Below are 72,089 nucleotides of genomic sequence, written 5' to 3' on the forward strand. Positions count from 1 at the left end.
ACAAAAATAATTGACCAACATAGGTATAAATACTTCAGTGCATAGGTATAAATACTTGTAATACTTGATATTAATACTTTTAAATGTCAGCAGTGTCATATGTGTAAAATACTAGATATAAATACTTAAATGACGATGTATAAATACTTGCATGATGACAAGCTCGAAAGTATGTCATTATGGATCTCATTTGAAATATAAAATTGCGTAGAAGACGTTCGTGGTTTTAGATTCGCAAAATTTTTTATAGATTATGAAAAATGTAGACGAAATTGAACAAATAAAATTGGAGAATAATGGAGGATGAGAGTGGAGGGACAATTATCATGCCCCTTTATTTTATGGGACTGAATCGTCTGCCTCCAGAGTCACTGCGGGTGGGCCCAAATTTAAAAACAGTAACAGTAATTAAACCCTTTAACAGTAACTGGTCACACCCCGCAGTGATTCTGGGGGCAGAAATTTCGTGCACCCGGGGCAGGGGATTCGGTTCCTTATTTTATACTATTGAATACAAAATTCTCCATACAATCACTGTCACATGGCAAATTTCAATGCTTCTGAGTTCTGAAGGAAGCTGATAAATTGATAGTTCAAATAGGCAAATATCGACTTCATATCTTTCTGCAACCTGTAAGTTAAAACTAAATTCCAGTACAGAAAATAAAAACAGAAGAAATCACCGGAGACAAAATCTTACCCTTTCCCCCAGTCGTAATCTTGACCGCTGGATTTTTGTTTATTCGACTGGTCATCTCCCACTCTACAGCTCGTGGTGGAGAAACCACCACGCAAAACAAGAAAGTGCTGCAGATAAACCATTAATTGATGTGGCGTTCTATGTCAAGCTTTACCAGATAATAAAACATCCATTCAGGAGTATAAAGTAATTTTTTTTTCTTTAGAGAAGACGAAAGGAAGGAAGGAAGAGAGTGGGGATGTGGAGTTGGCCGTGGAGAAAAGGTCCCTCTGGCTTTGGTTATTTCTCCACAGCGGAGGAGGTTAGTCAAGGCATTGATGCCTCCAATCTCACTGCCATCGTTACAGGTTCGTCTATTGATTTATTAACCAACCAATAATATATAAGACATAAACATGTACTTAGAAGAGAACCACCAGAAAAAGGTAGCCTTATCCATCTTCTGCGGAACGGGATTTAAAACACATCCAAGATTTTTCATTGTTGACATATCATTTGCCGGGCTAATACTTGCAATTGATGTTTTGTGCAATCAAAAGAACCATGAAATTGTTTTTGTTTAATTATCTTTTAGATGTTTGTGTAATAACCATGAATCTTCAAAATCAAATCGTAGCTAGTTTACCAACTATGCAGTAACAAAAAATGTGACTCCACATGTATGATCTAAGTTCAACTTAGTTTAGAGGAAACAAAGAGCTAGATGCAGTGAAGGGTAAAACTGTCAACTTTGACATGAAAATGATGTGCGGTACATAATTGAAGGATGTTTCTAGTTGTTATTTGCTGCAATGTAAATTATCTACCGACTATTGTCAACATGTAAAAATAATGAAATGTAAATAATGTCAGCACATTGCCCCATTCCACTGATAAAGGCATATATGTCAATGTTTAGGAGCAACAAATGGTATTGGAAAAGAGACAGCGCGGGTATTATCTTTAAGAGGGGCAAAGGTGATCATACCGGCAAGAACTCTGGAAAGTGGATTGAAGGTGAAAGAGAGCCTGCTTGAACAGCATCCAGATTCAAATTTCCAAGTTTTGGAGATGGATACCAGCTCCCTTGACTCGGTTCGCAATTTTGCAAAGGCTTTTAGTTCCTCCAACAAGCACTTGAACATCCTCATGTGAGATTGAAATGTCTCTTTATTATTCTCTCACCATCTTGTAATTTTATTAAATCTATTTTGTATTCATATTTTAGTATATACCCTATTATAACCAAGAAACACTTTTTTACCAAAATGGTGTTGGGGAGAATGCTAAAATTTCAGCTTGTATGTATCAGCACCACACCAGACTAATACAACAACTACCAACAAAGGCAATAATATTTTGCATGATAAAGTTAAACCAAATCAAATCAAACACTTAAGCATCAACAAATATTATTTGGACTACATATAGCTTTTGCGGTACATTTTTCCTATGCTTAACCTGACAGAACCTATCGATTAGTAGCACAAAGCAATGCTAGGCAATCATGGATAAACTCGTGTACAGAAATGAAATTAAAAGGATCCCGTTAGATAAATAACTTATTGAAATTCATCTCAATTAGAAATAATGCGGGGATAATGGCCTGCCCCTTCCAGCTATCAAGGGATGGAGTTGAGTTACAATTTGCTACCAATCATCTAGGTACAACTATATTTGTTTAATTTAATTATAGAATATTTGGTCTACCTTTAATTAGAGGTAACCATTTCAGTTGTCAGTGGCAAACAAAAAGTTACAAGCAAACGAAAGAAGATGCAATGGTGTTGTGCCTGGTATTGCAACCAGGTTGTAAATGAATTTATCTATCCATAATATTTCAAGGAAATGTAACCATGGTATATTCTTACTGTGACATATCAATATAGGCCATTTCTTGCTGACAAATATGTTACTGGAAAAGATGAAATCAACTGCAAAACAAACTGGAATAAAAGGACGAATTATTAATGTCTCTTCAATTGCTCATAGAAGAAGCAATGGCTCTCGATTTGACCTGGAAAAGTTGAATGACCAGGCAAGGTAATTTTTTGTAGGTCTCGCTAATTTAGACTTTAGATTGACATGTAAAAATCTGTTAAAATCAGGACGCAAACATTCAACAACAGAAGTTCCAAAAATGTGCCGAATATCCGTACCAAAGATTTTGCCTTCTTATTTTCATTAATTATTTTTCTTTTTCTAGAAATATTGCAAGGATTTGATGCTTAAACTAATAAACCATGATTTATCTTCTAAAGGGCATTATACTTTTGCCACCTTTGTTTCACTTGATCATATTTATATTTAATTTATTTATTGATTGTCTATTTTGTTTTCTCAAGGTACAAACCTTATGCTGCATATGCCGATTCTAAGCTTGCTAACATTCTTCATGCTAATGAGTTGTCAAGGCGTCTGCAGGTAACGTTACATGGTATTGAGCTTTCAACCAATTATGAAATATTTGGCTCGAAATGCCAAGAAGTTATATCATGCCAAATACCAACATATTTCCCATTTGGTGTTTGATTGTGCATTAGTGAATGTTTAATTGACATTTAAGCATCTGGTAATGGAAACATAAGATACAAGCATTATTTATTCTTTACAGGTTAGGTCCAGTATCTTCAGTTATTACCCTTATGGATGTAACCATTAATATATGATAGCAGTTCTAATTCAGAGTTGATCGCTACTAGGAAGAAGGATCTCTTGTGACGGCTAATTCTCTTCATCCTGGTATAATACCAACAAATATTGTCCGATACATTGACTTCAGAGGTAATTAAGTTCCAGTCTGAAGTATAACCATGTTGTTATTTTGCCTTTTCTTGAAGTATAACTTTTTGTCTAAACATGGTATTTTTATTTTGCCTTTTTTTTTTTTTTTTGAAATCCTTATTTTGCCTTTTCTTGAAGTATAACTTTTTGTTGGAAAATTGAATATATTCTTATTTGAATTACAGTAGCTACTGTGTCTGCCCTGCAGCCACTGCTTGCTTTGGCAAAACCATTTCTTAAGAACATACCTCAGGTAACAGTAATTATTGTTCCTTGAAGCAATTATAATTTATCTATATGGAAAACCAGCTTGTAGTACCCTGGGTGATCAGTTGATCAAATCATTCAGAGCTAAAATTATCAATCCAATTACAAAAGGACTAAAAGCAAAATTTTGACATGATAAATGTAAGAGCAAGAAGGGAATCAGAATTAAAAATAGAACAGTAGCCAACTATACAAGCTGTGAGTACTGATGGTACTCAATCATGACCAAAATGCAGTTCTTTCTCTGAAATGAAAAATAATCTCACTTTTATGGTTTTTAGGGGGCTGCAACTACATGTTATTTGGCATTGCATCCTAACGTAAGGGATGTAAGCGGTAAATACTTCCATAATTCCAATGAAACATTGCCAACAAAGTATGCTAGGGATATGGACTTGGCAAAAAATCTCTGGAATATTAGTCAAAACCTTGTTAATAAGATCGGCATTGGGAGAAAATAGGTTATTTTGAAAATATTTGTTGTAATTTTGCAAGTTTTTCATTGTATTTTGTACAGTGCTTCTGAACAGTGATCTTGTTGCTAATGTTGTTCCATGTTTAGAATACCATGTTGCCATTTATCTTTTTTCTAAAAGAAAATATTAGGTCTGATTTGCCTAATTCAGGAATCAAATAACATTACCACATGTACTTTGTGGTGTTGAAGACACCACGCAGGAAGCATTGCATGGCTATCCTCTAGCGATGAGGTTTTCTTGTGTTAGGAACCGATCAAATAGTATGAGCCAAGCAAAATTTTAGTTTTCAATGGTGATTTTTTCCTTTCCATGTCTGCGGTACAATATAATGCTGGGGCAGTACTGCTCAACCAAACCGATTCCAATTTACATTTTCAAGTACCAGGCCAATTTAACTAATAGCACATTGTTTTGAACATCTTACAAAATGACTTTTAGTTATTTTATATTTAAGAATGAGAATGACATTTTCATTGTTTACCGGAATTTTAGCAATTCTTAAAATGATACCTCAATAAAGGTTATTACATTGACAAAACAAATTCCATAGATAGACAATTTAACTGTTAAACTAATTTTATCTGGTAAAGGCTTATTTGTAAATAGTATACAGACAATTACTAGAAATAAGCACAAATAAAGGCTTATTGGTAAATAGTATACAGAAAATTAGTAACTGTGCCCAAAACTTTAGAAAAGCAAAAGTATTGTACGTACAACAAGCAGTAAGCCGCAGTGAATCAGGAGTTCTATCTGATAATTAGAGCTCAGATGGCATTTTGCAAAGTACAACTGGGATAATAAAATTGTCCATTTTACCCAAGTCCTCAAAATGAAAATCTATCAGATATTTTGTTTAGAAGCATCATCTTCACACCTACACCAGGAAAAAATGCTTAGATCTTCAGAAATATAGTCTAACTAGGTTGGCAATAACCTACTGGTCTATCAGTCTTGATATTGGCAGTCTAACTAAGTTGCACAATTGCAAAGAATCATAAAAATATCTGACTGTTAGGATCTTATATTGTTCTTTTGATCACTCCTTTTTATTGAGAGAGAGAAAACCCGTAGTCTTTTGATCACTCCTGTATGCTCATAAAGTTCAATAATGCAAAAGAGAAACCAAAATCTAAAAAAAAAATATAATCTAAAAAAAAAAAAATTTGCTCAACTGCATCAATTAACTAGAATACCTAGGAAGAGGTAATGAAACCAACCACAGCTGAGAAAAGCTCAGCTAGGTGATCAGTATATGTATGATTGGCTCCTTCTATGATATGGAGCTTGTGATTAGCTATAAGCTTTCCGAATTCATATGCATCTAGTACTGGTACAATATTATCTTCTGTTCCATGAATCGTCAAAACCCTAATTTTATTATTTTTTCCAAACACAAGATAGCAAAGGTCAGAACATTGCATACAGACGGCGACTTCCAATAGTAATTAACAAAGTAGTCAAAATAAAGGCATTGGTTATTGGGAAGTAAAGATACTCTAATTGGGTCATGTAGAAATATTACATATTGTGGTTGTTCTAGGCAAAAGAATTAAAAAAAAAAGAAAAGAAAACCTGCAGTCTTCCTTAATTTTTGTTACTTCCCTTGTCATATCAGTATTCAACCTATCCATCAAGCCATGCTTAGTTACTCGGTATATTCCTGTTTTTAGAAAGAAGTAAAATAACACTCCCATATGCAACAGACAAATCAAAAAATGAATCTAATCTACATATTTCAATGTTATATCAAAGAACTAAGCAAGTACCAACTGACAATGGAAGACCTGTTTGATACTGGTATGCTCGACTTGACACTACCTGTTTTGCATTCGGATGCTCTACTTGTAGGTAAATTATTCTAGTGCACAATAGTTTTGTGTCCTTTTGGCCTGAACCACATCTTTAGGTCCCAAGATACCACCTCTAGTTAATGGTACATGCTGGTACAGTACCTAACTAGCATGATATTAATACCTTTACTGTCCTTCACATCAATATACCCATCTTTCTCTATTATTTGCATGAACTCCTCTCCCAACCTTTTTTTTATACCAGTTCTCAAGTCGAACCGACCCGACAAATTGAGGATCATTTTGATATCATCATACATAGATGCGTATAGAAGCACCACATTCCCACCTACAAAACAAGGTTTTGCTTGATTAAAGTCACCAAAATGCCCAACCAAGAAAAACTAATTATTTAGACCCAAGTTGTATGTACCTTTGCTGTGTCCAACAATTGCAATCACATGATAACTTTGTTGAGAGAGATATAACACAACAGAACGCAAATCATCAGCTTCTCTCCTGTAGTGACCATACTCAAAGACACCCTCACTTTCTCTAATTGACAAGTAAATAAAGAAATTAATAAAAGTAGAAGAGAACTTTCTCCTGAAAATGCAACATTTATATAGGACAGGTCTCTTTGTGAAAAAGCAAAAAATTACCCGTTTCCAGAAAAATCAAAACGAAAGTTGCTGATCTCTTCCTTTGTCAATGCTGCCGCAAAGTTAAGCATTGTATTGTCATCCTAAAAGTAAAATATTTGAAGAACAAAGGGCATAAATGTAAATGATTCACAGCATCTAGAATTATAATCAGGATGTAATATTTATGAAGCATAAGATGTTCAATTAAGGAAGAAAAAAAATCCTTTGCGAAACCTCCAAATCCACACTGTGGATCCCCTAGTTCCTCTAATCACCCAAGCTTCACTAAAATTACCAAAATCACCCTCCCATTTCATGGAGTTACCCATAAGGCCATAAGCAAATGGAGAAGGGAAGGGCATGCATTTATTTCTCATGGTTTGTTGGGGAAAACTAGACATCCCCATGTTACACTGGGGTTCATGAAAAAAAAATTGCCCCTTCACTAAAAAGGTACTGAGAGAAATTTTCATCAGGTACCATAGTGCCAATTAATGGCATACAAAATGCAATGAACAAGTGAGTAAGCTTGTATTTCAAGGAAAGTCCTGTATTACCTTACTAGACCTGAAACCATGACAAAGGATCACAACCTTCTTTGAACCAGTACTGCATTTGCGTATTACCCCCACTAATTTCTCTCCATGCTTGTTTGTTATCTCATACCTTTCTTCTAATACTGCTGCTATTCCACAGAAAAATCCAAACTAAAATGTAAATTTATACAATGATAAAATGCATACGGTCTCTCAAATTAAATTGCTAAATTGATAGTTCAAATAGGCAGATATAAATTTCATATCTGCAATTTGTAAGTTAAATTATATTGCAATTTAGAGAACAAGTGCACAAATTAGCAACGAACGAGCTGTTAAAAGCGGAAGAACTCACTGGAATCGTCCATTCCCGACCGCTCGCTTCGCTTCCCGACAAAATTCGAGTATACCTTTTCTCCCAGGCCAGCCATAAGATTGACTTTTGAACCACTGGAAAAAAGCAGAAAAGAACAAAAAAAAAAAAGGACGGGGAGTGAAAACTGAAAAGAGAATTGTTACGTTGTATCTGCACATTGGATCCGATCATCCGAAGCTTGCTTCGCGCGTCATATTATTTATTTTTATTTTTATATTATAATAGTGAGTAGTACATATATTGGATATTTGGATAGTAGTATTATTTTTTCTCTCAAAAGAAATATTGTATATTTTTTTTTTTAAATGGTAGTCAAGCCTTTAATTTTATGAATCCGCATTCTCTGCATTAAAATACTACTTGAGTTAATTTCCGCACCTTATGATGAGAATTCAAGTCAATGCAGCAGGCCCACGCTTACAATGCACGGGGTCATTTAATAGAATAATTATATAATTCTCGTCATTTCTGTCCCGCTTTTTTCCGCACTATTTCTATTAAAGATTAATTTTTAGTTTCACTAATAACTGTCTTAACTAACTTTTGAATTAAATTATATTGTCCCCTCTAATATACCATATCTCTCTTTCTTGATTCAAATTTCAAAAGTTATTTTCTCCCTGCAATTTTCTTTTTTCCTCTGACCACTGTTGGTAGAGAACATTTGTCAATTCAGTCGTTCAATCAAAACAGTCAAGAATAAGGTATTTATCTTTGTCAAGTCCAATTACTTATAATTATGTATGTCAAGTATTTATTATTATTTCTGACATTATGATACATTGAGTTGATTAAACATGACTTGTTGGCAAGTTCAAAAATACAATCTTATCAAGTATTTATCCATGTAACATAAAATATTTATCTAATCTATTTAAGTCATAAATGTATTACTGAAAGTTGCAATGAAAATATTTAGAAATAAATGTTTATCTATTTATTGATATTCAAGAAAGTATTTATTATTATGTCTGACAAGTATATATCATTATGCAGAGGAGGGTTCAAATGCTTTCATTTTTTGTGCCTCCATCATGCCTTCATTTTTAAAAACTTCAATAACTCAAAATCTATATTATTTTTTCTATATGCTCATAAAATGTTATCACATTTCAATTTTGTTTTTATGTGAATTAACAAGTTGAAAAATCAACGTCTAGATATTATCCACATTAGTACATTTTTTTGTAATATCTTGATGACAACCAAAATAAAGTTGAAATGTCGTAATATTTTACATGTACATAGATAGAATGATGTAGATCATATCCAACAGTTTTATTTTGACTTTTGAGTTTCAAATTTTGAGTTATTAAAGTTTTAAAAAATGGAGGTATGATAGAGGCACAAAAAATGGAGGCATTTGAACCTTCTTCCATTATGTATGACAAGTATTTATCATTATTTCTGACATGATAATATATTGATTTGATTAAATATTACTTGTTGGCAAGTTCAAGAATAAAATATTCATTTTTGTATCGGCAAGTATTTATCCTTTTACCATAAAATATTCATCTAATCTATTTAAGTCATAGATTATTTACTGAAAGTTGCAATTAAAATATTTAAAAATAAATGTTTATTTGTTTATTGATGTTCAAGAAAATATTTATCATTGTTTCTGACAAGTATTTATCATTATATCTGAGAAGTATTTATCATTGACCTCGATATTTATTATTTAGAAATAAACGTATAAGTTTTGAACCCGATGTTTATTTAGTGGTCCCCCGTAGTGCGGGGACGATACAGAGAAAAAATAAAATTTTACGCGGGGATGACTGATGGACTTTTTTTCTATTTACATAAATATAGTTCATTGCATAGGGATTAATACTTATACATTCTAGATAAATACTTTGATGTTTCATGTTAAATAATTGTCTTTCATTAATGATTTAGTGGTCCCCCATAGTAGTTATGAAAGTTGATGTGGAGATAAATGCGGGGAGTAAGGTGCGAAAATTGTTATCAGGATCCCATTTAATATTAGTGCTGATTTTTCTATCTGAATTTCAAATCATTATCTCACATTAAGAGAACATTAGCTTTTGTCACTATATCAAAAGCTTATTCTTAGTAAATATTGTATTATTACTATTATTATAACATAATTTCGTTGTGATTTGTGAATGGAAACTGTTGATTTAATATTATTTTGATGAGGAGGGTTCAAATGCCTCCATGTTTTTGTGCCTCCGTCATGTCTCCATCTTTCTCCATCATTTTCAAAGTTCAAACAGTCGATCCGAACCGCTCAACCTAACCTCCATACTAAAATATGTTTAGAGACAAAATTTTATATTTTTAGGAATTTTTTTACTATTTTTTTAGATAAGTACAAAAATACTGTTTTTAGCATACCATGTGCGACTCTTTACGGCCACACGCGTGAACTGTTTTACACAGGCATACTACTAGCATTACCATATCATGTGCACCTCTATACGGCCACACGCGTGAATTGTTTTACACAGGCATAGTATTAGGCCGACCATTATTTAAATTCAAGTACAAAAAATGCACGACAGGGGCAAAAGGCAACAAAGAATAGAAATATAACACAACACAAGGGGACACAGAGAGAGCACAGGCTTATTTATCTACGCTATGCTAATGCAAATGCTATGTAGCACGATGAAAATGTATCAACTATCAAATCATAATAAAAGATGGTATATGCACGGCCACACGGGTGAACTGTTTTACACAGGCATAGTATTAGCATTATCATCTCATGTGCACCTCTATACGGCCACACGCGTGAATTGTTTTACACAGGCATAGTATTAGCATTAACATATCATGTGCACCTCTATACGGCCACACGTGTGAACTGTTTTACACAGGCATAGTATTAGGCCGACCATTATTTAAATTCAAGTACAAAAAATGCACGACAGGGGCAAAAGGCAACAAAGAATAGAAATATAACACAACACAAGGGGACAGAGAGAGAGCACAGGCTTATTTATCTACGCTATGCTAATGCAAATGCTATGTAGCACGATGAAAATGTATCAACTATCAAATCATAATAAAAGATGGTATATGCACGGCCACACGCGTGAACTGTTTTACACAGGCATAGTATTAGCATTACCGTATCATGTGCGCCTCTATACGGCCACACACGAGAACTGTTTTACACAAGCATGGTATTAGCATTAGCATATCATGTGCGCATCTATACGGCAAAACGCGGGAACTGTTTTATACAGGCATAGTATTAGTATTAGCATTAGCATACCATGTGCGACTCTTTACGGCCACACGCGTGAACTGTTTTACACAAGCATACTACTAGCATTACTATATCATGTGCACCTCTATACGGCCACACGTGTGAACTGTTTTACAAATGCATGGTATTAGGCCGACCATTATTTAAATTCAAGTACAAATAATGCATGACAGGGGCAAAAGGCAACAAAGAATAGAAATACAACAAAACACAACTGGACAGAGAGAAAGCACAGACTTATTTATCTATGCTATGCTAATGGTAGTGCTATGTAGCAAGATGAAAATGTGTCAACTATCAAATCAAAATAAAAGATGGCATATGCACGGCCACACGCGTGAACTGTTTTTCATAGGCATAGTATTAGCACTAACATATCATGTGCACCTCTATAGGGCCACATGCGGGAACTATTTTACACAGGCATAGTATTAGCATTAGCATATCATTTGCGCCTTTATACGACCACACGCGTGAACTATTTTACACAGGCATAGTATTAGCATTACCATATCATGTGCCCCTCTATACGACCACACGCGTGAACTGTTTTACACAGGCATATTATTAGCATTAGCATATCATGTGCACCTCTATACGGCCAGACGCGTGAATTATTTTACACAGGCATAGTATTAGCATTAACATATCATGTGCACCTCTATACGGCCACACGCGTAAGTTTTACAAACAAGGCCGACCATCGAATGCGACATGTGTATTGGTCATATATCATGACTATCATGACTCTCTGTTTGTCATATGATGTGATTATGCAAGTAAAATGATCATCTTTTGCAAAATTAGCATAGCATGGTACGGTACGGTTTGTGATTGGTCTAGTTACGACATGACACTTGATCATGAGTGATAAAACTAGCCTTTGGTCTAGTAACAAAGACATATGGTCTCTATATGAGAGGTTATGAGTTTGAAATCCAGATGGAGAAAATCTTTTGTTGTAATAACATGAGTATTAGAAAGTTGGGTGGCTTGATCTCCAACCTTTACTAAAAAAAAAAAGACGGTTAGATTATGATCAAATAGTAAAATTTGAATAAACTAACTTAAATTAAAAAAATAGTTAAATGTGTCCAGTCACATTCGATGTGTATGGTCACGACGTGACTTACGTGTTATGACTATTATACGTAATTGTTTCTTCAAATTTGATCATGGTACGTAAAAATTTAATTTGATCACGACATGATCCAAATCACGGAGTCACGTCACGACTATATCTCTAATTTTACCTCTCCATAAGATTGTTGTTTGGATTTTTTTTTTTTTTTTTTTTGTAAAGGTTGGAGGTCAAGCCACCAACTACTTATTATATCTACAATGGACTTCTCTATTTAAGTTTTGAATGTGTGATCTTTTGCATTGAGGATATTGTCTTTATCACTAACCACTAGACTAAAAGTCAGTCTTTTTTTTAATTTATTTTGGTTGAAATTATGTAGTTTAATTGATTAAACACTAAAAGAGAGAACTTCCAATTCGTTCGTGTTTTTCATGTAGCATTTTGCTAAATCGATCTTTATTTTTGGCTAGTCAAGTAGATAGATACTAACAACAAATCAACATCGCCTTGTACCATTTTTTAAAGAATTGAAGAATATTGTAAGCATATCATACCGATCCAAGTGGATTATTATTTTTTTTTTTTTTTGAGACATGCTTGTATTGTATTGTATTTTATTTTTTTCCTTTCAATATGAGCATATGGAAGAACATTATCTTTACATTAAACCATTCAATCAAGGTGTTATTTTCTGTTTTTGTTTTCAGCTAATTTTTTTTTCATACTGTAATGTTGTTTTCAGCTTTTTCAGCTATATTCTTTTTTAATACAGATAACATTAGTGTTTTTTTTAAGCTTTTCTTGATAGCACCGTGCATGTTTGTGTAGGAACATGTGATTGATTTGTTAGACCCCTGTGGATATGGTTAACATCTCATAAATGACATAGATGCGTATGTGGCTAACTTATCTATACATGTTTTCTTCTTGAAAAAAGATAAGAAGTTTTATTCAATTTCCCATTCAACTTTTTTTGACCGGAATAGCTATCACAATTCTTCCTTTTGTCACACTGAAAAGGGTTTTCTTTCTGAAAAGGACCACATTTTCACGTTGCAATTACTGATCAATAAACCTTGATGATTGCTTCTTGTTTCTTCCTTCCTTTTTTTCCTGCTGCTAGGGAAGAACAGGTAGGATATGGATATGATCATGAATTAATTGGGTCCCAAAGTACATTTGTTTTTGTATATTCTCATCTACTTGATGAACAGATGGATATAATTCTTTTTTCATATTTTTGGTGATTTTTTTTTTAAATTGAGGGATAATGACCCGTTGACGATACCGTTGAAACCGTGCTATATATAGAATTCAGATGAGAAAAACAATTAATTAATCAACTTTATAGTGCTTATTATTTGGCATGTAAACATGAGTGATGAGTCCGTTATTAAATGCCATTCTAGGATGCTTATAGGAATTAATTAATTAACTAATAAGTGAAAATTGTATAAAATTCAAACATGAAGCTGGTAACATTTATTATTATTATTATTATTATTATTATTATTATTATTATTATTATTATTATTATTATTATTATTATTATTATTATTATTATTATTATTATTATTATTATTATTATTATTATTATTATTATTATTATTATTATTATTATTATTATTATTATTATTATTATTATTTTTAGAAAGGGTATTTTTATATGCCCATTTGAGAAGCTGGTAACAATTGAAACAAAAAGACCTTTGAGAAAATTCAAACCAAAGCAGGGCTATAAACTCTTAACCAACCTAATATTTGGGATTGGAGAATAAGTAAAGAGGTTTGTGCTCATGCATCAAACTTCCCCTTTTTATTCTTCACTTGATAATTTTTTTTTTTTTTTCCAATTTTCATCATGCTAAGAAAAACATAACTAATCAGTATTATATGTGATATTATATATTGAGCCATACTTGCAATATTGACCACTCACTGTATTGTAAGATAATGTTCCTTCACTGGCCCCAATTTGAAAAGGGAGAATTTCATATATACCTAGGGGTGCAAACGCATCGGATACGGATCGGATAGTGGTAAAACCATATCCGTATCCGTTTTTATTTTCCGGATACGGATACGGATCGGATATTAGACGGATACGGATTGGATATTAACCAGATATGGATACGGATATCCGCTTTTTATAATAGTGAATGATATAATTTTTTTCAAAATACATATTAAATTATATAATATATATCTACTATTCGGATACGGATAATTAAAATTCAAAACTATATCCGTATTCGTATCCGCACGGATATTCGGATATCGGATATCCGTATTAAATTTTCGGATACGGAGTCGGATACGGTCGGGTAATATCCAACCCGTTTGCACCCCTATATATACCTCATAAAAACTGTGCAATTACGTATTTACCATCCAAATTTTTATAATTAAATATTTACCATTTAAAAATCTAATAACTCACATATTTACCCAATATAATTTTAGTATATATCAAATATACTCAAAACTCAAATTAATTATGTTTAAATTTCTTAAAACTTTAATTAATCAAGGATTAACTTAGCACTTTCTCTTTCTTTTTTTAGAACCATTCCCCTTTATACCCAATATAAAAGATTAAAAACATATATTCTAAACTGATCCAGTAATAAAACACAGATCTCAAACTCCGTTACTACTTTGATAACGGGTTGCGATGTCAGCGTCAAATTCAATACGAGTTATTTTATTGGAAAAGTTTGAGTGGTTATATTGTTTTTAGATGTTTAAGCTAGAGTTGAAATTCTAATATCCGAGTCTGCTACCCCCTTCTCTCCAAGTTTCAACGAGAGAAACGATATGAGGAGAGAGATTCAACGGAAATGGGAAAGATACGCCCTAAAAAGCGGGAGAAAAATCTGTATGCAGAAGAGGAGGGGCGGAGAAAGAGAAGAGACTAAATAACTTATTAATTATATTTTTATAAAATATTAAAGTTAATTAATCACATTTTTTTAATTAATTGAGTCAACATGTGAGTAATTAGATTTTTAGATGGTAAATACATAATTTCACAATTTTTGAGTTGTATATATGAAATTCTCCCATTTTAAAAATAAATATAAAAGATAATGGGCCAATGGATAACAGTAGTGCCAGTGAATATGAATTGCCTACAAAATAGCAAACAAGAAACCTAAAATTTCTATGGAAACCAAACTTGTGGGACCTTCTCTTTATCATAAATGAATACAAGTTGACATTAATGGGTACGGAGAGCTAGAGAACTAAGAAGTCAATATGGTTTGTTGTTAGGAACTAAAATTTTGGATAGACATGTGACATTGACTGATAAAAACTATATACAATCATGAAATAGACATGGAGCGGATTGCAGGATTTAATAACAATAATAATGATAATAATAATATTATTATTATTTGAGAAAGATGGCAAGATTATTGGCTTTGCGTGTGAATGAAATCTAGTTAGGTATGGAGTTTCATGATTTTCATGAATAATTGTTTGACAGGCATCTTCTCAGTGATATTATGATGACTAGAGTTCTCTTTGATGGTCTATTGGTCTGGCAAAGCAATCAAGAAATACAGATATTTCTTGTGCTCCATGGTGTATCGACCGAAATTTTTAAATATACCATATCCAAAAAAAAAAAATCAAATAACTATGTTTTTAAAAAAAATTCGATTTCTGACATGGCCGCATCCTCTAGATGCGGCCACTCTTTATTTTATTTTACTTTTTCCTTCATGCGGCGACAGTTTAATTCAAACGGGCTGAAATTTCTAACCAATTCACTGCAGTTGGATTAAAAAAAAAGTTTGACCAATTGATACCACAGAGAAGGAAAAGAAAAAAAAAAGAAAAAAAAATAAAAGAGGGCATCTAGGCAATGCGGACCTCATTAATGGTCCGCATCTAGGAGATGCAGCCAGGGTATTTTTCAAATTTTCAGGATTTCGTGGTTATTTGATTTATTTATTTTTGAAATATGGTATTTTTAAAAATTTCGGGTGTATCGAACCGATTTTTTATTAATAGAAAATAAATAAATAAAATATCGCAAAAGAGAATTGATTTGGCAGAAATTCGAAATATAAGTAGAATGGGTTAGTTTATCCTATCCCATGGGACGGGACAATTTAACCCGTCTCACTAATTCATGTCCCTCTGCACTAATCAATTTAAAAAAAAATAATAAGAACGCGGGACGATTTATTTTTCCCATCTGACAGACTAAAACATCCCATGTTTTCTTTTTCCGCTCATGGAACGGAACAAACTAAAACGTCCGTATTTTTTTTTCTACTCATAGGACGGGGCAAACTAAAATGTCCCGTTTTTTTTTTTTTTTTTTTTTTTTTTTTGCGGATGGGACAAAATAAATTGTCATGTTTTCTTAGGCTAAGTTGGTTAAGTGGATTAGCGAGACAGATTAAATTGTCCCGTCCTGTGGGACGGGATAAATCAACGCGTTCTACATATATTTCGAATTTCCGTCAAATCGATCTCCTTTCGTGATATTTTATCTATTTATTTTCTATTAATAAAAAATCGGGTGTATCGACGACCAATTTTTTATCAGATTATAAAATAATTTGCGCTGACACCCTTCAGATGTCGTTCATTTATGTATGTATCCTTGTTTTTATTTCTGAGATGCTTGCAAATACATTAATATTATATTTAATTGCGCAATTAGTATTTGGAAGTTCACCTTACGAAATTCAAGTAATGGAAAAAAAAAATGCAATCTGAATATTTTTAAAAATCAACTTATTTCAACATTCCATTTTTAGTCAAATAATATAAATCTAATAATAAAATATTAAACAAAACAAAAGTCTTATTAATTTAAAAAAAATATGAAAAAAAGAAAAAGAAAATCAACGAACAGAGTTTCAAACAAACAAAATTCCCAAAATCTTATCTTATTATTATAAAACAAGCAATGTCGTAGCCATCTCCTCGTCCCCAATTCAGCTTCCTCAAGCAATGTTTCCAATGTTCAAATGAACAAATTTTAGTTAGCAAATTTCATTTAACATCTTTGCAATTTTTTATTGCAGAGTGAGAATATGTGATTCCAAGGGGGCAAGGATTGATGCTCATGCAAAGCGCATGCATTTCCTTCAATTTTGCGCGTCCGAAAAAATTGTGTGAAAAAATAGCAATGGAGAAGAAAAAGATGACAATATTAAAAAGTAATTTGGTATGGGGATAAATAGATTATATGGCAGATTTAATTAATGTGGTTGAACCTTTTTTCTATATCTCCGTGAATCATTTTACTATTCACGTGCATTTGTACAAAATTTTTGGGGAAATGGCTTTGGAAATTGTTGTTCACCACCAAATGGGGGGGGGGGGACCAAAATTCTAGTATAAGAGAAACTAAATAATATCATTAGTTTTACATTCTATTCATCTTTCTTTCTATGTAGTAGTTTTCAAATTTGAAAAGAGTTTTCTTTGTCAAAAAATTTGAAAATAGTTTTCTTTTCCACTGTGCACACATAGAAAGCGCAATTGCGTAAATAGAAATGAATCTGATTTTGATTTTTAAAATTTACATTCAAGTCTTTTAACTTTGTTATATTATTACAGAGAGGCTTATACATGCAAAAGTAACAAATTAGTATGATTTATATATACTTAGAGATAAAAAAGAGAGGAGGGTTCAAATGCCTCCATTTTTTGTACCTCCATCATGCCTCCATTTATAAAAACTTTAATAATTCAAAATAAAACCATTGGATATGAGCTACATCATTTTATCAATGCACATGTAAAAAATTATGGCATTTCAACTTTGTTTTGGTTGTCATCTTGAGTTTGTAAAAATATATACTAATGTGGATAATTTATAGACGTTGATTTTTTAACTTATTAATTCACATAAAAGCAAAATCAAAATGTGATATTTTTTTATGAACACATAGAAAAAGTAACATAGATCACATCTAATGATTTTATTTTAACGTTTAAGTTTTAAACTTTGAGTTATTTAAGTTTTTAAAAATGAAAGCATTTGAACCCTCCTCTAAAAAAAATTCAAATCTTGATGTAATTTAGCTCCCCCAGTCATAACTAGTATAATCGGCCCTGATCACCAAAGTACCAAACCATAACCGGGACAAGCTACTTCCATTTTTTTTTTATTTGTGGTATTTAAAAAAAAAAAAAAAAACCAAAGCATATTGCTACTTTGCTCTTAATATATCTTGTATCTTTTTCCTTTTGTTTTTCTTTCTTTCAACAACTAATTGGAGAAATATTTGTTTTCTTAGATAAGTTAATGAATCATTTTTTTTTTTTGCAATTTAGTAAAAATCATTTTTATGAAATGTAATAATTCTAACAAAGTGTGTGGTTATTCCGATGCATATTTGGTCGGTAGTTTCGATAGATAATCAACCACCAGTATTTTGCACGTCTGTAGACACAAATCTAGCCACATGAAAAAAAAAACAAAAACAAAAAGTCATGGCATGATCAAGCACCAAGGCAGAATATCGAGCTATGATATCAAGCGCAAGCGAGTTAACTTGGATCAAACAACTTCTTGCGGACATGGAAAGTACAATTCAAGAACCAATAAAAATGTTTTGCAATAACCAAGCGGCGCGACACATAGCAACAAATCCGGTATTTCACGAAAAAATAGAACACATAGAAGTGAATTATCACTTCATTAGAGGAAAAAAATTCAAATAAATGAAATTGATACTCCATTTGTGAGGAGTGAAGAACAATTGACGGACATCGATTTAGATCCAAAGCCATTTGAAGGAAATTTAATCAAGTTAGAGTTGATCGATTTCTACACGTCTAACTTGTGAATGAATGTTGAGAAATGAGAACTAGAACCTAGGTCTCAGAAAACCATCATTAACTATTTAAGAAAGAAATATAACTAACATAAAAAATAGCCGTTAGGGCTTAATTTAGTAATTTTTTTTAAAAAAAAAAGGCTTAATTTAGTATCTAGTATTAAATCTTTGTAATTAATTAGATAAATACATAATTTAATTATTAAGTAAATAGCCTAACGGCTAGTATAGAATTAAGTTATAATTAAATACCCTTGTACAGCATATGTAAAAAACTAAAAATTATCAGATTGCAATAATATTTGCCAATCATCATTTCCATCTCTTAATTCCGCAAAATCATCACTACTTCAATTTAGATATCCAAAGGAGGAATCCAAACCCTACAAATAGATATATATATATATATATATATATATATTTTTTTTTTTTTCAAGTCTCCAATGATTAGATGCAGTGTTGCTTCCCTTTGGGATCACACCAAAACAAGTCAAAAAGACATGCATGCCGTGTACATTTCTCATTTTACAATTTAATTCTATGCATACCATGTATGATGTATCCACCTATATCTTCCACCTTTTGTGGTTTTCTTTAATCCCAAGCGTCCCTCCACTAAAAAACCCCATTAAAAAGATCTTGTATTCTTCAATTAATTGGCTGTTTGACATATGTTTTAATTGAAAATGTATATATATAGTTTGTTGGCGAGCTAGAGTGCAGAGCCAAGAGACAGCTGTTTATCTTTTATGGATGATCATAGTTCAGATTTCACAGATCACTGAATCATTTCTTCTGGAAGCACTTATGGCCCGAGTTTATAATTTAAATGAGATAAAACCACAATTAATCCTGAAATATGGCACTAGAGATCTTTTTAAGGTTCACCAGGGTCCTTGTCAACTGACCTTCAAAAAAAAAAAAAAATAGAGCTCACGTCCTTGCTGTCCAAATCACATTCCACTACATTCTTTAGCTCGACGATATTGATCGTTCTGTGAGAATCCATAATTAACGAATATCCTTCCCACCTTAGCATGGAATGCTGTATATATTGCGCCATCAAATTTCACCAAAATTAGACGATGTATACACATTCCCACATAATGTAATCTCTCAGCCCCGATTGTTTCTGCACGGCCTTAATTATTATATACCATATTGGGTTCTGGTTTTGCAAAATTCTTATTGATTATTTTATTATCCCTATAATTCGTTGTGGTCCTTGTTGGCTTCTGATTAACTTTAGTAGCTTAATTTGTATAATTATTAAATCGTAATCCAAAAGGTCCATGTTTCGCGTACCACTCAACAAGTGGCCAATAGCGTACAATTATTTTATCTTGAGTCAAAAGGAAAGCAATTAAGTAATAACGAACAATAAAGGAATGATAATGAGAATTAATTTAGAAGTTATTTTATTAATCAAATTTCTATCATTTGGCAAAGAAAATGGTATTATGCTAGAATTCAGATCCAGTCAAACACCAGACCTGGTAGAATGAAATATATATAGGCCGTTTATTTCAGTCTGGTATGAATTTCAAAGACTCTCCCCCCCCTCCCCCTTTCATGGAATTCGTATCCTCTGCATTAACTCGAAAAAGAATTTGTTAAGTTAATATATCTGGACCGTCTGATTTGTTTTAAGATACATGCATACTAAATCCACACTAATATTAAACAGCCTCCTAAATTAAAGGTTGTGATCTAATTAACTCCATTTAAAATTAGACAACAGAAATGTGTTAACTCAAAAAATGTTCTTTTGTGTTAATACAGACGATACAGACTCCCTCCCTTGTGCATCTAAGGCAGACTCGAAATAAAATTGCTTAGTTGGAATTTTCTTAAATACATACGGTACATGTTTTGATATAGGGAGAGGAGGGTTTTAATGGACACGGAACAGAAATCAGTCTGACATTCAATCTAAATCGTTGGATATACATCGAAATTGATACAGATGGTTTAGATTCATAGAATAAATTAAACTAGTGGTTAAATTAAATTTGTTCGTACGAATCTCACTTCAGATATTTGGTTGAATATTTGTCACCCTTATAATAATAAAAGGATCTTTCTATAAATCTAAATTGCGTAAATCCCTTACACAGTAATAAGAATCCGGACACAGCAATGATAGATAAAATTAGAAATTGTAATTTGTAAGTACGGAAGTACTATATCTAAAAACCCTAGATACTTAATCTCAAACCCAAAACTAGCAAAAGCAAAGTGTATTATCATATTTTGAATTAGTGTTGTAAATAACGGTATGTAGTCGTCAGACAAACATGATACCGCCAAGCGATTAATCGGGAATAATCGGAAATAATCAGCCGATTAGTCAGAAAAATTCATGACGGTTTAGTCACCGCCAACGACTAAACGATCGATTAATCAGCTTAAACGGACGTTTTTTACAACACTGTTTTGAATAACTTGAACAGACCGCAGAACGAAACGGAGATCTATTATTAGCCTACTAGGCTCCTAACTATAGTATTTTTCTTTTTAAATTGCCACTAGGTGCTTTAATTCGTCTCACAAAAAGTAAATTTTCGCCACATAGAAATTAGTGAGATCCGACTTCTTGCTTTGAATGCAGAGAAGTATAGAACCAATGATCATGCACCATAACATTATTTTACAATCTTACAGCTACCAAATAATAATTATTGTGACATCTGAGGACTGAGGCCACATAACAATACAAAATATCTAAGCAAACTTAAGTGCCGAGAGAGATGGTTGGTATGATTCTTATTTTTCTTACGTAATGAGGTCTAACCGTCTAAATAATATTAAACAGGTTTGTTAAATTAAGGCCAGATATAATGATTGCGGTGGTTGTAGTGGCAACTGGAAACTGAAAGGGGGATGCAACTGAAAGAGAGGGAAAATAAAATAAAATGGTGTGATAGAGTGTAGAGTCATTCTTTCAAATTATGGGGTTAACTATATAATGAGAATTAATTATATAAGTTTTATTTAATGAAGAGTGATAATCAATTTTATGATATCATGACATTTTACTCTAAAATATAAAAAAAATTATACATAATTTTTTTTTTTTTACATTTGATCTTTGGTCCTTTTCACTTGCCTCAATTATATTCCCTCCTCCCCACTCTCTTAGAAAAAAAAAAAACCTAAAAATCATTTTTTTTTAAAGTTTCATAATTATGTACGTAACCTAAGCTGGTTGCAACCAACTTGGTATGCGAAAATATTGATTTTAGTAGATTTCATATCAATTTGGTTCAGCATATAATATTTGCAGATATGATAATTCTAATTTTTTTTCAAAAAAATAACTTTTGGATTTTCCTTTTTAAAGATGGTAACAAAAAAAAAATTTGGGGTAATTCTATGGCAAACTAATTTTTCCTTTTTTTTGTAAAAGACAAATGTTTAAATAACGTTTATCACGTTATAGCAAAAATGCTAAAAAAATAACGCTATGCTTATATAGCGATGCTAGCCTGCTATAACGTCAATAGTGTCATAATTTTTATAGTCTTAAAATGCTATGACGACACTAAGAGTCCGTTCGGCAACCCAGTAGGGAATAGGAATGCGTGTGGGAATAAAAAATTTTGAACTGAATTTTACTGTTCACCGTGGGAATAAAAACTTAGCTCTGAACAAATTTTTTTTCCCACGGTGAATAGTATGTGGCCGAATGGACCCTAAGTGTCGTCGTTATAGCAAGCTATTTAAAACTCTACTAAGAGGTAATATAATTTATACCGTTGAAGAGATAATAGGATAAAAAATTACTCTTTATTTGTTGGCCCAATTTAAACCTATTGATTATTATTCATGTGCACCTGAGCTGGGCCTCAATAATAAATTCGGCTATTAAATTGCATGGACCGGTCGAGTGCCGACTCGTGTTCTTCTTTTACTACCTAGTACCTACCTACCTTCGCTAAAAAGAAGCAATTTAAAAAAAAAAAAAAAAATGGAGCAAAGGAGCGTGTGCAAGTCCACTTACATGTGATCTCACTTGACGCTGCAACCACCGGGTTCAATGCACACAGTTAATTTCTATTTTACTATCATTATGTAACTGGTGCAACTGTACCTATGTAAATGTATTTAAGTTATTTAGTTTATCTTTGCAACCAATATTTTTTCTCTCTTTAATATATATTCTTGTAAAAGTTAATAGCAGAACGGAAAAAGTACATATATCAATGACGTGTTGGAATGGTCCGATTTTTTTAAAAATACCTATTTAATAAATAAATTAAATTAAAATACCCAAGTTTCAACAAAATTTATAAAAATACCCAAACCGCGGATTTTATCCGCGCTCCGGAATTTTTATTCCGGGGCGCGGATAAAATTCGCGCCCCGAAAAAAAAAAAAATTTTTGGTCCCGAGCGCGGATAATATCCGCGGGCCGAATTTTAAAATAATTTTTTTTTTTTTTATTTTTTTATTTTTTTTTATTTTTTATTTTTTATTTAGAGTCTGGAAAAAAAAAAATTATTTTTTTGGTCCAACTTTGTACCTCTGGTTAACATATCAAAACACCTTCAAAAATCATGAAAATTTACCGACATGCATTCTTGACTTCATAGAATAAGACTGTAAAGTTTCATACAAAATCTCAAAACAGATCGTGAGATATCGGCTCTCAAAAATTGCCCGAACTGCTGAAGGAGTGCTTCTGACCCCAACTTTGCACCTCTGATTAACATACCAAAACACCTTCAAAAATCATGAAAATTTACCGACATGCATTCTTGACTTCATAGAATAAGACTGTAAAGTTTCATACAAAATCTCAAAACAGATCGTGAGATATCGGTTCTCAAAAATTGCCCGAACTGCTGAAGGAGTGCTTCTGACCCCAACTTTGCACCTCTGATTAACATACCAAAACACCTTCAAAAATCATGAAAATTTACCGACATGCATTCTTGACTTCATAGAATAAGACTGTAAAGTTTCATACAAAATCTCAAAACAGATCGTGAGATATCGGCTCTCAAAAATTGCCCGAACTGCTGAAGGAGTGCTTCTGACCCCAACTTTGCACCCCTGATTAACATATCAAAGCACCTTCAAAAATCATGAAAATTTACCAACATGTATTCTTGATTTCATAGAACAAGATTGTGAAATTTCATACAAAATCTCAAAGTTTTTGAGAGCCGTTACATACAAAATATCAAAGCACCGTTACATCAAAGCACCGTTACATCTTCGGGCAATTTTTGAGAGCCGATATCTCACGATTTGTTTTGAGATTTTTATTGAAACTTTACAGTATTATTCTATGAAGTCAAGAATGCATGTCGGTAAATTTTCATGATTTTTGAAGGTGTTTTGGTATGTTAATCAGAGGTGCAAAGTTGGGGTCAGAAGCACTCCTTCAGCAGTTCGGGCAATTTTTGAGAACCGATATCTCACGATCTGTTTTGAGATTTTGTATGAAACTTTACAGTCTTATTCTATGAAGTCAAGAATGCATGTCGGTAAATTTTCATGATTTTTGAAGGTGTTTTGGTATGTTAATCAGAGGTGCAAAGTTGGGGTCAGAAGCACTCCTTCAGCAGTTCGGGCAATTTTTGAGAGCCGATATCTCACGATCTGTTTTGAGATTTTGTATGAAACTTTACAGTCTTATTCTATGAAGTCAAGAATGCATGTCGGTAAATTTTCATGATTTTTGAAGGTGTTTTGATATGTTAACCAGAGGTACAAAGTTGGACCAAAAAAATAATTTTTTTTTCTCCAGACTCTAAAAGAAAAAAAAAAAAAAAAAAAAAAAAAATTATTTTAAAATTCGGCCCGCGGATATTATCCGCGCTCGGGACCAAAAAAAAATTTTTTTTTTTTTTTTTTTTTTTTTCGGGGCGCGAATTTTATCCGCGCCCCGGAATAAAAATTCCGGAGCGCGGATAAAATCCACGGTTTGGGTATTTTTATAAATTTTGTTGAAACTTGGATATTTTAATTTAATTTATTTATTAAATGGGTATTTTTAAAAAAATCGGTGGAATGGTTCCTGACTGAATGGGTTTCGGTTCTTGTGCAAACCCGAACCCTCTATATCATTGACAAATGAACCCCTCGATTTGGCACAATTCAAAATAATACTTGAAAAATTATTACTAAAAAGTAAAAACTCAAACCATCAGATTAATTTGTTAATTTTGTATTTATTTATGGTTTATAAAAAAGATCCAAGAAGTTAGACTCACGGGATTTTTTTTTTTAAATAGAATTGCATTGAAATAATTTAATAGAACAAGCTCAGACTGTTGGAATTTTCGAAAACTAGCCTCTACCGATCCCTAGGATCGGTGGAGCAAAAAAAACACATCCTACACCGATCCCTAGGATCAGTGCAGCCCATTTATCACTCCACCATTCCCTTGCCGCAGAATGTCACAGAAAATCAGAAAAACAAAACAAAATAGCCCTCCACCGATCCTGTGGATCGGTGTAGATTTTTTTTTTTTTTTTTTTTTTTTTTAAAACAGAAATTTCTAATTTTTTTATTAAAATATTAGAAATGTTGAATATATTTCTTTGAAAATAGATGAAATACAATATAATTTGATTTATTAGAAAGACTGCAACAAATAACCCGGATCAATATTTTTCAGGCCGGATTTTTCGCGGCTGTAAGAAAAATTAATATATTTCTTTATGTGTTATTGGAAAAAAAATAAAAATGCTTAGATTCTGAGTTATTGATCCCGGTTCAAAAGTCACTTCTATGTAATCCAGAAAATATTGTGATCTTTCTAGGACATTTAATTTATAAAAAGTTGTATCTATTTTTGAAAAAAAACAAAAACTTTAATTTATTTAATGATTATTTTTCAAAAAGAATTCTCAAAATAGAAACAATTTTTTATTAATTAAATGTACTAGATGGATCACAATATTTTCTAGATTACCTAGAAGTGGCTTTTGAACCGGGATCAATAACTCAGAATCTAAGCATTTTTATTTTTTTCCAATAACACATAAAGAAATATATTAATTTTTCTTACAGCCGCGAAAAATCCGGCCTGAAAAATATTGATCCGGGTTATTTGTTGCAGTCTTTCTAATAAATCAAATTATATTGTATTTCATCTATTTTCAAAGAAATATATTCAACATTTCTAATATTTTAATAAAAAAAATAAAAAAAATTAGAAATTTCTGTTTAAAAAAAAAAAAAAAAAAAGAAACCTACACCGATCCACAGGATCGGTGGAGGGGTATTTTGTTTTGATTTTCTGATTTTCTGTGACATTCTGCGGCAAAGGAATGGTGAAGTGATAAATTGGCTGCACTGATCCTAGGGATCGGTGTAGGATGTGTTTTTTTTGCTCCACCGATCCTAGGGATCGGTGGAGACTAGTTTTCGAAAATTTCAACAGGCTGGACTTGTTCTATTAAATTATTTCAATGCAATTCTATTTTAAAAAAAAAATCGACTCACGGTTGCGACTTGGGAGAGTGACTGAAAGTGCCATTACTATTTTGACGCGCATTCGAGAGTATACGGATTTTCTATTGATATTTACATTGAAGTCGCATATACAACAAAAGAGGTTAACGTGGGGACCATAGAACCGGTCTTGAATTATTGTCAAATGTGTTTACTTCACATAAGATTACAGGATGAATATCCACAAAGAATCCTAGATCCACTTTCTCTCTCAACACCCGGCTTCGCATTTATTATAAATATAGTCTGTTATATACTGAGCCATCCCATCTCTCCAATAAGTTCTCTTTCCCTGCCCGCATATAATCTCTCACACCTTCTCTTAATAAAAAGAGAGGAAAAAAAAAAAAAACTAATATTCGCTTGTCTGTCAGTCACACTTGCTTACGACAAAGGTCCTGTCCAAGGCCTCCTGTCGTGCCACTCCTGGATTCCACTACCCTCTCTCAAGAATAAAAAGCACCAAAGTGAGAGAAAGAGGGAGCGAGAAACAAAAAAAAAGATAAAAGGTACAGAACAAAAAGACCCAGTTGTGTGTAGTGTAGTTACAGTGTACAAGTATAAAGATCCCTAGTGAGAAAAGAAGCAAGGAAAAGGGGGGGCAAGACAGTACTACCTTTTTCTTTTCTTTTTTATGGGCTCAATGGAAGAGGCATCCGTCGCAACTGGTTGCTACGGGAAAGCAAGGAGGAGACTCCCGGCCATGGCGGCCGCACTGTTAGTAGCCTCATTGGTGGCTTCTCAGCTTGTCGCGGTCGCAGCAAATGTGACGTACGACCACAGAGCGATTGTGATAAATGGGCAGCGAAGGATTCTGATCTCTGGATCGATTCACTACCCCAGAAGTACACCCGAGGTATCAATGTCTCTTCTTGATCTGATTTCTCTTTACTCTTTTTTCTTGTAGTCTGATTTTTTTTGGTGTGATGCATGTGCTATTTTTTGGTAAAAGATGTGGCCAGATTTGATACAAAAGGCGAAAGATGGCGGCTTGGATGTGATTCAGACCTATGTTTTTTGGAACGGGCATGAGCCATCTCCTGGCCAGGTATTAAAAGTTAATTTCTTGCTCAATTAATTTCTGAGCTGCACAGGTAATTGGGGGGGACTTATTTTGGTGTTATATTTCTTGTTTAATTATCATTTTTCTGGGTTTGTGGTAGTATTATTTCGAGGGGAGGTATGACCTGGTACACTTCATAAAGTTGATACAACAAGCTGGATTGTATGTGCACCTCCGCATTGGCCCTTATGTCTGTGCTGAATGGAATTTCGGGTAAATTTTTCAAATTCTTATAATTTTTTTGTATTAGTAATGGTCAGCTAATTGGAAAAGTTTTGACGGTTATTATGATTTTGTAAGGCAAATAACTTTTTTGGTTTCAGGGGTTTTCCAGTTTGGCTCAAGTATGTACCTGGTATCAGTTTCAGAACTGATAATGAACCTTTCAAGGCAAGCAACTTGTGCCAACCTTTGCAATTTCCTTATGGTAATATTTTTTCTTAAATCTAATGTCATGAAATCTTTCTCATAAAAGGCGGCAATGGAGACCTTCGCCACAAAAATTGTTGACATGATGAAGACTGAAAGCTTGTTTGAGTGGCAAGGTGGCCCGATAATTATGTCTCAGGTCACATTCATTTCCTATCCATTCATTTTATTTGGTTAATGTCACAAAGGGAAAAAAAATGAAATTCAAATGATGAAAAATAAGGAAGCAATTATTCTATCTAAGTTTAGGTACTATCCAGGCAAAGGGTTCCATTGGAAGTTATCGAAACAGTGTAAACAAATTGACTGAACTAGTGAACTGCCCTATGTAAGTCTGGTTATTTTATTTTTCCGAAGTTTTAACGAAGTTGGTGATATTGTACAGATAGAGAATGAATTTGGCCCGCTGGAGTGGGACCAGGGTGCCCCAGCCAAGGCATATTCATCGTGGGCTGCTAACATGGCAGTCGGGCTCAATACTGGTGTACCATGGATTATGTGCAAACAAGATGATGCCCCGGATCCGGTGGTATGCAATTTTATTTTTTGCATTTTCATTTTATTTCATATTTCTGAATTTTAGTTAACCAGGGTTCTTTCTGTAACTCAACTCTCGGTTTTAATTTTTGAAAACAGATTGACACTTGCAATGGATTCTACTGTGATTATTTCTCTCCCAATAAGCCTTACAAGCCCACTATGTGGACTGAGGCCTGGACAGCATGGTAAATTTTTTTATTTAAATTTGTAAATAAATGTTTTCTTCTGATGTGATAATTGTTGTATATTTATTACTCACTAATTTGTTTTATTTTAGGTATACTGCATTTGGTACACCAGTACCACATCGGCCGGTCCAGGACATGGCATTTGCAGTTGCCAAATTTATTCAAAAGGGGGGATCCTTTGTCAATTATTACATGGTAAAAAAACCAAAAGAACTTGATGAAAAGCCCAACATATTTTTTTCAGTTTTCTCATTGAATCTTTCTTTTCTTTATTGGTGTAGTACCATGGAGGAACAAACTTTGGTCGGACAGCTGGTGGTCCATTTATAGCAACTAGCTATGATTATGATGCTCCCATTGATGAATATGGTACTACATGTCTATAAGTGTGTTTTCTTTACATGATATGTTTTCTTCTATTTATATATTTTATAATTTTCTCTTAATAGGTTTGTTAAGACAGCCAAAATGGGGTCATTTGAAGGATTTGCACCAGGCCGTAAAACTTTGTGAATCTGCACTTGTAGCTGGCGATCCTATGGTGGCATCACTCGGCAATAAGCAACAAGTATCAATCTCTCTTTACTTTTTGTATAATTATAGGATGACTTTGCTGGTATTGACTAATATATGATTATTTCATCTTCAATTCAGTCATCTGTATTTCGATCAAGCAGCGGAGCATGTGCAGCTTTTCTTGCGAATTATGACACAGTTTCTTATGCAAAAGTGGCATTTAATGGAATGCACTATGATCTACCCCCTTGGTCTATTAGCATACTTCCTGATTGTAAAACCACTGTATTTAACACTGCCAGGGTCAGTTATATTGTCTTTTACTCTTTTCTATTAATTCTCTAAATTTTGTTTTATTACTATGTGCAATTCACTTTGCAAGTCAGATCCTTTTGTGTTTATTTTTCTTTTGTGAGTAAAAGAAGGGTTCAAGCCCATTTTTCCTAAATCCATGTTGAAGCTGGGTTTTGAACTTGCTTTTTATATGTTTCTTATATCTTGAATTATTTAATATTAAATTCATGCATTACATAGCTCCATTATAGCTTGAATTTGCATTTGCCTTGAAGTCTGTATTTCCATATGTTCCAGTGAAGTTCCTCAAATACTTTTAAAAGTTATAATGAAATAACTTCTGTCAGTTTTTCTTTGGCTGACCTTTTAACACAAGATCAAATCCATTCAATGTAATTAGGTGGGAGCCCAGACAACACAAATGAGGATGGATCAAGTTGGAGGGTTTGTATGGCAATCTTACAACGAAGAAATAACCTCTACTGATGATGAAGCGTTCTCAACTGATGGATTGCTGGAGCAGATTAATGTCACCAGAGATAGCACTGACTATCTGTGGTACACCACAAAGTAAGTTTTTGAGTATCCCATCATATATTTGGCTAACATACTATTATTATTATAATTTCTTTTAATCTATAATTTTTCTTCTTTTTCATTTTATTATTGTAGTGTGAATATCGACCAAGACGAACAGTTTCTAGTAAATGGGCAGTATCCTTCTTTGACTGTCATGTCAGCTGGCCATTCTTTGCATGTCTTCATTAATGGACAATTAGCAGGTTTGTTTCCTCAGTTCTCATTGAAAACCTAAACACTGCCAGCCTTTAATAACCGGAAAAAATATTTCTGTTATTGCCTAACACAACTAAAACAAAATATCTTATGAAAAATGTTGTTTCAGGGACCGTATATGGTAGTATTGATGATCCAAAACTGACGTACACCGGAAATGCAAAGATGCGGGCTGGTAGCAACAGCATTTCCATCCTGAGTGTTTCTGTTGGACTTCCCGTAAGTCATTTTACTATCAAGTCTTGCAAATCTATACAATTACAGGTTACGAGTCTCTAATACTTTCAAATAATATGTAGAATGTCGGGGAGCATTTTGAAACATGGAATGCCGGGGTTCTTGGTCCAGTGACACTAAACGGCCTTAATGAAGGAAAGCGTGATCTAACATGGCAGAAGTGGACATACCAGGTTTGTACCAGTGGAACTCAATTCCTAAATTAAACCCCATTTCAACCCACCAAATGTAATGTAACAAGCAAAAACTGTTTGTAATATCTATTATCAGGTTGGTTTGAAAGGAGAATCTTTGGACCTCCATTCCCTTACTGGCAGCTCATCAGTAGAATGGGGAGAAGCGGCTCAGCAACAGCCACTGATGTGGTATAAGGCATTCTTCAATGCGCCAGATGGCGACCAGCCATTGGCTCTGGACATGGGATCTATGGGCAAAGGTCAGGTGTGGATTAACGGGCAGAGCATTGGCCGCTACTGGCCCGGTTATAAGGCTTATGGCAACTGCCCGGTTTGTGATTATAAAGGAACTTATGATGAGAAAAAGTGCCAATCTCAGTGTGGTGATTCATCTCAGAAATGGTATGTCAAAATTTGTTTTCCCTTTTGAGGTAATTTTGTGTGCATAATCGGGCCTTGATTAGGCAATTGACTTGAACCTATACCAACTAACCTAAATTTCCTCATTTTCAAAATTTAATCCAGTTTAGCACTATTCGACCCTTGATTTTGCTCAACTGTGCCTCAAAGTACCTACAGTTTTAATATTAAATCTCAACTTATTCACAACAATAGATCTCAAGTGTTCAATCCCATACACTTCAAATAGGACACTATTTTGCCATTATTCATACTAATTATAAGAACAAAATTCTATATTAGGTACCATGTCCCTCGATCCTGGCTAAACCCGACTGGAAACCTAATGGTGGTATTTGAAGAATGGGGAGGTGACCCTACCAGTATTTCTTTGGTCAAAAGAAGTGTTGGAAGTGTTTGTGCCTATGTTACTGAGTGGCAACCTTCAATGAAGAATTGGCACACCAAAGACTATGAGAAATCCAAGGTGCATTTGTCCTGCGATGACGGAAAGAAAATTACCGAAATTAAATTTGCAAGCTATGGCACACCAAATGGCATGTGTGGTACCTATTCAGAAGGAGGCTGCCATGCTCATAAATCTTATAATGCTTTTCAAAAGGTAACAATTGTGTAGAAATTGTGAACATTATTTTTCAAATTTTTAGGACCCATAATTTTCTTTCCTCCAAAAATACTCTCATTCTTCTGCCTTTTTTTTCAAGTTTTAGAAACTACCACCAAAAATTAGCAAAATTCTACAGAAAAAAAGTTCTTGTGATGTACTTGTAATATTTTTGAAGGAATCTAACATATGTTAAAATGTTCTTAACAGAATTGCATGGGCCAGCAATTTTGCGCTGTAAATGTAATTCCAGAGGTTTTTGGTGGAGACCCTTGTCCCGGTACTTTGAAAAGTGTAGCAGTTGAAGCGACTTGTGGCTGAAAGCTTGCGCACAAGACGATTGAAGTTCTATGTATTCTATATAGTCATTCTGCTATGCCTACATATAAAATTTTATACGGCACGTGAAATTGGAGATTCAATTTTTTGGCTTTTGAGAGAAGTGAAAGTTGCGGGAACGTGACACACTCTGACAGAAAGCTGCGAGCTAGCATTAATTTAATCTGTTGAGGTTCTACAATCTTCGAACAAGTGTTTTATAGATGTATATTATTTAGGGTATAAGGGGTGTGAAGGGAGTGCAAATGAGACTCAGATTACAACCTTTTTGGAGTCCATTTGCAAATGCAAATTCTTGGTTTGCATTACATCGATATAAATTCTTCTTCCTCCAAAGGAAAGCTTCTATTTAGTAATGTTAAGAAATGTACATCTTATTGTTGTACCGTCTATGTATTAAGAAATTGGAATTCAATGAATGAATATTTGCATAAAGTATCCTGTTTCTGATTAATGAGAAATTAATATTTGCTTACCTATTTGTTTGTTGTAAAGCTTACAGCACATATTATTTGCTTGCCAATTATCATGATAATCTTGGATTGCAAGAGGTCAAATGCATACAGCTAGAGCTAGTACAACCAGAAGTGGGCCCCACCTTTTTATCAGACACAAATGATAGCAAGTCACAATGAAGTGGGTCCCCACATTTTTAACTTGAGAGAAATATATTTTGTTGCCAACCCAAATGACATAAATCACACGGATGAGAGCTGTTACTAAATTTACCCTAGCATTTTGGTGCACTCGGCTTAACAACAGAGAAGGATTTGCTTTATTTTCTAAATTATAACTACTAACGACTTATGGTTATAGATCGCTGTTTTGTTTCTTCACCAACTATTGCCACTAGAGACCACTGCTTAGTTGTAATTAATCAACTACCTCACATGACCATCCATTTCCATAACTATTATTTTGTACTTTTTGAAATTTTAGCATGAGGTGGTCCCGTGCAAGACTATGACATGAGGCCCAACTTCCAGTAGGAAACTGTTTTCTTTTGAAAACAGGTCAATTGTAAAGTCATAAAAACTTAAGAAACTCATAATCTTATTATTTTACGAGGAGGGTTCAAATGCCTCCATCATGTCTCCATATCTCTCCATCATTTTGAAAATTCAAACAGTCGATCCGAACCGCTCAACCTAACCTCCATACTAAAATATGTTTGGAGACCAAATTTTATATATTTAGGAATTTGTTTACTATTTCTTTAGATAAGTACAAAAATACTGTTTTTAGATGATTCAGATTTACTGATTTTGTACCTATCTAAAAAAATAGTAAAAAAATTCCTAAAAATATAAAATTTGGTCTCCAAATATATTTTAGTATGGAGGTTAGGTTGAGCGGTTCGGATCGACTGTTTGAACTTTTAAAATGATGGAGAGATATGGAGGCATGATGGAGGCACAAAAACATGGAGGCATTTGAACCCTCCTCTTATTTTATTATTACTTGTTTCAGGTACGCTTTTACTGTCCTTAGCACAATTCTTGTCAACTGGGCTTCTAGTTTTCATGAATATGAATTACAACAGCGTTTAGTAACTTTCTTAACATTATTTTTCAGTCGGCTAGCTCCGACCTATTCCATAACTAAACAATTAAATTTTGGTTTTTTTTTAAAATAAAGAAATAGCAATTGATAAATTTGTTACTTATTTAAAGCGGTTCTTGGATAGGCATCAAACAAACATCTTAAAAACATCATATTCACCTATTCGTTTACTAATGCTGTTATTATACACAATTTATTAATTGAAACTGCTAAAATTAATACTGACAATGTGTATTGGAGCAGAGTGATGAACATGACCTACAAGGATAATAATGTCAAACTGCAATTAGATTAACAGATGTTAAATTATGTGAGCAAGGAAAAGAATAAAGGTAGTCAGATCATAGTTACCCACTTAATATATAATAGAAAATCAATAAACAACAGATCCTATAGGTTTTTCTGTTGTTCTAAAAAAATAGAAAAAAAAAATAATCGAAAAATTACTGAAAATTTCCTTGATATAACCCTCTACCAGTTCCTAACTTCCTATGACTTGTTCTTTTAGCTCAGAAAAAAAGATGTTTCTGCCAAGCTAACTTCCTCCAGCTTTGTGCACAACACAGCTTCGCCTAACAAAAGCTACTCCTAACCTAGATTCCTGCACAACAAAATCGTACTTGTTTGCTTCCGGCACGATCGAAACTCTACGAACTCCAGCTTAAAAAATTAAGAGGTGACATAACCAAACTTGGTCATTACCCTCTGGAATAGCTTTTTACCAAAAATTAATGAAGAAAATTGCTTTAATACACAAGCTTTTGCTGGATGGTTCAAAATTATTTAATTAGATAATCATGTTATGTAATCGAGATTTCCTAAAATCAAATAACAAAGATATAAAAGTAATTTTGTTAAAATCTCAATTTATTTTATTGGTGAATATATATATATATATAGGATTTGGTCTTCAAACACATATTAATATGGATAACAAGATCCATAGTAATCCTGGCGGTCTGGTTAGCATTAATATGTATAGAGGATTACATATTATGTTTCAACAAAGTTTTTTATGTTTGAAGACCAAATTTTGAAAAGTCGACCGTTAGGATAGCATCTTGTTGAATATCGCTGTTTTTTTAGATTTTTTCATATGGATAGCATATGAGTTAGGATTACTATGGATAGCATAGAGTTAGCATAGACCAAAGTTAGCTAACCAGACCGCCAGGATTTACCAAAATAGCACCGTAGCCAAGTCCTATATATATATATATATATAGAGTTAGGCTAGGGTGCTATGGATAGCATAGAGGCCTCTATGCTACGGCTCAATATTTGAGTTTTCAAAATCCAAACGGTCGATCCGAACCGTTCATCTTATTCTCCATATTAATATCTGCTTGGAGACCAAATTTTACATTTTTCTGAATTTTTTTACTATTTATTAAGCCACTTTGAAAATCGCTAATCCAACGGTTTTACTGTTTTGTGCAGCCACCGTTGGATCAACAATTTTGTAAAATACTTAATAAATAGTAAAAAAATTCATAAAAATGTAAAATTTGGTCTCCAAGCAGATATTAATATGGAGAATAAGATGAACGGTTCGGATCGACCGTTTGGATTTTGAAAACTTGAAAATTGAGCCGTAGCATAGAGACCTCTATGCTATCCATAGCACCCCAGCCTAACTCTATATATATATATATATGAGTAGAACTAGGATGCTCTTAAGCTTACCAAAGCTTTGGTGAACTTAACTCTAAAACTCATCAAATCGATTTCAAATGACAAATCCGAACCGTTGAAACCCACATACCTTACGTGTGATGCATCTACATGTGAAATTTTTAAACATTCGAATTAATTTAATATAAAGTCAAGCGGTCAAAAACCCACATACCTTACGTGTGATGCATCTACATGTGAAATTAATTTTGGTGGGGAGGGTCACACTTACTTGTTTTCTAGTACAAGTAGCTACAGATTTTGCTATGACTTTTTACTATCGTCCTACTGCTACAGGTTTTACATTGTTACCTAATTTTATACTCTTCCCTTTGTCATTATTTATTTTAGTAGTTACATGGCACAAGCATCCTTGTGTCCCTTGAAGTTTCTGTTTTTAGGTGTTAATTTGTTTGCATAATAACATGATAGGAATGATATTATACTAGCAATACAATATTTCATGGAGGGATATTTCTTTTTTTTAGCAAGGTTTTCCCTAAATATGGAAGAGTTAATATTAGGTCCATTATTTTTGTAATGAAAACAATGATTTGTGCTATTTTTATGAAATAACAAAAGTTACTGTAAATTACTGCTTGGAGTAGGCATCTAAATGTTATGGCAATATACTCCTAGTAGGCTATTCTTAGTTCTTTTAATTGAAATAGCAGGTTTTAAAGAAATTTGCAAATAAAAAAGCAAGAACTGAGATAAAGAATATTAAAAAAAAAAAAAAATAGCTCTTAAGCCCATCTTTAGTTCTTCACCGGAAATTCAAGATTTACTTCCTCCAAAGTATGGCCCATAAAGGCCCAAAACATTTTCTCATTGAGGTCCCCTGTGGTTATATTTTCAAGTAGGTTGACACTCATGGGAACTCTCATAGGAATATATATTTTTCCAAAATACTGCTAAAACCATTACAGTAGGAGACCATAAAGAGGCCATATGATACACATATCATAAACAACATATCACATAGAACCACACATTTATTAATTATTTCCCATGAAAAAAAAAAGACCAAAGAAAACATAAAATAGACATGAACTATTACTACTTGTTGAACATGTCCTTCAGTGCTTGAAATCTGGCTGCCTTGTCTCCAAACTTGGTACCTTGATAGTAATCCAGATACTCTTTGAATTGGTAACCAGCTGGATATAACAGCTTTGGGTCGGGTTTAATAACAGAATTTGCACCTGGATTGTAGAATGTTGCAATAGATAGCCTACTTCCTTCCTTCTCTGCCCGGACCCGGTGTGAGATGCTCTTGTAAAACCCATTGCTCATAATTTCAACTTGGTCCCCCAGATTTACAAATATTTTGTAATCTTTGTTGGGTGTTACTGGGACCCACTTGCCATCCTTGTAGAATTCTAGACCCGGTACGTTATCGTCTTGCAGAAGCAAGATAATGCCGCCCGCATCTGTGTGTTCCCGGAGTCCAAAAACTCGGTCTGGATGGGGGCAATTTGGGTACTTGGCAACCTTTGTGCCAATAAATGGAGGTGAGAAAGTTTTTTTAATATGGTCCTTGGCTAAGCCGAGATTTTCACTAATGCCCTCAGCTAGTTTTTCTGCTACCTTGGTCAATTGGTGTATGTATATCTCCACAGTATCACTGTCACAATTATTAAATCTTCTGTAAGGATGTAATCAATTGTCAGGAAGACTTGTTTTGTTTACTAACACAAGCTATTTATGGCATTGAGGTAGAACATATTGTGCATGAGGAAAACAATAATTTTAGAGTGAATTTGATCGTCATGAAAAAATGACAAAAATGTCAGAAATTATATCAAGACCAGTTTTGTTTGTTTTTAATCATTTTGTTACAAAAGCTCATGAAAATAGATTTACCGAAACTCCGCTCCAATTTCTGGAAAATCCTCAATATTGGATTTTGGATGGTGTTGAAGAAAATAGGTACTTTCCCAATCCACCTCCAAGGCATTTGTTTTTAGTCCCAATTCCTTAACCAAATCTGAGTCAAAGAAGCTTTTCTCCAGGTACTTGTCATAGTGGCAGTTCACAAAATCTCTCACCTTATCCATTAAATTCTTATCAATACCATGGTTCTTCACCTATCAAACAATTTTAAGTTTCTAGTTTGTTATAAACTCAAAAAGATAAGACAGCATATTATGTGTAGTGTACCTTTTGTAATTAATATATACCTGTGTCATATAATCATATTAGATATATATACCAATTTTCTGTTTTTGGTATTTCAATAACCACTGTATGCAAGAATACATGCACATATATATAAGTTATTTTCATTGATATACATTTGGCCAGCATTAAATTAATGGAATCTTGTTATTCTAAGCAAGGCACACTTAATTCATATTTAGAAGAAAAAAAAGTTTTCAAAAGGGCGATCTTTAAAATTTAAGCTAAATGCTGTAAATAGTCAATGTCTACAAAATTTATAGAAGCTGACAATTGTTAGCGTCAAGTGTAGATTTAAAAGTCACTGACCAAATCAAATCAAATGTACGTGTAATTCTAATTTTTTCAAAAATTTGAATAAAAAGTTGGTAAAAAAATATAATAACAAAATTAGTACCCAAAAAAAGCCCCACTTCTCACATGCATCATGAAGTTGCGCCATTGCCTCCGTTCTCTTGGCATCATCAAGAGCTTTGAGGTCTATTACTGGAATCTCCATTTCTCTCTTTTATAAACTAATACAAATCTAGATGTAGAACTCTATTAGTTTGCCTATAAAACAATGGTTCTACTAGTAACATATATTTATAGGGATCTCTTTAGGGTCAATGTAGTCTCATTTTATACTTTAATTAATTAATGGTTAATTATCCATAAAGGGTCTACTTTAACTGGACTCAACTCTGTTGCAAGCATCTCTTCCCACAGATTTGAAATTATGTATGCTTCCTTTGCAAATTTCAACATGGATTCATGTATTCAGAGCATGCAATAATTAGATCCAGAGTTTGAGATTCCAGGTCAAACAATATGGTATATTAAAAAAAGGTATGGATGGGATGGAAAGAAATTGTGGGTGTGAAGGTTTTGAAAATTCCATCCATTCTAAGTTTGTGTGCAGGTGCATTTTTGACCAAATAGAATTCAATGTATGGACGGTGAGGTGCATGAATTGGTATAGCCATATAGTTGACTCTTCTCAAAATCATGTGCAAAGAATTTGCAATGAATTGTTTATTCAGAGCATGCAATGCATGGAGGAGTTTGTGCATTAGACCATAAATCTAAAATTCAAAATCTAAATGGCCGATCCAAACCGTTCATCTTGTTCTCCATATTAATATGTGCTTGGAGACCAAATTTTACATTTTTCTGAATTTTTTTACTATTTATTAAGTATTTTACAAAATTATTGATCCAACGGTGGCTGCTGATTTTATTGTTTTGTTAAGCCACCGTTAGATCAACAATTTTGTAAAATACTTAATAAATAGTAAAAAAAATCAGAAAAATGTAAAATTTGGTTTCCAAGCACATATTAATATGGAGAACAAGATGAACGGTTTGGATCGGCCATTTAGATTTTAAATTTTAGATTTATGGTCCAATGCACAAACCCCTCCATGCATTGCAATGCACCATAGCCCATCTCATATAGAGATGTAAGTTGAATCTTAATGTATTCGGTGCACAGCCTATAATTATATTTTGTGTTGTTGTTATTTTTGTTTGATTTTTTTTCTTGTATAATTTAGTCAAAAAAAATGTGAAAAATGACATAAATACTATCATAAAAACATAATAGAATACCAACATAAAACATAACCAACATATATCATAGCTCAAATTAAAACATAATAAAACATAGCGAAACTAAAACTAAACTAAACTAAACTAAAATGATAAAACTATGCTCTATCAACGGAAAGGCGAAGGGGACCATCGCTCCGCTGCTCTGCCCCTGTTCTCTCTGTCGAAAGCGCAACGCCACAGACCAGGCTGGGGCTTGGCCTCTTTGCTCATCCTGACAGCTGTATCCCATGGATCCTCGGCTGCATGGGTAGCTGGCGGTAGTTGGGTATTGGATATGGATGCCACAAACTCAGACCCATAATCAGGCTGAGTGAGTCTTACTACCAGAGGCCTCCATATCGTGTGCCCTTTCTGGATACGGATGACGTGGGGAGGCGGCTGTATCCCATGGATCACCTAAACCTAGATAATCAAGGCTAAAATGGGTCTCCTCATGCATGTTGTCCTCATGTATAGGCTGGATCTATGGAGACTCCTACTGCCCTGGCGATGACGGTATGTAGGTAGAACCCTACAATGATACAAATAATTTAGTAAAAAAAAAAGCCCTGAATGAAGAAATTTGAACTAACTTGACAAAAAAAATAAAGAATGACATACCAGAGGGTGAACTGGACATCCCTGCGCATCTAGAATGCATACCACCCGGTCATGCCAAGTACCCAACGATGGTAGTCCCACTTTCCTTCATTCCGGAGGGAGATGGCATCTGACTGTTCCTAACGAGTGGCTTGTCAGGCTCTGCCGCTTGCACATTACGCCAGTCAATGTCCTCTTCGGCGTCTCGCAGCATGTTAATGAACTTTCCCGTATGGCAATGGTCCTCAACAGTTTGGGCATGAGATTTTAGTAACAAGTGACCAACCGCTCTATAGCCTTTTCTTCCAAGCATCTTTATCCCATACGCGCAACTCTTAATCGTCGCTAAGAGTTACAAAAAAAAAGTTAGATGATAAACTTTAAACATATTTGGTAGTACAAAAATGTATTGTTTTAGGTGCATTACCCGCCGAGTCCACTTTCGACCGTCGAGGGTGTAACCATCATCATTGAAGATCTTCTGGCGTAGGTAGGCACCGTAATTGCCCTGTAGATATACCGATGCCATGTAGACCTCGATGTACCAAGCATCATATATGAGTAGACGAGGTCCCTAGGATTGCGTCTCATCAACTGGCATCTGCCACAAGTTGGTGTTCGGCTCTACTGCCATACTGTAGTACTAAGAGAAATACCTGCTCCAATCTCTACCGAGATTATTAATGTGGCTCATCTTGTAAGTAATATGTTAGTTACAATAGAAATCTATGTACTAAAATTAAGTATAAAATGCTAATAGAATATGACTTACCCGTGTAGTGATTTGATCAGAGACCTCGACAAATCTAGATCAACAGGGATGAATGGATCCATGCAAAACTGACGCAACACACTGTCTGGGTAATGGTGCTCGACAATCCAGAAGTAGACAAGCGGACCCCTGTACCACCAGATATCCCGGTCATCAATACATATCCTCAGCAACTTCCCCTCATTGTAGAGCTCATCGTATGTAGTCCAACAAATATGCTCTGCAGCTGACCTCAGACCACCTTGATACCTGAAATAAGCAAAAATATGATAAAATTGACAAATTGGGGTAAAAATATGCTAAAAATGTTAAAATATGCTAATTGAGGTAAAATATACGTAAGGTTTTTCCGTGGCCCTGATCCTTGCAGTGGTATTTTCCGTGTCATTTCTTACCAAATGTCGAACAAGTGACCTCGTTGGGCTCTCCCCATTCTGATTCATCGTTCAGGATTGGTCGGCCCACCGGTAGACGTGACCACGACCAGTGCTGCAGCAGAAGTACCGGCCCGTCCATGCCCTTCCTTTTCCTCTGCATTTTCAAGAATATTAGCCGATAGAGACAAGTTGTTTACTTTACTTTGGTTGAGAAAAATAATTAATAACACCTTGAAAACATACTAATTGTACAACTCTAGCACAAGTTGGAGTACAGATGTGCTAGGACAGTCCCACCCCAGTTGTACCTCAACGACGTCTCAAGATCTCTCAGCAGCTCTAGATACATAATGGGGACAGAATCACCGATGGAATCATTAAACATGACAGATCCGAAGAGGTCTATCACGAAGCCGTGTGTGTATCTGCAATATCAACATGACATATTAACTCATTTTATTTAGTTTGTTATTTAATTTTATTGAATTATTAAGAGTTTATTATTTTGATATTATTTAGTTTGTTATGTAAGAATTCTTAATTTTTAGCACTGTTCCTGGCCAAAACAGTTTTAGTTCCTACCAAAACAGGGTATGTTCCTGGTTGTTCTTGGATTGTGCATAAAATGCTATAGTTCGGCTTGAGCTGAAATAGGTTGTTCCTGACCGAAACAAAAGCTGAAACCAATGTGTTGAAAAATCTATAGTTCGTCCAAAGCTGAAACATACTGTTCTTGGTTGAAACAGAGGCAGAAATATTTTTTTTTGTTATTTTTGAACCATATTAATTCTAATGAAGAGTTTATACAAGTACCTCTGAATATCAACCTGACTTGAATGCCAACTCAGATGGACACTAAAATGTTCTCGCAGCTTTTTCATGTTAAGGCAGAACTTGGACTTCCCACTACCATGGCGTAGATTTGGCCCCGCTCCCAACAACTCTCTCATGCATGCATTAACCGTCATGTCATCAGTCTGGTCAGATATGCCACCAATGGGTGCGCCCCGGATAGGCAAACCCCATAGGGCACTCACATTCTGTAGTGTCACCGTCATCTCTTCAAAGGGTAAGTGGAACGTGCGCATCTCAGGACGCCATCGCTCTACTAGTCCTGCAATGAGAGAGCCATTGATGATCTTAGCCTCAGTTTGCAGAATATCAACAAGGTGGTACAGCCCCAGATTTTTTAGATACGGGTCCATAAAAGTGGAGTACTCTATATGAGGGCACCGATGCTTGACATCCATAATGGTCTCGTCCTGCGTTGAAAAAAAGTAAACTACACGTCAATGACAAAATTATAGATAGTTTTAGCAAAACAAAATTGAAACTCAACAAAATTTTAAGCTAATTACTCTAACATTATACTAAATTAATTAATTAAAACTAACTAAATCTTTAATTACAACTAAATTATACTAATTTGGTACATTACTAACTAAATTATACTATTTTTACAACTATTTTGCACTACAAATGAAATTTAAAAAGATTATAGGGACTTACTTGCATATCTGAAAAGAGGAGGAGAAATCTAGGAGAGAGCCAAAGTGAGGAGAGATAGTATAAAATTTGTGAAAATGAATTTTGAGAAATTCGGCCAACCCTCCACACATATATATAGGCCCCATATCGCCAATTTAATTGGCGGTTAGGGTAGTTTTAATAAAAATTTCAAAACCTGAGTAAATGTGATAAAATATATTTTAAGCTGGATATAAATGAAAATGTCGGAGAATAAAGTTACTACATTAGATATATATAGTTGATATCCTTGAATAGTTTCAGCGAGAGGTGGGCGTACCGTTAGTAGATAATTAATATGATAAGAATGTATAGTTTTTTAAATAAATATTAATAATTTTGATAAGCGATAAGGATGTTAATAAATCATTATAATGATTTATACAAATTGTTTAGTTATAACTATAAATGGTTGGAGTTATAAGATAAATATCTTCGAAGTTGAGGGCAAAAATATTGACGGAAAGAAAATATATGACTTTGGGCCGAACTCATATCATTAATTAACTAAAAGTTGAGCGCATTACGCGGTGATAGCAAAGAAAAAGTTCATTGACATTGGGCCGAACTCATATCATTCAGCCCAGGTTATTACGATTTATTAGTATTGGGCCCAATTATATTGCGTAATCACTAATTGCATTGGGTCGAAAGCTAAATTAGGCTATTTTCGGATCCAGTCAACTACATGACCTTAAAATGACATCTTAACAAATTTGTCATGTTTGTACATACCTTTTAGAGAATAGAGAGATTTCAATTTTTTTTCAGTGTTTAGCTCCGAACGTATTCAATTTATATTATGTTTAATATATATATGTTTATTTTTAATTTTAATACAAAGTTAGTTGTTTTTAACATACAATAATCGAATAATCGAAAGATAACCATGTGATTATGTATCCTTAGAAATATTTATCAAATTACTTGAACAAAAAAAAAAATTCTTATAAATACTTTGTTGATTTCTTCTAACATTTTTTAATTATTTCTAACATACATAGTTACAATTGGAAGCCACGTCCGGTGATGAAACGGAAGTCATATGAATGGTACACATTGCATTTTGGACTTTTGATACCATTATTACATACGCGTTGAAAATTGTAAAATATACAAGTGTTGAGCGAAATAAAGTAATGTCTAAAGAGATAGTGAAGTATTTGCAAGAGTAATATTTTAATGGTGGAACGCAGAATCACTCGGTCATTGTTTTGTTATTATATGTAAAAAGAAATTATATATTAGACGTATCCAGAGATGGACCCTTGAGGGTTGAACCGTTGAAGTTGAACTCAACATATTTTATACTTTTTGTTTATTCAATTTTTCAATCCTCTAATACTTGAACAAAAAAAAAATATTTATAAAGACTGTTTCCATTATACAGGAACTTCTAACAATCAGAAAATATTGTAAAATAAAACAGAAAAGAAGAATAAAGAAAGGCAACTCCTTCACCACGGCACAATTGTGTAGTATTACACTCAACCAATCTTGGTATTGATCTCACACTCCAAGGGGGTATTCTGGAAATTTTTCATCGGATCATTGCAATAGTTGTAAACCATGTTCTTGCTCTGCACAACTGCCATCTTGGTTTGTTCATCAATGCTGAGGTCTTTACTGAACCAAGAATCAGCCTTTGCATGGCATGATGTGGTCGTTGCATTTCCATTAAGTACACATGCTTTGGTTGTGTAGTTCCGGTACCATGCCTCAAACGGAGCCTGGCTCCAATCAACTGGTTGTTGAGTCCATGCAGTGCCATCCCATAAGCTTATTAGTATTTTCATGGATTGGTCATCGGGATAAGGCAGCGTCACAGTCTCGTTTTGTTTTCTGAAAACCCGAATTGGCATGCCATCGATGTACCATCTGCATGCATATAAAGAAAGAAATGAATATACGTTCTCCTCTCATTGAGGATTTTATTTTCTGTTATACTGGAACTCTGTATAATTTGTACCAGGAAATATAAATCTAATTAACATTGTTTCCATACATTATCTCTTTGGGACTCCAGATTATAGAGTAGTTGTGGAAGTCGGCAGAGGGATCGAACCAAAATGTGAACTGCTGCTCCCTTAATCCGATACCGTTGATGAAAACATTTGTGTTCAGTATGTATTGATTTCTTCCTGGGTCACCCAAGAATTCTATATCCACTTCGTTATGGTTTGATTCGTTCGAGTATAACTATACAACACGCAAAAAAAATCCTTAATTTATAAAAAAATGGACCAAAATTAGGAGTGTGTATAACAAATATATATAAAGCTAAAATAAAGTAAAATATAATAGGGTTTACATACATAGAATGCTGTGACTGTGCTCTTGGCGAACGGAGAATTAACTTTTATCTGAATATCAAATCTGCCGAAGAAGTAATCAGCAAATGTCTCGGCACCAGAACCGGTAACCTGATCCATCCCCAATTCAAACACGGTTCCATTTTGTAACATCTTTGCGCGACCCATGCCTGATGTTATCTTGAATTCCTTTTCAAAATTGGCATCAGTTGAGATGATAGAAACAAACAGCGCTAGAAGAGGGAATATAAAGGAAAAGTGCATTTTTGCGAGATGCACAAATTCGGGTTTTGCTTGGAATTTGTGGGGGTGTTTGCTTCTCTTTATATTGGAAATAACTTATATTCAACTTTTATATAATATATATTAAAGGAAAACCTATTTGGAAACAGTTGTTATTAGAAAGTCCACGTGTTTGTTGATTGCACAAAGTAATGTAGTTTACTGGTTCAAAATGCTCAAATAATTCTTTTTCTTCGTTAATTGGTTGCTTTGTTGGACAACAAACAAAAATTACAGACATATTAGACTAACAAATGTCGAATATACTAACAGGAGATATCCAAGTATATGGAAATTGGAAAGATATCTTGTAGTTTTTTGAATAAAATAAAAAAAAATCACTGCTAAAGCTGTTCAGGTTATTACAGGGGCGGAACCAGGATTTAAGTACAGGGGTGCTAAATAATATCATTATAATTTTTTAGTAAAAAAATACATAACACAATATAACACAAGATAAGAATATCATTCACTATTTTATTTCACAAAATGATATAATAAATATCTGCACCAACAAAGTATCATGTCTATCAAAATTAAACTAAAAACATAATATTCATATATTTTTATTTAAATTTCACCCTATGATTTCTTAAAAACTCAAATGCAGTAATAATCTCTTCTGAAGTAATCTTATTAGCTAGTTCCTTCTCAATATAAACAAGCATGTTGTCTTTGAGAAACTCCTCACACGTCTTATTTCGAAGCTCGATTTTAATGAGCTTCATGGCTGAAAAAACTCATTTTGTAGTAGCAGTTGAAACGGAAAGAGTATAGTAGTAAGTCGAAGCAAATAACAAACAAAGAAATAAATCACTTAATCCTTAGTTCTATACACAAATTATTCTTAGCATAAGTACATAACTTATTATTTTTTTTTACACAAATAACTTAATCTAACAATTTAATAGACCATGATGTAAATTTACAAAAAATTCACTTCATCCTTAGTACCAGATCAGTTGTAATTAACTACAATAGAATACCATTTGCTTATTGCATTTCTAATTTGAAAAGGGTTTTAATTTTGTTCTCTTTCACTGCACAAAGACAGAAGGCCCATTGACCCAAATAGAAATGAATCTAGTTTTATTTTTAAAATTTACATTGAAACCCTCTAACTTTGAATATTTTATGGGGGGGGGGGGGGGGGGGGGGGGGCTTATACATGTAAAACAAACAATTTGATACAGTTTCTATATACCTAGTAATAAAAAGTTTCAAAGTTAGAGTGGCTTAGCACCCCCCAGGTATTTTCGCCCCTGGGTTATTATCGTCTGGTAATTGACAATAGTTAGTGCATGACACGTTGATACTTTCATTCAGATGTTTAAAGAGAAAAGGAGAGAGAGAAGAAAGAAAGACAATTAGCTGTACTATTGGTTGAATATATAATTATTCAGTTGTCTACTTTGGTACTAAAGGGAAAAAAAATGTCGATTTTTGCATTACATAATCATGAGGGGGATGGATCATGGATGTAATTTATTGAACACATAATTTATGGTGGCCATGGTTGTAACCGTACCGACATGAAAATATTTTACAAACGGAGCCAGACTTTCAAAGTATGGAGTCAAATTTGAATGGAGTCAATCATATAATATTTTTGTGCTTCAAATGGGGATCAATTTATAGCATTCAATGCATTTTACCTCAAATTACATAGAAACTCATGTATAAATTTTTTTTTTTTTTTAAATAAATGAAGGTCAATTGACCCCCATACTCTATTAATGGGTCCACCCCTGATCTTCTGGCAATGTACTAACTTCGAATAATTTTTAATAACAAACGTCGTGATAACAAGAAAGTATGATAATACTTTGAGGGAAAAAAAGAATTAGAATGTCTATTATGTCAATAGAATAAACCGTTTAACCAAAATCCACAGATGTTATCCAAAATAGTATTAGAAATTATGAATCCTAGAGAATTGAGGTTATTAAGATCCATGGGGATAGCCTTTAATTTTTAGTTTTTATTTCGAACTAATAGTTATTTTTCATTTTTTATTTAAAATTGTCAGGAGACTTTCAGATTGCCATTTTACCCTAGGGTCTATTGTTGGATAGTACATGATGGCTTATTCGTATGCTATGTTGCATGGATACGGGTACGGATATCGTGTCGGATACGACACGGGTACGGCGACACGGTAATTCTCAAAAATAGAGGATACGACACGGCTATTATATATTTATTATTTTAATTATTTTATATATTGTATTTAGATAATTAATAACTTAACTTAATAATATATTAAATATTATAATTGCTTCATTATGACACAAGTGAAATTTGGTAGAGTGGTAGAAAGTTTTGAGGTAAAGTGGGATTTGTATCGGAGCACGCGAGTTCGATTCACGCTGGGTAAAAAAATTTCGCGCGGCTCACGGGCGGGGTGCACAGTGGATCAGGGCCGTGTCCAGGACGTGTCAAGCCCGTATCCAGGCGAGTCAACAAGTATCGGAGACCATATCTGCTGAGTAAGGACACGCCACGTAAGGCGATACGCCAGCTGGCGTGTCTGACACGTATCGTACGCGTGTCGGAGGCGTGTCGGTGTCGGATACATGTCGGACACGGGTACGATGGCTTTATAGGAGTATCGGAGTAACATAGTTCATATGTTTTGGACTGTATCTACAAATTAACTGTAAATTATATTGTGGGACCCCAAAAGCTAAAGCAGTGTAATGTTGATTTTTTTTTTTCTAATTATAAGCAAAAATGCCTACATTTATTTAGAAGTTCAAAAAAATATTAAGAAAGGCCAGGAAACAACCAGGCTAAGAAAATAGATAACCAAATGATATAATATATAACTTAGGGAATACAAAAAAAATCATATTGAGATCCACTTTTATTTTTCAGATACCGATATTAAACAAATATGGATCAAATATTAAATTTATACGGATATGAATCAAATATTAAATGAACATAAATACAAATACGGATATAATTCAGATATAATAACAAAACTAACATATTATTCAACAAATTATTTTTCTCAATATATAGAAAATAGAAGTAACATAAAATACGGATATAATGCAGACATTCGATCATTATAATGAACAAAATATTTTTTTCTCATATTAAATATGTTGTCTTTGCAAAATATATATGTGGTTGACAAAAATTAATCACCAATATTATATCAAATTTTTAATAAAAAATATACCAACAAAAAACATTCTTCTCTCTAAACATATACATGATTCTAAAATAAATATATATCCGAAAAATTAAAACATATGAATATACAAAAAAATTAACACACATACAAAATATTAGCATACAGATATTTGAAAAACTAAAACATATGGATATGGTCATATGGATAAATATTCATATCTTTATCCGTATCCACTTCCAAGACCGTATTCATATATGTACCGCATAAATCATATCCATCTTCATATCTATATCCACAAACTACTCTATCTAAATACCTGAATCCGCAAAAATTCGAATACGGATCCGAATAGAGCTCCTCGTTAAAATGTTGTGAGAAACTGAGGATGGTTTAATTTAATAGAATTGAATCAATTGATGGCGGTCATTGTCAGCATAGTAATTGAAAACGAGAAATGCACAGAGGTGGTATAAAAAACAACTACTTGCATATTTCAACAAGTAATAATTCATAATGCTACAACATTCTAATATTTGCGAATAAATAGCGCATCAAAAATCGCAGCATTGCAAGATGAGTGCACTCTCAAATTCACATTATTTTTGCTCCTACATAAGAGTAAACCGAGTACACATATTTACATAACAGTTAACTTTTGCCGAATAATTTTGAATTCTTTAGAGAAAGTGCAAGCTTTTTTATCTCTGCTCTTTCCCGATCATCCATATCGATCGAGTGGTCACCAAGATGGAGCGCATGGTATCTCCTCGGTTCTCCCCTGCGAGCATCTGGTAACCCAAGATCACTATTTGATCTTGCGGTCTCTGCCTCGATAATTTTTGGCCTTACGATATTTAGAGAAGCTCTTGGGTGTTTCTCAGACTGAGGGAACCTCTCCACTGTGATTATGCTACTCAAGGGGGAACTTCCATCTGAGCAAGAAACACTAGCATTCTCTGATGCTGCTAAAGACATTCTATCTTTGTCAGCATTTGAATTTGCTTTCCCTGTCACAATTTTCTTGATCTTGCCAAGGAACTTGTGGCCCTTGTGTTTAGAATGCTTGCCTTGTTCTTGTCTCGGGCTAGTTAACGTTGAAGGTGCTTGAGATGGTGCTTGAGATGAGGAATAAGAAAAATCAAGGTCTCCAAGGTTCGTCTCGTTTATGTCAATGCCTAGGTTGGAGTATTCTTTTAAGAGTTGCTTGACCTTCTCAGTCGAATGGTAGCTTGGGCTCTTGTTTAGGTCAATGGCACCCGGTTTGCCTTTGGAGGGGCTGTAATTTTTCATTTCATGGCGAAGGCATGCATTAAGCCATCTGAGGTAAACAACTTCTTCTACGCTTAAACAATGGTCATTTCTGAGTTGAGAAACTTCTTGTTCCAATTTCTCATTCATTTCTCTCAGGCGGGTTGCTTCTTCTAATACTTGTTCCTGTTAGTGATGACCCCAAACAATGAGTCGCTTAACAAATTAACTAAGGATAAACAACAGCAAGTCATTCAAAAAGCAGAATGAAATAAAGCAATTTATTTTGATGATACATAGAAAACATTAAACCAAATATAAGGACAGAGATGCTCAAGAAGAACATTTTTGATAACCAATCTATCAAGGAAAATACTGTCAATTTTAAAAAGTATGTTGTTACCTCAGGGCCTCGCATAGCGCTAGAAGCGACGAATTGCACATTGTCCAGTCGATGAGCCAATCCAGAGTTCTCCTCTTCAAGCCTAGCATTGAGTTTCTTCAACTTGTTCACTTCCTCTTCCAAATTCTTGACCCGTTCGAGCTTCCTTTCTATCTCCTCGTAATCCGCAGAACTTTTGTCCTCCTTATCTGCAAGTGTATCTATGCTTTCTCGCAGCAATGCTATCTTCTCTTTTGCATTGTCATCCTCAGACCTCAACCTGCATATACATCAATATAACTTCAGTTTATCTCATTAAATTCAACTACTTTTGAGTTTCAGATTTCGGGGGACGGGGGTATGCATTTTTTTTGTTGGTTACAGCAAAAATTAACATTTTGTTGGTTTTCACTTTTCTGGGTTTTGTAGTTAGTTTGTTTACACATGAAACAAACAAAGTGAAAGAAACTAATTAAAAAGTTCTTCTAGAGAACCTCAATCTTCTTGAATATTTCCATAAAAAGAAACTATATTCGAACAATCATTAGACAAACCTCTTTTTCAGCATCTTAATCTTCTCCTTATTTTTATCAAGCTTGTTTGTCACCTTCTCCAAGTCCAAAATTTGATTCTTGAGCCTCTCATTCTCCTCTTCTAGAGACTCTACCTTGAGCGAAAGAAACTTGGCCTCATTACAGTTTGTCTTTAACACGTTCTCCATTTCTTTCATAGCCTCCTCCTGTTCCTTCAAACCGTAGTACTCTAACATTTGCACTTCTAGACCCCGCTCTCTTTCTAGTAACGTCTCAGCTAATGCACGGAGTCGCTCGATCTCCTTTTCTTTCTCCAAGTCATCATTTTCCTCTAGTTCAACTTTTGCTTTAATATGATTTTTGGGTTCTTTAGTATTTGGTGGACAGATAGAGATGATTTCTTCCAAGTCATCCTTTTCCTCTAGTTCAACTTTTGCTTTAATTCGATTTTTGGGTCCTTTAGTATTTGGTGGACAGATAGATATGATTTCTTCTTTTGTCTCTAGCAATGTTTGAGGCAAAACATGGAGATACTTAATCTCCTCTTCGTCTTCATCATCTTCTTCGTCTTCTTCATAAAGCAAGTCACGAACTAGCATATGGGGCCACTCGATCCCCTGATTTTTCCCTCTAACACCGGTCTTCTCTTGCTCAAAATCAGACTCCTTTTTGGGCTGGCCAGCGGTTGTTGGAAAGAGAAAGTGGGTTTTTTTTGGTATATTTTCATCTTCTCCCTTGAGCATATGAGCTAACATGTCAGTGTGCTTGATCTCTAGCTCTTTCTCTAAAATGATGCTTTTCTGTTCAACTTTAGTTTCGGTCTCTGTTTCAGTCTCTGTCGGAAACAGAGAGTTGGGTTTGTTTGTGATAGTCTCCTCTTCTTCCTGGAGTAATTTGTCACTCAGCATTTGGTCCCACTTAATTTCCTTTTCTTTCTCCAAATTGCAGTCCTCTGTTTCAATTTTTTCCTTGGGTTCACTCTTTTTATTATTTTCTTGCTCATCTGCTTCCACGTATTCTTCTGGTTCTTCTAGCAGGGTGGGAAGAGACGGTGGAGTGATGGATGTTCGCTGAAGTACATTCAAAAGGCCTTCATCCTTTGAGAAAACAAAACAAAACAAAACAAAAATTCTACAACATTACTGAAAGTGGCATTTCTTCTCAATTGGTCACTGGACTCACTACCAAATGTAGCAAAAGAGGGACTAACCAAGAATGGATCCATGGAATTAAACAAAAAAAAATGCCGTTTGGGGACTTTTCCAATTATTGTCATCACTGACCTCTGGTACAATCTTCACTTATTCAAGAAACTTATCTATTATTGCACCATAATTTGGTTTTAGATATCATCAAGTTAATTAGAATATAAAAAAAATATAGTTTTTGAGTAACGTACGGTGCTTATAATGTTTAGCCCTCTTCTAAAGCCTCTAGGAGAATTTGTGGGGACCGCAGGTGCAGAATCTTCAGAATTATGTAATGTCGAAGCTGCTCCCGTTGCGGCTCCTGAGGATTTCGGTAATGCCGCATCATCCCTCATCTTTTTCAAGTCCGACTCTGCACCAAGAACAAAGAAAATAGAGCACATGAATTTAAATAATTTGAACAAATTGATAAGAAGGATTAATTGATGTGTAAGAATATCATGTAGCAGCAGACAGTGTACATCTTAATTTACAGTGGTACCAGTTTGTGCACAATTGATTTCTTACATTTCTAAAGTTCTTACTTCTTTCTGTTTAAATTGCAGAGGTAAAAAACAAAAATGTGAGCATGCAGATTTTTAGCCCTGGTTTTTCTCTGGAGGTGTGATGCTTTTACACTAAATCTGTACATCAACTATTATTATAACCCGAAGGAAATCCAAGATTGTGATCCTTCAATTCGGTATAATCTAAGCATGGTCTTCTGTTTCAATTATTTCAGTTATAGAGGCTTAAATAAATAAATAATTTGGTATTATATTCATTAGGTTGGGTATCATTAAGGGATGTTGTCACCGTGGATACCGAGTAATATCTGATTGAATTACAAGAGCAAGCAAATAACCTGAACAAGCTACATATATAAAGATTAAACAATATATACACTCCTACAGTAACAAGCTCGGAATTTGAGCATGCACAAAAAAAAGGTTCTGAGTTTGAGAATAATTTTGATATAAACATTATAATTCGGATATAATACGAAGATAATTTCGGAATAGCTCATTGTCTATAATGAAAATGATATATTAAAATAGGGGGAATTCATGTATACCTACCCCTCAAAAACTTGGAAATTTCGTATATCTCCCTCTAAAATTCATAATATCATATTTAATTACCCTTCTAACTTCAAAAACTCTCACTTTAATGTCTTTTCTATTCAAACTCATTTTAAATTTATGAAGTATCCATTCTTCATTTAAAAATAAAAATATGTAGCATGTTTTAGAAAAATGTTAGTCTTCTAATTGGACGGTTTCCGAGGACAAATGAGTCGTTTCTTTACTTTTGAGTTTTGATGCATACCGAGTGACATTTATGTATATGTTTGTGTAAGTGTCAGAAGTAGAGAAATCCCTTAGAAACCGACCAATTAGAAGACTCATTTTTCTGAAACTTTCTACTGGTTTTTATTTTTTTAATGAAGGGTAAAATGGGTACTTTCGAAATTTAAAATGAGTTTTAATGAAAAAGCCAATAAAATGGATAAATTTGTAAGGTTTTGAAGTTTAGAAGGGTAAATATGATATTATGAATTTTAGAGAGGGAAATAGTTAATTTCCATTTTTTTTAGGGGTATACATGAAATTCTCCCATTAAGACACTAATACTTTTAGAAGCAAACCAAAAAGTTAATGAATAAAAACTACTAAAATTTACGGAAAAAACGAATATCAGACGAAAAATAATTTAGGTATTATTCATAACCTTGTTATTATTCTACCAAAAAGGTAAGAAAATTAAATTACCTGATCTAGTTGTGCGAAGATTATAAGCCTTTGGCCTTGATCGTTGATTTGACATTAAATATCCAGCAACCGAGAAAGCGACAGCCGCCCCGGCAGTGATAAATGGTTCCAATTCCATGGTCGCAGTTAACGAAGTATAAAACATTAACAAAGAGAAAAACGAAAAAAAAAAGGAGGAAGAAGAGATATCAAAAGGGAAAGAACAAGATTGATAGGCTCAGAACAGGGAAGGGTTTGGGTTTTGATCAGGTGCTTCTATTCTATGCAATGTCCTGTTCTTGCACCAACTGGAGAGCTCTCCTTTCCATCGGGTTCCTCCAGCTCATCTTCTTCTTCTTCCATTGATCTCTGTACAAGCTTCGATCATGGAGAGGGAGATCGGAAAGTCAACTTTTTCTTTCTATATTTCTCGGTTTCTTTTCTCGATGAAATACTTTTTCGTCTCTCTCCTCTCTGTCTCTCTCTGTTTTTATTATTCTCTTTATTCTTCAGAAAAGAATAAGGTTCTAATAAAGGTCGATTTATTATTTTTGACCGGTTAATTGTATTAATTCGTAACTTGTTTGAAAATCACGGTCTACCCTGCATTGTGGTATGTCACGTATGTGGTGGTTTCAACTTAGTTTTTATTTTTATTTAATTCTGTGGGTTAAGGTCATAATAAAGTGCATTCACTTTTCACTTGTTTTGTTGTTTCTGTGGATGAGGCTACTTGGCTTGCGTGAAAATCATGTCATAGTTAGAGTGGAAACAAGATAGCTGGACCGGGTCTATAATTTATGATGTTACACAAGACAAGATAGGTGGCTGTGGCTTGCATAAAAATCATATCATAACAGTAGTTTGTGTGCTACTAAATATTAGTAAATATTAGTAACATAACAAAGTCTAAATGTTAGTAATGACTAATGAGTTTGACTAGTATAACATCAGTGTCATTTCATCTTATATAACACCAACTCTAAAATCTATCAAATCGACTTCAAACGGTAAATCCAAACCGTTCAAACCGATCTACTTCATTAGTTGTGCGTTTACATGCAAAATTTATAACTTTTCGAATTTATTTAGTATTAAGTCAAGCGGTCAAATGTATGAGTTTTTAAATTAATTTTAATACATTAATTTTTCAATATTTTTGCCACTTTATTTGATACTAAAATAACTCGAAAATATTAAAAAAAAAATGTATGTAAACGCATCACTCATAATGTAAATCGGTTTGAACGGTTTGAATTAGTCGTTCGAAGTCGATTTGATAGGTTTTAGAGTCGGTGTTATATAGACTGAAATGACACTGATGTTATATTAGCTAAACTTGAGATTCCGAATTAAATTTTATTGGGGACTGAAGCTTTTGTTCAAAATTATATATAGGTGAAAATTACGTGCTTACGAGATTGTACTCAATAAATAAATAATGTAGAAAATGTCTTAATTTGTTGTATATCCGTTTTAATATTGAATCATATTATTATAATAAATTTATCAAAGTATTGAAACTTGTTGTTTTCTCTTTCAGAAAGTTGGAAGCCGGATCTTCATTTCTAAGATAGAGATTCATGCATTGTCACCTAACTAATTTTTAAAATAAAAATGAAAGACAAGTCTTCCACCTTTAAATATCGATAAAAAAATATTCATATAAATTTTGAACTTGCAATCTCACACATAATATTTTCTTTATCACTAGATCAAAATATGATTATAAGTAAATTAGTTATATGTTCTCTATTCAAGTACTATGCAGTTTGAATGCTCTTGTATTGTAATTTGCATTGCAAAACTTTAATTTATAGAATGATATAAATTATATATTAATTTTAGCACATTAAAAATCTATATGACGAAATTGTATGATCACATTTTTATGGTTCAATGTGAATTACACAAATATATACCCAGCTTGTTTGGAAGATTATCTACCGTAAACAATGTTAGGAAATTAAACATTCTTTGGGCCGAAATTAAAATTTGGTTCTAATTTTAAAAGACAAAAAAAAAAAAAAAACTGTTCCACGGTGAGATCGAGTTGATCGGGCGAGATTAGAGAAGAAAAAAAAAAAAACAGGTGCATGAAGCTGTTCTACGGTGAGCCGTTGTTGATTGGGCAAAACCTTTTAAATGACGGTGGGGTCATGGAATAAACAAAAGGGTGGACTTGAATAAAAACGACTAGAAAGCCGTATCATATTTCCTCCAGAGAGAAATGATGGCCAGTTCCAGTTTGTACCTAATTTTTTTAACTTTTTTTTTTGCTGGTTCACATGTAAAGACTTTTATTTTTTGAAGGTCAGGGGCAAGGTGCCCTCCGACATTTTTGGTTTAACACATGTAAAGACTTAAAGATAAGAGAATAGCGTTTATCATTATCTTTTATTAGTCAATAATATATATTCAAACAGTCAATCTGTATATTTTAAAATGATCTCCAGATTAATGTGCTTGGAGATCAAACTTTACATTTGTTTTAATTGTTTATTATTGTTTTGAATTTTTTTTTTTTAAATCTCTATTTATCATTAAATAAAAATAGTAAAAAATTTAGAAAACAATGATTTTCAAGAAAAATCAAAAAAATAGTAAAACAAAATTCAAAAAATAAAAAATTTGATCTTCAAGTACATTTTAATTTTGAATTTTGAAAAAAAAAATTTGGTCTATTGTTTGAATTTAGAAAAAAAAAAAAAAAAAAAAAAAAAGGAATGAGTGAGAAGTAAAACAACATCTTTACTTCCAAAACACCATAATCCAGCTCTATTTACTTTGAGCTCATTCGATAAGAGTGGAATAGAAGAATAAAGTGAAAAAAGAGTTTTTATTCTCAAAAAAATAAGAGAAATGAGTGGAATTGGGGAATCGGAAAAAGTGAAATTGAGTTTAAACATTTATAGTTGAACTCTTATTTTTTATATTTTAGTCTCTTCTATGAGTCAATACATATTTCATAGAAAATGTGGAATAGAGAAATTAACATTTTTCAAGAAATAGATTTGGCTCGTTTATCAATATTTTTCATTCTTCTATCATCAACCGAACACGACTGAAATAGTGAAATATTGAAGCTTATTCTAAATTTCACTTTTCCTCTATATTAGCGGTTTGCCGAACAAAGATAAGAAGATAATTCTCGTCAACATTCATATAAGAGAGAAGAATATCATCTTTTTCTCAAATTTATTATCCTACTTCTAAATATAGTTGTTTTCGAGACATTGAGATAACACGGGTTACATATAGATATTAACAATTTTATGATATATGAGTTATCACTTCATTTCTTTATTTTATTTTAATTTTGTATATGACTTTAAAGGTAGATATTATTAATAATATAATACATGCTTATCACTACAAACTTTTTCTAACATGAAATTTATGATGTTGGATAATTTTATTTTATTTTATTTTATTTTATATTAGTCAGTAATATATACTTTGATAATAAAGTGGGCATAAGAATATAACTTCCACTGCTATTTATACAAAATATATTTTCTCATTCCTTCACTTTATTCTACTTTCAAATATGATTGTTTTCAAGATAAATAGATACCTCTTGCATCATATACAATTTAAAATAAAGTTTATCCAATTGCATAATAAAAGAAATCGAAACTTTTTTTTGTTTTGTAAAATGTGTCTATGTGAGAGATATATTTCAAAAGAGAACATAACATTGGAGCTGCTTAGTAATTATCAGCTCGTATACTTCTTCTTTTTTTAAGAAAAGTTCGTCTACTTCTTGCGTCTTCCCGATTTTTTTTAAAATACCCAAAACAAAAAATAAATAATTAAAAATAACCAGGTTTTGGACAAAATTTTAAAAATGCCCAAACCGCCTTAAAATTCGGTGGTCCGGAATTTTAATTCCTAACCGCCCAAAAATTCGGCAGTCCGAATTTTGTTTTTTTTTTTTTTTTTGTTTTTTGCAAATCAAATTGTTTTATATATTCAGATTTTTTGCAATAAAATGTACCTCTGAGGGAGCCATCGCTCCACTAGTGCCTGGATGAGGGATGCATTGGTAGCCTTGCTCTCCGTCTCCAAAATATCGACCAAATGGTACAACCCCAAATTTCGTAGATACGGGTCCATCAGAGAGTAGTACTGCATGCCATATGCCCGATTCTTACATTCTAGGGGGTCCTGACTCTGTGTTGAAAAAAAAAAAAAACATAAAAACCTAAAAAAATGAGCAATTAGCAAAAATTTAAACTTTAAAAAAAGAAAAAAAAAAGTAATCAAGTACCTCTCGGGATGCCAGTGAGACTCGATACTCACTATGAGGTATCCATAATAATGGACTAAAATGCTCTGTGCTGTCCACGGAAATGGGATCATCAGTATGGTCGGGTGGTGGTGGTCTCCTAGGCCGTCCCTTAGCCATCCTACGTTTGAAAAAAAAATTAGACATGCTACAATTGGTTAAATTACGTTAATATGAAAAAAAAATTGGTCTTTGGGCAAAATATACTAAAAAAACATGTTATTCGGGCAAAATATATTAAAATATGCTAAAATACGCTTATCACGGTAAAATATGATAAAATACATTAATTACGACAAAAATATACTCAAATATGCTAAAATATACTCAAATATACTCAAATATACTCAACTATCACTAATTATAACTAATTTTGTACCTACATTAACACTAATTACCACTAAATTGGTACCGTAATTAATTAATCCTAATTATAACTAATTAACACTAATTACTATCAAATTTTGGACTAAATAATCCAAAATAAAATTACAACTAACTTTGGCCTCCTCAATTATCACTAATTAAAACTAATTTTGTACCTACACTAACACTAATTATCACTAAATTCGGTACTTTAATTAATTAACACTAATTACCACTAATTAACACTAATTACTACTAATTAACACTAATTACGATCATAGCTTGGACTAAATAATCCAAAATAAAATTAAAACTAACTTTGGTACCATAATTATCACTAATTACAAATATTTTAGTACCTACATTGACACTAATAACCACTAAATTGGTACCGTAATTAATTAGTGCTAATTATAACTAATTAGCACTAATTACGATCAAATTTTGGACTAAATAATTCAAGTTAAAATTAAAACTAACTTTGGTACCATAATTATCACTAATTATAAATATTTTGGTACCTACATTGATACTAATTACCACTAAATTGGTACCGTAATTATTTAATCATAATTATAACTAATTAGCACTAACTCAACTAACTAAAAAAAAATACTAATTTTGGTACCTTACTAACATAATTGGACTAATCTACAACTTTTTTACACTACAAATGAAATTTCAAAAAAATATAGGGACTTACTTGCAAATTGGAAGAAGAGAGAAGAAGAGAGTAGAAAAGAGAGGAGAAATTCGGGTGGGGAGAAGAGAGAGTGAGATTTTGAGAAAATGAATTGTGAGGAGAGAGAAACAGCCATTTGGGGGTATATATAGGCCCGGACCGCCGAATTTATTGGCGGTTCGGAATTAAAATTCCGGACCGCCGAATTTTGAGGCGGTTTGGGCATTTTTAAAATTTTGTCCAAAACCTGGTTATTTTTAATTATTTATTTTTTGTTTTGGGTATTTTTAAAATAATCGGTGCGTCTTCAAAAGGAGAAAAAAGGATTAAAAAAATAAACATTAGATCCTGAATTCGCAATAAGCTGGTTCTTATTTTTTTTTTATACCGAATAATTAGAACATTCGAAGACATATCGGAACAGTACTATTATTGTCTTTTAGTTTTTTTTTTCCAGAAATATAAATGCAGCAGCAGAAGTTCTTATTGTGTACAGATCTGAAACTTACTAAAAAAAAGTTGTGCGGTATTTTAAAAAAAAAAAGTTAAAGAAAGTTGTACGGTATGTAGAAAGGCTTACATGTTTTTAGTGGATGCATCTTACGAGTTAAATTATAAGAATTTAAATTTTACTGACAATTATTAACTTGACAATTGTAATACAAATAAAAATAATTTAAAATTTTAAAATATATTTTTACGGTGTAAATATCAATATGAACATTATGTACATAAAAAATAAAGAAACTTAATGTAAATTTATTAATCAAATGGTTTAGCATCTGCAATTGTATATATCTAACCATCTTTGATAAATATCAAATAACACATATATTGTATCAATGTAAACACTATCAAATCATACGGTCAAAATATGTTTATAAGTTTTGCTATATATTTAAATTTTATATCATAATTTGAAAAAAAAAATATTGCTAAAATTATCAATATAGTTAATGTCAAAAAATTCTAACAATTTTATAATTGTTTAATTATCTAAAAATTATTAGCCAGTATTTATTTTTTCCCCCACCAATCATTTATTCACCGGATTGGTCTTAAGCAACCAAATATTGTGCAATTAAGCAAAACTTAAAACGCAGCTTCATAGCTGTTATTCACGATTATCACTTTGCATTATTTTATTTTTCATTGTTTGTTCGTCTCTTTAGTCTTAATTTTTTATTAAGTTTTTAATAATATATTGAATTAAATTTAACTGTCTCATTCCACCACAAGATACACATGAACTCTGGCATGACTGAATTCGTATCCTCTGCGTTAACTCAAGAAATATTCTTTTGAGTTAATGCATCTGGACCGTCCATTGGCTTTAAGATTCGTGTGACCTAGATCCTCACTAATATTAAAGAGCCCCTGAGTTATAAGCTGTTACCGGATTAGCTCCGTTTAAAATCAGACGGTCCATATTTATCAACTGAAAAAATGCTCTTTTGAGTTAATGCAGACGATGCGTTCTCGGCATGACTTTTTTTTTTTTTTTTTAAACTTGGTAGCGTCGGTATGACTTCTTACGTGTCGCATTTTTCAATAACCTCACGGGAAAAGATCTTTAATTGTTATTTATTGTTTCTTTTCTCTCAAGAAAGGGAAGGGTTCTGACGTGTACTTACCTCTTTCATTTTAGGCAAATTTGATAAAGACTTTTTTTTTTTTAATACAGAGGTAGGTTTCAATTTAGATTTTAAGATATTGACAGAATTAGTTTCACTACATACAGAGCATCAGTTGTATATATTTTTTATTTTGTCTCGTAGTTTTGATTGTATTAAATCAATCTAGCTCTGTCAATAGATTGTAAGATCACGGCTCTCTTGATTTAGGCGCATATATAGTTGCACAAAAAAATGTATCATAACATACATTATCTATGCGAATTGCCATAATTTATTTTGATAATTGATTGATCCCCAAGGTAAATTCAAATATGATGTATTCCATATTCTTAATAATTTGTTAAAGTATGGAGAATATTTAATTTTGAGAAAACACAACACATATTATAATTATGACCGTTTAAATTATAAATAAATGAACAGATAAATTATAATTTCTTGTTTAAATTATAAATATTTTTGCAATTCCATTAATTAGGTCCTTCTACATGTATCAACATGAACTAAACAAATGGAATTATTTATTCCTGAATTATCTGTTGGGAAATGAATAAGAGAACATGCCATCGGAGATATTATAAATAATTCGGTTTGAAATCTAAATCGTATCATTTAATGTTACAATTAATTCGGTTTGAAATTTGACATATCATTTAATGTTACAATTTGCTTTTCTCAACAGCCACAACTTTAATCTTGTGGTGGAATCTAAATCGTATGTAGCACCTCTTTTATCCACTAAACATTTCAGTTTGACAATTGATTTTAGAAAATTCTGGTAGGGCAGATTAATTAAGTGGTTATAATATTAAAGCTTATGTTGTATTACAGCATCTACATTTATGATGAAATACATTGAAACTTGAAAAATAATATCTGAAATTAATTTCAAATTAATTTTAAAAGCACTGCTACTTATACAATTAATTTTGATTGTTTTTAGTATTTAGAATTTTTTTAAAAAAATCTCATACATCTCATTAGTTTATGAGATTGATAAAGAACATGAATTAATTTATCTTCCCAACATGATGTTTTGGAAGCAATTTAATTAATAAAATAATTATTTATGAAATTATCATACATCCCTGAAATTGTATATTCAATTACCATCTAGAATTTGGAGTTGAAATAAAAGTACCAATTATATATCTGTATGCTTAAATTATGTTAATACAAGGATAAAAGTGTTAAAAAAAAAGCTGACAATTGTTAGTAAGTTTCCTTTATTAATACAAGAGAAAAAGATTGACCTGGTCAAGAGTTGTAATGATGACCTTTAAAAAAAGATGTAATGATAAAAATATATGTATAAATGCGGGAAGATCTATATATCATTCTAAATTAATAGTATTTCATTCTAAATTAATAGTATCATTCTAAATTTAATAGTATCTCCAAATTATATAGGTTTTTAAATTATCATGGAAATTTACTAAATTACTCAACAAAATTAGTAAAGTTTGGTATGTTCCCTAAATATCTAAAAAATGCATAAATAAATTCAAAATCAAAAGAATGACCCTCAAAAGCCACTCGTATTAATTAGTTAAATATGTGTTGGGTTCAATTTTTTATAACATATACTTCAAAAATTGAATTAAATTGAGCAAACTTGGATGGATTCCGTAAAATTAATGATCCCGTAATTTTTCTAAATTATATTATTATTTCCATTCGAAACAAATCCGTGCATGGTTTCAAAATAATAACTGTTTACGTAACATGTCAATGATTCACTGAATTAGAGCAAGTCAACTGTTTGAAATCTATTTTTTTTTTAAGGCTCATACGCAAAAAAGGCTTTGCTTTTCCTTTCTCGGCCCGTGGGCTTAAATCTATGACAATATGATATCCATCAATCATGAAAACAGCAAAAGATTTATAAATAAACTTTTGGAAGGTACATACATAAAAGAGGATTATGTTAATTTATGTATTTATTTATAGCTTGCTTGTAGGCTTACATGCATAGTAGGGAAGCGTATCATTTGCGGAGTCGTTCCGTGCGGAGCTTTTAATCTGATCTGTTTGTTTCGGATCGTGCGGAACGACTCCGCAGAGGATACTATTTGTGCATAGTAGATCCATCAATCATGAAAACAGCAAAAGATTTAAAAATCAACTCGTGAAAGGTACATACATAAAAGAGGATTATGTTTATTTATGTATTTATTTATAGCTTGCTTGTAGGCTTACATGCATAGGAGATCCATCAATCATGAAAACAGCAATTATGGTTGAAGTGGGTATACCAATTAACAAACAGCTTTAATTATAAGATTGTGAGCAGGATAATATTAACATATGATTCCCAATGCATGGGTAACGTCTCCCGGGCTACAATTCTCCGAAAATCTCTGTGTATAAAAGTCTTCCCTTTTTAGCTTAGTTCTGACGCGTTTTCAACTGTCACAACTGCCATAATTTCAAGTACAATATGTATGTTTACATGATAATATGTGTATGTTTACAGGATAATATGTGTATGTTCACAGGATACTATGTGTATGTTCACAGGATACTATGTGTATGTTCACAGAAGGTGGTCCCCAACAGCTGTCACGCGTTTTTAACAGCTTTCAGGCGTTTTTATGTTGACAGGATTTGTTGAATTAGTTTACAGGATTTAGTATTGATGTTTACAGAATTAAGTGAAAATATCCGAAGATTTTTGAGGAACTGGAGTTGGAGGACTGTTAGCTGCTTCCTTAAATTAATTATGACATATATAAAATCTAAACTTATTAGTAAATTACTATGCCAATAAAATAGAAGAGTCAAATGCATAGAATACGGCCACAACACGCAAATTATAAATTTAAATTACTTATATAACCTTTTGTGTTTATCAAATTTACAAAAAAAATTACGATAAAAGGAGGAATTTATAAAGTAATATAAATGAAGTGAACAACTTCATAATAATTAAAAAAAAAAAACTAGTAATTAACAAACTTTAAACAACCGGACAATTTGCGTGTACTTGTGAGATCTCAAGCTGGGACTTCAACAATTGTGAGATCTCAAGTTGTGATGTCTGCATTACTGCATATCATATAATTTCGTTAGAAAATTAATTATTGAAACAAATACAATGGTAAAATGTACATCACCTATAGTTTGACGTGTTAGGTTCAAAGTTTGTGAAGAGTTTTTTTTTTATAATGACCAAGCTCATTGTGTTTGGATGCACTCTAGAATAGCGAGAATAGCTACTGTTGAGAATAGTAAATTAAGAATAGCTAGAATAGCTACTGTTTGAGAATAGCGCTAACTCAAAACTATTCAGAATAGCTAAAAAGTTGTTTGAATGCACTCTTTGGAATAGAGTTTGGAGGGAATGAATAAAGTAATATTTTTTGTGCAACTACCTTCTACTATTTAATTATTATTTGTTGAAAATATTTGAGGCATCTTTTTAGCTAATTTAATACATCAACGTAATTAAAAATAGGGAATTCATAGCAATTAAAAAATATTTAAAGCATCTTTTTATCCAATATGTATATTGTTGAAGGTAAAAAAAATATTAAAAATATCTAAGTAGTAATTAACCAGGTAAAAAGTACAATTAAAGAAAATATTTTCAACAAATAGTTTAATTTGTAATAATGTATGAAAACATAATCTAACCATTAGAACAAAAGTAGTTTAATAAATCTGAAATAGTTAATAAGTTACAACATCACAATACCTAAATAACGGATAATTAAAGTACAATAAAAGTGAAATAATTAATTCATCAATAAATCCATTTCACATGTTATTTCACAAAATATTTTTTATTCTCTCTGAAATCAGCTTCAACTTCATTATCATGGGCCGAAAAATCTCCTTCAATTCCAGTATCACCAGTAGAACTGTCGGTGTCCATTTGTTGTTCGTCTAACAATGATTCATCTGAAACATTTCAAATCATATTTTGACGATTAATGAAATTGTGTGACAAATTTTAAATTTGGTTTTCAAAATTACAAATGTCTTCTCCACAATATTTCTAAGTTGTGTATGCTTGTGATTAAACAGATCCTCTGGACAATTGTACGTCCGATGACACCCTTGATATTCACTCAAGTGGTATGGTCGACCATGGTATGGGCACATAAAATTTCTATTGTTTGCATAACCTAGATCAACAAGATAATATATGTCCTGGGGTACTAGAAAACTCATCTCTACTGCCTTACGCAATATGAGATTATCGTGGGCTGACCCCTCCCAACCACTCACAAAACCCACAAAATTACCATCAAAGTCCACCGCGGCCATAACTTTTTGTGAATAAAACTTCTTCCTGTTACGAAATCGTTCAGGTTCTTTATCATCGGGATCAGAAAATGCGGGAATGTGTATTCCATCAATTGCACCTAATGCCCCCTACAATGCAACATTAAAAAAATGACATGCCATTTTTGCAGTAAATGCTTCAATTATTATTGGATACATTTTTAAAAATTTACCTTGAATGCCTCATGTGGAGTTTCTTCTGATACTTTTGCATGTATGCGTGCGTCAGCGCCTGGCAACTTAATGTAGTCCCGACACATGCGAAGAATTTTTCGCAACACATTATTGAAGCATCGCCACACCGTCTCTGTCAAATGCTGGAAATTCTCGCCCACTTTACGAATTGTATGTGAGTGGTCAACAATTTGCAGGAACATCCTCAATTGCTCCTCAATCATAACATCTCCAGATGACACCAAACCTTTCTGCTCCAACTCATATTTCATAATCATGAAATTTTCGTAACTCATTCGAAAGTTTTCGTAAGGACGCTCATGATGGCCTTCTAATATATCTCGAACGTATTCTGCACCACTCATACGCCTATCATTTTTAACTTTCTTAAGATCTATAATACAAACTTGCATGGTATCCCAAATCCATGAATTTGAATTCATGACCGCTTGTCCAACAATTGTGATGATCGAGTCATCGTCATTTGAAGATTCTTCACTTGAATATTCTTCTTCAGAAATATATTCCATTTCTCTGGTCCTACATTTCAAAAACTAATTATTTACATCCAAAAGAACTAACATTGATAAGAAAAAAAATGTAATTTACTCAATTTAAGCTAAATAAATTGTGAGAAAGCAACAAATCATAATAGAGTCCAATTCAATAAAAATGTTGTTAAAATAACAATTGTTGTACCTAATCTAATTATTAATGAATTTTTAAATTTGGTTAGCTAGTTTGGCAATAGTAATAGGGATATATGCCCATGCGACATAATTGTTGAAATTTATATAAATGAAAATATATAACAATGTAGATCAAGCTTGTATGATTTTTTTTGTATAAAATAGAGAATTCTGAATAAAGATCCAAAAATTAAATCATGTATTTTGTATGCTTCGAGTAATTGAATTGGATGCACAGTGTTATCTCAACCAAATGTTGTACAAAATTATAACTTCTATTAATTAACAAATACCAACTTTTAATAAAGACAAAAAATTATTATTTGTCAATCTAGTGACATGAGAAACCACCTTATTATCGAAGTCAGCACTGATAATGTCCATAACCCATAAATTATTTCTAGAAAAACCTATATTGGACTTACAGAGACCATATATTCACTACATATAATAGAAATATAAAAGAGTCCAAGTTCAACTGACTGAATACATTTTAAATTAAAAGAGTTTAAATTACTTACTACATTTTAGCATCTCAAATCCATATAAATTAGTACATATAATAAATGCCTAATATTAATTGTCGATACAAACTGACTACATTTCAAAAGTCCAAATCCATATAAATTACTACATATAATAAATGTCTAATATTAACTGCTGGTACAAGCATGTAATCACTGTTGTGGTGGCCTGTATCCACTATTGAAACACCTGGTTGGATCATACACACTGGGGTTCATGAAAAATGTGCCACCATGTGGGTTCATCCCCCCTTGGGGGTGCATCCTTCCTTGCGGGTTCATTCCATAACTCAGGTATTGTTGAGTTCTTATGTAATTAACTCAATGTACGATTTCCTGATCCGATGCCCTTAAGAAATATTCTCTCTCATGAGGATCCTTCATCAGTTTCTGTCAAATTACATGAAATAAACCCGAATCTAGTTGAAGACTGTTTAATTTATTCATCATGCACTCAGATTCTTTTTTTTTTTCTTCTTTTTCTTCTTCTTTCCAACGGTATTTATCCTCCTTAAACTTGGCAACACGACCAACCTCCTCGACAAGTTGTTCATTTAACTTGATCATTTGTGCACCTCTCCCCGCTATCTCTTGCATAACCTTTGTTTTTTCAGAAATCCAGCGTTGGATTTTCTTACCTTTCGACATATTAGACCCTTCATCAGTGCTTTTCCTTTCTTGATCCTGAGTCTCGACTGGCTTGGCTGACTCTCATTGAATCGGTGATGAAAGGGCTTACTTGGCAATCATTTTGAGACATGGGTTGTTCAACCGTGGGATCCCTCAGTGAGCAAAATGGCTTGAACTCAAAGTGCGGGGATTGCCAATCATCATGCACCGGCGTTTGAGGCACATCCGAACTTCCAGTTTCGCTACCAGTTGCATGTGCCAAATGCATTGTAGCTTGCATTACCATTGGCCATTTTGCCACCACACATTGCAAGCATTTGTTCGTACTAGGGACAAGTTTTTTTATGGTAATATTGTCACCTCTTCTTATCAACCTGTATCAAATGGGAAAACAAAATTAAATTTTAGTAAGCATAGTTAATTAACTCAAATATTGTTGATTAAATAAATAACACTTCTTACCTTAATTAATTCCTCCCATGTATTGTCGTCTGGTGGTATCGATTTTTGAAGTTCATGATTCCAGCTCCAACCACTTTTATTGGCCAATTCTTTGAAATTGCCGAACTCCCTTCTCATTGTTTTGATTCTATTAACAACCTGCTAATATGGTCGTGACTTTTGGTCTTTTTTCTTGAAGAAATCATAAATCTGCCTCCATTGAGTTGATTTGAAATTAAGATCCCTCTTATTTGTCAATAAACTGCACCCTTCACATGCATTCAGTAAGATGCACGATTCTTCAATTTTCCAATTATCGCCTCTCTTCGAAGCTCCCACCTCACCTTCCATTTGGGAACTCCCTATCTTCCCCTTTGCATTAGAGGTTGTCCCGAAAGACTTACAGATTCGATTCATGAAACTAGGGAGATTATTGAAAGTGGGCAAATGATCAACATGCTTGTACCAAACTTATATATCAAATTATAAGGTCTTAATTAAATTACCATCAATACAAGTAATAAAAGCCAACTATCACAAAGAAATAATAATAAAATAGTTCATATAATTACCTTAAATTTGCTCAAATTATCACTTGACGAGAGTCAATTTGGTCTAAAGCGGTGGTCAAACTTTGCTTGCCTCTACCTCCTCTAGTGATCAAATCTGAATTGACCAAAAAAAAAAACTTATAATCAAATCATATGAAACTATTAAAAAACAAATCATTTAGTAAATTTTTAATACTAAGAAGTATATGATTGTGGCAAATTTTTGTTACACAAACAGTAGTAGAAGTTAAGCCCTATAGAAATAAAAGGGTTGAAAAAAAAACTATATTACTTTTAACATTGAGACCTACACAATAATCTTGGTCATTAGAAGTATATATTTTTTACCACTAGTCTCATCTACATTTCAGAGACATTGGACATTGACTTTGTTAATAAACCAAGTATGAATTTTATTTTTTCTTGTTTTGGTTTTTACCTATTATAGAAGTACATGCTATTGTCTTTATATTTATAAAAAAAAAATTACTAACTAATTTTCTTTTGTCAATCTGGAAAACCTAACAATCAACATGCTTATTATATGAATTATGAGGTATGTTTGTGCAACTACCTTAATATAATGTAAATTCCACAATTTAAAGTGAAAATGAGCACTTTATCTCTTTATATATTTTTAATAATGTTTTTCGTTTGCTTGTCTGCTTTTGGGTGCTTTCAGAACATAAGAGAGGACTATGTGTCAGTATTTTTGAATTATCTTGTGTCATGGGAAGTGGTGCATCTTTGACTGAAGAGAGCAATAAGATTCACTTGAATAAGGCAGAGAATTGAAAATAGAGAAAATATGGTGAAGAAGTTAAAATAAATGATACTTAAGGTAAACCGTGTACCAGTAAGAACCAGTAACATTACTGTCATTTTTAGTACGGTATTTTTTCGGAACAACATGGCTTAATCAAATTCTACCACTTTAAACACACTGTATTCAGAGGCTAACCCAAGGGTAAAGATGTATCAGAATTAATTGTTTGGCAATTACGGAATCAGAATTCAGAGAAGGGGATTTACCGATGATCCTTGTTCTTCTTCACAGACAGCACGGAGGCGATGACCCTTCTTCTTCCTGTAGGCGGAGGCGACGATCCTTCTCTTTTTTTCTTTTCTCACGATACTACGCACTGCCCTGCCCTGGAGAGGAGCGATCAAAGAAAGGAGAGGAGTTAGCGGAGGTCTATTTGTTCATCGTGAGGTGGAGATTTCGAAACCGGCAACCTTTCTCTCGATCGTTAGCTATATCGAAGGAGATATGCGTTTTTCTCGTCGCCTCCATCTTCCTTTGCTTCTCTCTCTTTCTAACAGTAGAGGTAGGTGAGGTTCATTAAAAAATGAACGAAACTATTATTTTATTTGGCTGAAGAGCCCTTATTTTGCTATTCCAAGTATCTACTGTAACAACGGAACAAGCCTATTCTCTCTATTCTAAATAGCGCCCAATATTGTTTGGATGATCTCAAGAATAGAATAGCATTGCTATTCTAGAATAACACTATTCTCAGTGCATCCAAACACACCTTACATGTCATTGATCACCGGGTATGTTAAGGTTTCAGTATTAACCTCAAATTCATATCTACCAATTCGACAAATTAACTTGATACTCGCATAATACTAATTGTCGAGTGAGTATTTTGTCAAGAACTTTAGTGCACAACTAGATTGTCATTTTCTTGCTTTTTTATTACACTTTTTAGATCAGTTAGTGGGCATACTATTGTATTTTCTTTCACCATCAAATACTAATGTTCAATATTCGATAATTTATTTTCTCCTCTATCCATTGTCAACTTTTCTCACACTCAATATTTAATTGATCTTTCAGTCTATTAAATTATACAATCTCATTCCCATATCAATACGTAAAATGTATACAATTATTTCGAAGAATTTCACGAATACCCCTCAAAAACTTTAAAATTACGTATTTCCTCCTCTAAATTTTGAAATTACATATTCCCCCCTCTAAACTTCAAAAACTCACATATTTATCCATTTTATTGTCTTTTATATTAAAACTCATTCTAAATTTATAAAATATATATTTTACCCTTCATTAAAAGTATAAAATGCTCAATCAAACTCAAATTTGAATCTAAAGAGTTCCTCTACCGTCAAGATTATTATGTGTTCCACGCACATCACAATAAAATTATTGTGTGTTCGCTTCAAGATTTGTGCTAATATAGCATGCACGGATCTCAAAGCAATTTTGATATGTGTGTATTGCATTAAGATCTGTGAACATTGCTTCAATATTCATGTGTGTTAGCTTTAAGATTCATGCTAATCTAGCGCACACAAATCTTAAAGCAATTCGGACAGTAGAGGAACTTTTAGATTCAAATTGGAGTCAGATGGGCATTTTATGTTTTTTAATAAAATGGTAAAATAGGTATTTTATAAATTCAAAATGTGTTTTTATATAAAAGACAATAAAATGGATAAATATGTGAGTTTTTGAAGTTTAGAGAGGGAATATGTAATTTCAAAATTTATGAGGGGGGAATACATAATTTTAAAGTTTTTGAGGGGTATACGTGAAATTTTTCCTAATTATTTTATTGATAAAACAATTGTTCTAAAGGTTGATGTGTTTCAAGCACTAAGGCAGATTTAAATTATATGAATGAAGTCAATTAACCTTTTTTTTATTTATGTATGATTTCTATATAATTTAGAGTAAAATATTATACGTATGTAAAATTGGAGTAAGGCTAGGGTGTGACATGCTCACCCAGTCCTTTCCGTGAGCAGAAATTTTCGGCCATTAAATCCATCTAAGATTAGTGCTATCATAGATTGAGCAGATGCATAGGAATTTGAGATTTTAAGTAACTTTCTATTCGTTAAACTATTTCTTCTCCATTACGACCTCTCTCTTCTTACCCATCTCGCACTTCTCTACTCTCTCCCTTGCGATTATGCTAGCTCTCCCTTGCTATTTCACCTCTCGACGCTCTCTCGCCGAGCTAAGCGAGGGTTCGTCCCACAAATTCAGAAACCCTAATTCGCTAGCATTGGCATCATCAGGTCGGGCTGAAGTTTGAAAACCCTAAATCTACTCGGGGCCTCCTCATCTAGTCTGTAGGTATCTAATCTCGCGATCCCCATCTCATCCTTTCTCTTCTCACTTCCTTTTAACAACTATGGTTTTCAAGAAGTGGAAATTGATCATGCAAATTTCTTAGTCTGATGGATTACGATTGTGAAATTTCTTCATACCTTAGGTTTAGCGACTTCTTTTGTGAATTTATTTTTATGCAATTCATTTTCTTATTTAATGAATTAAATTTTTTTCCTTGTGAAATTCCTTTCAAAAACCTTTTGTGTAAACCTTGATTTTTTTTAATTTGATGGTTATACTGAAAGTGAGGTAGAAACAAAAAAAGGGTGGAAACTGTTGGGTTTTGACGGTTCAAACCCATTGATTAAGTATGTTGGGGTTTTGACGGTTCAAACCCATTTATTTGTTTAAGGTGCGGAAAGGGTAAAACAAAAATTTTTACATCTACCTTAAGCTACGGATTAAATAAATCAAGAAGATCCGTTTAATCCTATTTACAGATCTACTCCATAATTGATTTCTAAAATATTAAATCTATTTATCAATTAAATAGATTAATATAACATGTTTATACCTTGTTTCCAAATCACAGTTGGAATGCAGACCGAGCGAGTAGAGCTACACCAGGGAAGGAATCGACTCGGAGTATCACACGTGTGATACCTCTATTGGTTATCCACCAGGACTAACCGGAGAGCGGTTTATTTCTTTTGCCAGAAATACCATAAACCGCGGAATTATGCAAAAACACTATTCACCGAAACCGTAATCGAGAAAGAGAGAAAATAGAAACTCGAATCGATCAGACAGATCAGATATGATATATGTGAATTAGTAAATCTCTCTTTCACCTCACCCCTCTATTTATAGCTTTCAAAAATGCATGAAATTACTATTTTGCCCGTGCCACCTAATGTGGCGGTTTAGAGGAGTGAACAAATCAAATTTAGTTTTGCATCTCATGGCCGACATTGATTTATTCATATATATATTTTGATGATTTTTGCTTTGGCCGACATGCATAACATATTTGATTTATATATATATTTTGATTTTTGGCTTTGAGTTTAATTAAGGTTTTAATTTATAATGGTTGTTTAGCTCAAAATTAAATCCTTAATTAATATCAAAATCCAAATCAAATATATATAATTGTTCTAAACAATTATATTTTCTCACGGTTCGGTTTCGGTTGTTGTTCGGTAACTTTTATACAACGTACCGGGTACGCTTATAAATTAACCGTTGTTTCTGCTTGTCATTTTCATATGACATTTATAATTTAATTATATCACGTATAATTAATTATAACCATCTTAACATTAATTATAATCAATTTATAATTAATCAGTAAGATTCTCCGAGTAGCTCCTATATGGTGTGACCCAATAGAATCTGTGTTATGTTGATAAATAGAGTTAAAACTGTTTTAACTTCTATAATCATGAGCGGCATCTGGCAGTATACATCATGACCATCCAATTACACAGATGATGCTGTACTGTACAATATCACGATCCAGTAAACAATTTACTTGTGTCAGTTCTTTTGTCACATAGCTATCAGATCAGTTTCAAGGTAGATGTGTGTCATCCTTGATAACTGTATCTTTTCTTGATCTTGAGTAGATTATCAAATATAATTACTCTTGTAATTATACCGCATGCAGATAATCTAACTCTACCAAGGGGCCCAATGATGCTATAGCTCGTATAGAGATACGAGGGACAAATAGTATTCTTGGCAGACTATCACTTCCTCAGCTAAGCTATACATATGGAAATGCTACCGTTATGACTGCTTTTTACGGACAGTGTTAGATAACACTCACACACACATATTTCTTAGTA

The 72,089-nt window shown here is 33.0% G+C and overlaps 5 protein-coding genes and 1 long non-coding RNA gene across 9 annotated transcripts; 2 read left to right on the forward strand and 4 right to left on the reverse strand.

The window, feature by feature from the left end:
- Positions 1-768: 768 nt before the first annotated feature.
- LOC144562603 (short-chain dehydrogenase TIC 32, chloroplastic-like) lies at positions 769-4,294 on the forward strand. Of its 2 annotated transcripts, none has more exons than XM_078311803.1 (8): positions 769-1,047; positions 1,599-1,830; positions 2,265-2,344; positions 2,569-2,722; positions 3,025-3,103; positions 3,382-3,463; positions 3,649-3,716; positions 4,012-4,294. In XM_078311803.1, exons 1-8 carry the CDS (start codon positions 939-941, stop codon positions 4,189-4,191), a joined length of 984 nt encoding a protein of 327 aa, XP_078167929.1. In that variant the 5' UTR covers positions 769-938; the 3' UTR covers positions 4,192-4,294. The 2 variants fall into 2 exon arrangements, with proteins under 2 accessions (XP_078167929.1, XP_078167930.1); XM_078311804.1 differs by having other exon boundaries at positions 815-1,047; positions 3,652-3,716.
- Positions 4,295-4,767: 473 nt separating this feature from the next.
- Positions 4,768-7,704, reverse strand: LOC144562604 (putative uncharacterized protein YDL057W). Of its 3 annotated transcripts, none has more exons than XM_078311807.1 (8): positions 7,538-7,704; positions 7,204-7,328; positions 6,665-6,747; positions 6,436-6,557; positions 6,187-6,351; positions 5,785-5,872; positions 5,406-5,580; positions 4,768-5,086 (listed from the first exon to the last, which is right to left on the reverse strand). In XM_078311807.1, the coding sequence occupies exons 1-7, from the start codon at positions 7,611-7,613 to the stop codon at positions 5,406-5,408; spliced, it is 834 nt and encodes a 277-aa protein (XP_078167933.1). In that variant the 5' UTR covers positions 7,614-7,704; the 3' UTR covers positions 4,768-5,086. The 3 variants fall into 3 exon arrangements, with proteins under 3 accessions (XP_078167933.1, XP_078167931.1, XP_078167932.1); XM_078311805.1 differs by having other exon boundaries at positions 7,204-7,331; positions 7,538-7,642; XM_078311806.1 differs by having other exon boundaries at positions 5,398-5,580; positions 7,204-7,331; positions 7,538-7,642.
- Positions 7,705-26,430: 18,726 nt separating this feature from the next.
- LOC144562600 (beta-galactosidase 2-like) lies at positions 26,431-32,208 on the forward strand. The gene is made up of 18 exons (XM_078311799.1): positions 26,431-27,028; positions 27,125-27,220; positions 27,336-27,448; positions 27,559-27,625; positions 27,711-27,803; positions 28,050-28,193; positions 28,301-28,389; positions 28,482-28,587; positions 28,674-28,761; positions 28,842-28,960; positions 29,047-29,211; positions 29,603-29,772; positions 29,875-29,984; positions 30,107-30,216; positions 30,297-30,407; positions 30,505-30,812; positions 31,113-31,431; positions 31,645-32,208. Exons 1-18 carry the CDS (start codon positions 26,807-26,809, stop codon positions 31,753-31,755), a joined length of 2,541 nt encoding a protein of 846 aa, XP_078167925.1. The 5' UTR covers positions 26,431-26,806; the 3' UTR covers positions 31,756-32,208.
- A 3,794-nt stretch (positions 32,209-36,002) lies between these two features.
- ACO1 (ACC oxidase 1) lies at positions 36,003-37,690 on the reverse strand. Its single transcript, XM_078311810.1, has 3 exons — positions 37,589-37,690; positions 36,877-37,100; positions 36,003-36,637 (listed from the first exon to the last, which is right to left on the reverse strand). Exons 1-3 carry the CDS (start codon positions 37,688-37,690, stop codon positions 36,070-36,072), a joined length of 894 nt encoding a protein of 297 aa, XP_078167936.1. The 3' UTR covers positions 36,003-36,069.
- A 10,553-nt stretch (positions 37,691-48,243) lies between these two features.
- Positions 48,244-53,416, reverse strand: LOC144562924 (uncharacterized). The gene is made up of 5 exons (XM_078312293.1): positions 52,901-53,416; positions 51,341-51,501; positions 49,963-51,038; positions 49,430-49,688; positions 48,244-49,212 (listed from the first exon to the last, which is right to left on the reverse strand). The coding sequence occupies exons 1-5, from the start codon at positions 53,043-53,045 to the stop codon at positions 48,427-48,429; spliced, it is 2,427 nt and encodes an 808-aa protein (XP_078168419.1). The 5' UTR covers positions 53,046-53,416; the 3' UTR covers positions 48,244-48,426.
- A 12,575-nt stretch (positions 53,417-65,991) lies between these two features.
- Positions 65,992-67,263, reverse strand: LOC144563388 (uncharacterized). Its single transcript, XR_013514339.1, has 3 exons — positions 67,176-67,263; positions 66,625-67,024; positions 65,992-66,536 (listed from the first exon to the last, which is right to left on the reverse strand). It is a non-coding gene; the product is annotated as an uncharacterized LOC144563388 (long non-coding RNA).
- Between the last annotated feature and the right edge of the window lie 4,826 nt (positions 67,264-72,089).

The sequence above is a fragment of the Carex rostrata genome, chromosome 12, assembly GCF_964058835.1.
Source record: "Carex rostrata chromosome 12, lpCarRost1.2, whole genome shotgun sequence".
In the NCBI taxonomy this organism is placed as follows: Eukaryota; Viridiplantae; Streptophyta; class Magnoliopsida; order Poales; family Cyperaceae; genus Carex; species Carex rostrata.

Excerpts from the sequence above, each read along its gene's own strand:
- LOC144562924 (XM_078312293.1), bottom strand. The coding sequence starts at position 53,045 with ATGTTTTATACTTCGTTAACTGCGACCATGGAATTGGAACCATTTATC. Across the intron at positions 51,039-51,340 it reads GGCTAAACATTATAAGCACC|GATGAAGGCCTTTTGAATGT; the intron begins GTACGTTACTCA and ends GTTTTCTCAAAG. Across the intron at positions 49,689-49,962 it reads ATTAAGATGCTGAAAAAGAG|GTTGAGGTCTGAGGATGACA; the intron begins GTTTGTCTAATG and ends ATGTATATGCAG.
- LOC144562603 (XM_078311803.1), top strand. The coding sequence starts at position 939 with ATGTGGAGTTGGCCGTGGAGAAAAGGTCCCTCTGGCTTTGGTTATTTC. Across the intron at positions 2,723-3,024 it reads AAGTTGAATGACCAGGCAAG|GTACAAACCTTATGCTGCAT; the intron begins GTAATTTTTTGT and ends TGTTTTCTCAAG. Across the intron at positions 3,717-4,011 it reads TTCTTAAGAACATACCTCAG|GGGGCTGCAACTACATGTTA; the intron begins GTAACAGTAATT and ends TATGGTTTTTAG.
- LOC144562600 (XM_078311799.1), top strand. The coding sequence starts at position 26,807 with ATGGGCTCAATGGAAGAGGCATCCGTCGCAACTGGTTGCTACGGGAAA. Across the intron at positions 28,194-28,300 it reads ATGATGCCCCGGATCCGGTG|ATTGACACTTGCAATGGATT; the intron begins GTATGCAATTTT and ends TTTTGAAAACAG. Across the intron at positions 30,813-31,112 it reads GGTGATTCATCTCAGAAATG|GTACCATGTCCCTCGATCCT; the intron begins GTATGTCAAAAT and ends ATTCTATATTAG.
- LOC144562604 (XM_078311805.1), bottom strand. The coding sequence starts at position 7,613 with ATGGCTGGCCTGGGAGAAAAGGTATACTCGAATTTTGTCGGGAAGCGA. Across the intron at positions 7,332-7,537 it reads GTCGGGAATGGACGATTCCA|CAGCAGTATTAGAAGAAAGG; the intron begins GTGAGTTCTTCC and ends TCTGTGGAATAG. Across the intron at positions 5,581-5,784 it reads AAAATTAAGGAAGACTGCAG|GGTTTTGACGATTCATGGAA; the intron begins GTTTTCTTTTCT and ends TAATAAAATTAG.
- ACO1 (XM_078311810.1), bottom strand. The coding sequence starts at position 37,690 with ATGGAGATTCCAGTAATAGACCTCAAAGCTCTTGATGATGCCAAGAGA. Across the intron at positions 37,101-37,588 it reads AGAAGTGGGGCTTTTTTTGG|GTGAAGAACCATGGTATTGA; the intron begins GTACTAATTTTG and ends ATTGTTTGATAG. Across the intron at positions 36,638-36,876 it reads GAAATTGGAGCGGAGTTTCG|TGATACTGTGGAGATATACA; the intron begins GTAAATCTATTT and ends TAATTGTGACAG.